This window comes from Eumetopias jubatus, unplaced genomic scaffold (assembly GCF_037043125.1).
Source record: "Eumetopias jubatus isolate StellerSeaLion01/CBP00866 unplaced genomic scaffold, mEumJub1_p1.0 scaffold_3, whole genome shotgun sequence".
Lineage (NCBI taxonomy): Eukaryota > Metazoa > Chordata > Mammalia > Carnivora > Otariidae > Eumetopias > Eumetopias jubatus.
Genome location: NW_028274809.1, coordinates 66,708,635 through 66,780,723, shown reverse-complemented (window position 1 = coordinate 66,780,723; position 72,089 = coordinate 66,708,635). Strand labels below are relative to the sequence as shown.

The 72,089-nt window shown below is 36.6% G+C and overlaps 1 protein-coding gene across 1 annotated transcript; it reads right to left on the bottom strand.

Annotated features, from left to right (window-relative positions):
- Window positions 1-12,780: 12,780 nt before the first annotated feature.
- On the bottom strand, window positions 12,781-66,496 carry SLC38A11 (solute carrier family 38 member 11). The gene is made up of 12 exons (XM_028121356.2): window positions 66,340-66,496; window positions 65,726-65,843; window positions 63,477-63,551; window positions 57,551-57,685; window positions 56,596-56,661; window positions 53,318-53,424; window positions 51,053-51,132; window positions 31,394-31,464; window positions 30,162-30,323; window positions 26,884-26,996; window positions 24,183-24,314; window positions 12,781-15,367 (listed from the first exon to the last, which is right to left on the bottom strand). Exons 1-12 carry the CDS (start codon window positions 66,376-66,378, stop codon window positions 15,074-15,076), a joined length of 1,392 nt encoding a protein of 463 aa, XP_027977157.1. The 5' UTR covers window positions 66,379-66,496; the 3' UTR covers window positions 12,781-15,073.
- Window positions 66,497-72,089: the final 5,593 nt, after the last annotated feature.

The window sequence follows — 72,089 nt, the reverse complement described above, 5'->3', positions numbered from 1 at the left end:
CAGCGAGGAGTCTGCTTCTCCCTCTGACCCTCTTCCCTCTCGTACTCTCTCTCTCTCATTCTCTCTCTCTCTCAAATAAATAAATAAAATCTTTAAAAAAAAAAACTTATGTGAGTTTACATATTTTAAGAAATGTTGCTATTTTCTTTGGTTATATTGTCTGTACTATATCATAGGGGCACCTGGGTGGCCTTCAGCTCAGGTCATGATCCCAGGGTCCTGGGATCGAGTCCTGCATCGGGCTCCCTGCTCAGCGGGGAGTCTGCTTCTCCCTCTCCCTCTGCCCCTCCCCCTTCTCGTGTGTTCTCTTTCTCTCTCTCTCCCTCAAAGAAAATAAGTAAATCTTTTAAAAAAATGTTTTTATGGCATGGTTGAATGATCTCTTAGGTTGAATTCTCCAGAAGGTGACTCCGAGATAAGAATTCATATATAAATATTCAGAATTTATTAAGGAAGTGCTCCCAGGAGAAGCAGGTAAGGGAGTAGAGGAAGCAGGACTGAAAAGGGGGAAGGAAATGAGCAGGAGAGAAATTTCAAGTTATTTCTCACCCTCAGACTGATTTCATGGGTACCCTGGAACATAAATGACATCTCAGATGTGTCCCACTTTGAGGCAAAGTCTAGGCTGTCAAACTCCTACACAAGTCAGCACTTGGCTATGGGTTTTCCCAGGAATGTAATGCTTCTCAGGCACTTCCACTTTTCTGTACAAAGAGCAAGGGCAGAAGGGGCTCTGCCAGTTCAAGGTCAGTTCTCCAAAGAAAGGATCCAAGGGGCTAGGTGATTCCCAGGGGTATTTGCTACCCAGGACTGTCACGGATCTTCATTCAAGTTGGGAAATGTGATTCTCCGTTTTGCTGGGCCAAAGTGTCTATGATAAGGGTTCAACTGTGAGGGAGAGTTTACAAGTCCAAGGATATATTTAGAGCTTGGGCATTTTCTTGGAAACTGTGATTGAAGTTGGAGTGGAGAATGGTGGTAGGGAGCCCTTAGGTGTCTGTGATAAGGAATAGAAAAAAGAGGATAATACAAGGTCTTTGAAAATTTGAAGCATAGGGAGGAGAGGAAAAAGTAAAATACAAAATATGTAGAACATATTCATTAAGGGAGGATGTTTAGCTCAGGTAAACTGTCATTGCCCAGACTCCAGAGGAAGGCTGGTCAGAAAATTCTTAGCTCATATCTGGAGCTGCCAGAACAGTTTCCATGTGAGTGCAGAGAACTTGACTTGGGCTTTCAGATGGAAAGTAGCCTGCCTCTCTGGAGTCCTAGGAAACCTATAGAAGTAAAACTCAGAGGAGGCCTCGGGTGATGGTTTGCCTAGCAAGAAAGGACATTGACCCTAAGTCAAGGCCAAAGGCGGGACCAGCTGCCTTCGAGAAGAATACAAGTGAAGCCATCCAACAACAGACTGATAAGGCTTTAAACCTGTGCCAAGTTAATCGAGGAATGTGAGACTGTGTACTTGTAAATTACCTCAACCCTATATAATTTGTATTCTGAAATTTTCTCACCCTGTAACAAAGATTCAGAGCCTTTTCAGATATTTCAGTCTATGGTTCTGTGTATGTTAATGCATCCTGAGGGTTCCCCATTTCTGGGGACAGCACAAGGTTGGGTATTGCTGGGAAGAAAAGTGAGAAAAGGAAGACTGTGATCTCCTGTGATTATCCAGAAACTTATTCAAAGCAAGTGTTGGAGGGACCCCATCGAGGAGAGACATCAATTCGTGCCTCAAATTTGAGGACTCCATTTGGAAACCGTATGTCTTTTAGTTGATTCGCACACTGGCAAACAGTTTAAAAAAATAAATTCACGGCAGATAATAATTGTAAGTCTTCAACGTAGAGGATAAGCTTGGTTAGTCTGTGTTCTAGCAAACAATTTTTTTTTCCTAGCAAACTATTTTTTTTAAAGATTTTATTTATTTTTTGACAGAGAGAGAGACAGCGAAAGAGGGAACACAAGCAGGGGGAGTGGGAGAGAGAGAAGCAGACTCCCCGCTGAACGGAGAGCCCAATGCGGGATTTGATCCCAGGACACTGGGATCATGACCTGAGCCGAAGGCAGTTGCTTAACGACTGAGCCACCCAGGCGCCCTTATTTTTTAATTTTAAAAAAGAAATAATGAGAGCTAAGAAAGGAGAATATTTGATGACCATATTTTCACTTCTACTTCATTTCTGCACCCAAGAAAATAAGTATCATTAATAAATATCATTTGAGGGCACCTGGGTGGCTCAGTTGGTTAAGCGACTGCCTTCAGCTCAGGTCATGATCCTGGAGTCCCGGAATCGAGTCCCGCATCGGGCTCCCTGCTGAGCAGGGAGTCTGCTTCTCCCTCTGACCCTCTTCCCTCTCGTGCTTTCTATCTCTCATTTTCTCTCTCAAATAAATAAATAAAATCTTTAAAAAAAAATAAATATCATTTGAGCTCTTAAGAGCTATCTCCATTGTCTTACACTATTCTTCAAGTTGGGCACACATTTTGGCTCAAGGATAACATTTCTCTCACGAAGACCAGAAGATTATGAGCTCACACGTTTTTGTTTTTTTTTTTAATGCTCAAAAAATAGTTCAAAAAAATTCAGACTATGCAATTTCTTCTCTGTGGGTCTGGAAGGATATTTGTGATTAGATTCACTCCTTCTTCTCTTCTCATGGGGAATACTCCAAGAGTGTTTTATTCTTTTTAAGATATTTTTATTGTACAAAATTTCAAACACATACAAAAGGAGAGATTAGTATAATAAAGGCCCATGTCACTGTTACCCAGTTATACAAAAATTATCACCTTTGGACAATCTTGGTTCATTTATACCTTCATTGGTATAAAATGGAAGTCATTCTACCTGATGGACTATTTTGAAAGCAAATCTCAGATATCATTTCACCCATAAATAGTTCAGTATGTATCTGTAAAAAATGAAGTATATTCTATGTCTCTTCAGTTTCTGATAATTAATAGGCTCTCCTCTTTTCTCTTCTCTCTTCGCCCTCCTCTCTTTCCTTCCCTCCTCCTCTCCCTGTGTTTTTTTCCTTTTACAATTTGTTGAAGAAACTGAGTTATTTGCTCTGAAGAATTTTCCATAGTCTGAATTTTGCCAATTGAATTCCGATGATATCATTTAATAGGTTCTTCTGTATTTTTCTTTTCTAAAAATTAGAAGTTAGATATTAGAGTCTTGATAATTGAGTTTCAATTATTTAATTTATTTATTCTTTTTGACGACTAGATAGGTGGAGTTGTGGCTTTTCCATTGGTGATAAACCATATCAGGTTATCTTTTTTTGTGATGTTACCACTGTTGATGATCACTGCTTGCATTTATTCATTCATTAGAAGTCATAAAATGGTAATATTTTAATTCTATTATTTCCTTTTCATTTATTATTTAGAATACTTTAATAAAGAGAAATTTTCTCCCACTGAATCTTTGGTTACCCAGTAATGCAGCTTATAAAGGAAGACTACAAAAATACTTGATTTCCTCCTTGTTTATTAGTTTTCAAATAATACATTCATTCTTTCCAGCCCTCCAAAGATGATAAATGAGTTATTTGTTGTTTTTTTAAACACATACAGGATTTATTTCAAACCACTGCTATTATCCTGATTGATGCTCATGCTCTCTCATCTTTGACCAATGGAAAAAGCCCCTCAAGTTGACTTCCAAGTTCTTTTGATGGTTCTGCTTGTTTGTTTTCTGTTATCAAATGATGCTCTATTTTTACCTTGCACATTTCTGTTCCACTTCTGCATTGAGACATTTTTCTAAGGAGCCCTTGTTCCTTTTAGTGGGAAAGGTATTTGGAGACCACAGTTTGACATTGCTGTGCTTAATATGTTATGTATTGGTCATTACTTCTAGGCCTTTGCAGTGGACAGAGCCAGGAAATAAGTTTTTAATTCTTTTAAGATAAAATACTTTCAAATTAAAGCATATATTAATATGTATATATTAATAACCCCTCTTCAGATTAGATAACTTACTAGAACAACCCACAGATCTCAAGAAAAGTTTGCTCACTGTGACTGGTTTATAATGTAGGATACAACTTAGGAACAGCCAAATGGAAAAGATGCTTGGGCAAGGTATTGGGGATGGTGAATGATACAGAGCTTCCACACCCTCTCCAGGCATACCAACTTCTCAGCACCTCCATGTGTTAACCAACCAAGAAGCACTTTGAATCCTGTTGTTTAGAGTGTTTATGGAAGTTCTATTACTTAGGAATAATTGATTAAATCATTGGCCATTGGTGATTAAGTCTACCCTGTCTCCCCTCCCCAAAGGTTGAAGGTAGGGATGATAGTTCAACCTTCTACTCATGCCTTAGTCTTTTTGGTGAACAACCCCCAACCTGAAGCTATCTAGAAGCCCCTAGCCACCAGTCATCTCATTAGCATACAAAAAGAGACCCTTATCTCCCCAGAAATTCCAAGGGTCTAAAAGCTCTTGTGTCAGGAATTTGGGTCAAAGACCAAATATTAGAAGAGAAGATGCTCCTAGCATCTCTATCACTTATAAAATATTATGAGGGTTTTAGGAACCCTGTCAGGAATTGGAGGCAGAGACCAAATATATATTTCTTATTATGTCATAATAGTATTGTCCCAATTTTGGACAAAATCTACATAGAGAAATGACTAAAAGGAAATAAACCAAAATATTAACCATAATATGGCAAAATATTAGCAAAACCAAAATATTTTTATTTACAATGTGCACTTTATGATTTTATAATAAAAGTACTTTAAAAGACATGAGTAAATTATAATTAATTCAAATCTAGAAGATTATTTGTGTAAAGTATTATCTTCTCTTGAGCTAAAGGATGACTTATGAGAACAATTGAAAAATCTTAAAAACAATATATTTGGCTATATAAAATTAAAAACCTGTTAGGTAAAATGATGATTAACAAAATTAAAAGGTAAATACCAAATTTTTAAAATTATTTCATGTATTGTTCATAAAGGCATGATATCATTTCATCCAAAAAAAAGCAAAAGCCACAATGAGAGACAATAAGTAAATGTAATATATATAGTAACTCATGTTATCAATAAACATATGAAAAAACTCTCATAGAAATCATATATAATGATTTCTTCATTTTACAGATAAAAAAGTGAGGATCGAAAAGGTTAAATTACTTGCTTACAAGAATAAGGACAAAGCTGAGATTCACTCTTCTAACTTTGAACTCAGACCTCATGACCTCTCACACCGATGACTGAGGAAATCTGAGTGGCTGTCACCTAGATGGGAACTTTTTTGTGGCTCCCCCTCATAGTCAAGAGTTCTTGAAATTAGAATGAGGAATGTTTTCCATTCTCTGAATACCAGACCCTAACTAAATTTAAATTACATTATATTATTCAGTTATTTTTTGCTTCAAAATAGAGCATATTTTTCCATTAAGCTTTTAATGTTAACAAAGTAATTACATGCTCATCTTTATTTTAAAAAATGTATTTTAAGCTGTTCTTCAATTGGAGAACATGTCTTATGATAGTGAGTATTTTGTTTAGTCAACTGCTTAATCTAGAAACAACATAAAGAGTATTTTTGGTGACTTTCATACATTTACCTGTTAACTTATCCTCTCCACGAATTATAGCAAATATAAATGCTATGTTCAGGCTTTAAATATTTAATGCAATGATAATCCTCTCCACTCTCCACTCCCCAGATATGTTCATAAATTCAAAGCACATTCCCATGCGAAAAACTTTCTGACTTATTCATTAGGGCTTTTTACATACCAACTAGAAGTCAACAGGATGTCTTAAAATTTTTCATTTGTAGCATTGTTAAAAAGAAATTGCCATTTTGATCTAAAGAAAAAGTATGACTAGTTTGTTTCAATTTTAGACAATGTTGGGGAAAAAGCCCTCATTTTTGATTGCATGATTGTTCTGCAAAAAACACAATAAACAGAAATGGGCTTCAGTGTTATAGCCACAGGTCAATGATTTACAATCATTTTTTCCTCCCCAAATCCCCAGAAATATGTTATCACAATTCTCATCAGTAACAGAAGCACTAGTGTGGGCATAATAGACTCTTCAGGAGGTGCTTTTTCTTTAACCAATTTTCCTAGCTGATTCTGATCAGCCCCTCTCCCAAAAGACAAGGCCCTGTACGCTAGTGCTTTTCAAAGTTGGACAGGAAAAACCTTGGGCTGTTACAGTGCAGATTCTGGTTCAGTAAGTTTGAAGCGGAGCCTGAAATTCTGCATTTCTAAAGAGCTCCCAGGCAGTGCCAATGCTGGTGATCCACAAACCATTCTTTTCAGCACAAGGCAGTATAACCACCTCCCAGCTTTTAATCACCAGTAGATGCTGCACAACTGTGAACCCAATTATGGACTTGATGTATTTGTCTTTATCTTGTCTGTGACTGGGTTCTATTCTTCTTTTATGGAATTTCCTCCAATCAAAGGGGGGCAATTAAAGAATTTATGGATATATTTGCCATAATTATTAAACACTTTATTTAGTGCTTCCTGCAAATATCTTTCTCAATATGTAGAAAATCAGGAATGATGAAAGAAGGAAGAGAATGAGAACTGCTTTTGCATGCTGGTCAGCAGTGGCAGCAATAATTTCTGCATGGACCTAGTGGTAGAATAATTGAGGTTGTTGAAGGATTGTTCTAATGCTCTGTGAGCTCCTGTCCTTCAGTGGGACCTGATCCCAAAAATGTCATGCTGTGGTGTAGCTCCATATCTCCTTTTTTGTCTCCAGGTTGTCCTCCCTTACGTTTCTTTTTTTCTTTTTTAAAGATTTTATTTATTTATTTGACAGAGAGATAGAGCCAGAAAGCACAAGTGGAGAGAATGGCAGAGGGAGAGGGAGAAGCAGGCTCCCCACTTGAGCAGGGAGCCCAATGTGGGGCTCAATCTCAGGACCCCGGGATCATGACCAGAGCCGAAGGCAGATGCTTAACCATCTGACCCACCCAGGTGCCCCCTCCCTTACATTTCTTAACCTCCCTTCAATTCATAAATTTTTTTTTTTGTACAAGGTGGTCTAAGTACTGAAAAGGAATGAATGACAAGATTGCTGCTCCTGAGCTGTTTCATATTTACTTAGAAAAAAATTAAAAAGACATGCAAAAATAATGAAGTAGTTGCAGAACGGCTCTGTATTTTATTTCATCAGCGGAACAAGGCAGTAACTAGAAACAACATTAGGGGAGACCTTGAAGATCATCAAGTTCAGTTTTTATTCAACAATAAACTGCCCCTACCACATTGTGGGCAATTGTTTTTCCAACCTCTAAGTTGTTCCAGGCACAAAAGGCTCACTGAATCCCAGGGTAGCCCATGCCAACATTAGTGAACTCTAATTGTTAGAAAGTTCTTATTTATACTGGATTGTTCTTTCTATTAACCGTCAGATTATACCTATAGTCTTGCAGAAGAAGAACAGCTATGGTCTGCTGGAGAAGGCTGGGAAGACCTTTCAGGGGAGGAGGCATTTGGGCAAAATCTGAAATTCTGCTGGAATTTAGGGAGGTGGCAAGGAGTGGGGAGGGCAGCATTCTCATGAGCCACCCTTAGAGCTTAGAATTTAGAGCTACTCTTCCTAATTGTTAATCTGGATCCTCTAATCTATGCCCCAGTATTAAGGGATGTCTGTGTTCTATATACTGAAAGGCAATCAACAATATGTCAGACACCTTGGTATCATTCCATAAAAGATATTTGAGAAAGTGAGTAGAGAAACTTTTCGGATATTCAGATATTCCTTACTGTAGATTATCCACCCACTACTGCTGGGCCTGCTCTAATGTAATTCTGAAAGGCCAGATTTATCAAGATTGCAAAGGAAGTGGGCAGACACACAGCTGTTATTTGGAGAATAGTACTGGTGTTGAAGTGAAAAATTACAATGGCTGAAGACACAAAGTAGAGGAGTAAAGGAGGCACTTACATGGTGAAGCCTAAAGATTGCTCAAAAGCCATGCTCCAGCATGTGACCCTTCCTTATAATCACTCTAAATCTTCAAAAGATGCAACAATTAAAACTTTACACAATGCATGATGTGAGTGGATTTTTATGGAAACTGATGAAGGGATTGTGTCTTGCATCTGCAGTATTGTGGAATTTTACAGATAAAGAGCAAAAGAACACTGGTTTATGATAGCATAGAGAAGCATGAGAAAGTAAGCCAGAAGAATTTGCTGAAATTATGGAGTAAGCGCCTGACTACAGAATGGGGTTTAATATCAAGTTTAACCAGATCCCTTGGAGGCAAGGAATTCTCAGGTGCCATTTAGATTACACATATAAAATCATTTATTCCAAGGAAATTTTCCACCTGAAGCCAATATTTTTACTTTCTTATTCTCTCATTTTAAAATGTCTACTTTAGGGGTGCCTGGGTGGCTCAGTCGTTAAGCGTCTGCCTTGGGCTCAGGGCATGATCCCAGGGTCCTGGGATCGAGCCCCGCATCGGACTCCCTGCTCAGCGGGGAGCCTGCTTCTCCTACTGCCTGCCTTGCCCCTGCTTGTGCTTGTTCTCTCCAGTGTGCTCTCGCTCTCTCTCTCTGACAAATAAATAAAAAATCTTAAAAAAAAAAAAAAGTCTACTTTAAAAGGTCAGATTGTCTTCTAGAATAGGGAGCCTCTCCCACTGTGTTTATGCAGTCAAGCAGCCCCTTCTAGAAAATCCAGGGTTTCCTAAGCCCTATTTTTCTAAATGTTTAAAGGTAATTTCCTTCCCTTGTCTATTCTTATGGCTTTTTCAATAAATCTAAGTTCATTTTGAAATGCTGTGAGACAGAGCACATAAAACCCAAGATCATTTCACTCAACTTCCAGCTTATCTACGTTTTGTACATGGAGGAACAATAGTTAAAAGTTGTAATGTAGAAAATTCTTTTTAAGACTTGACAAGAATGCAAACTTGTGCAAGAAAAGTCAGAAGTCACCCAAACGGTGACTTTTTTTGTGGATGCTTTACTATTTTCTCTCTCAGATCATAAAGATTAAAGAACAATGTTTTGCAATGGGACCTGACTCTAAGAAGCCTGGGCTGGATTTGTTTTTCAGGAACTGGCCTTGTCCTCTGGCAGAATGAAATTTAAAAAATGATAAATACATAGCTGCCACTGTATCTTGGGTATAAACATTTCCAAAGCCTTTCAAACTTAAAACTGCAAACTGATATGTTGCCTGAAGTGTTGTTCTTAAATTTTGCCTGTATGTTCCTAAATCACCTCTTCTTTTCAGTGCTCTATGAAATTATTGAGCTGTGTGCTGAGATTAGGCAAGGTGATAATTGTACCTAAATCATAAACACATTTGGTTTAAAGTTTTGGTGCTTCATTTTTTAAGGAATAATCTTAAATAAAGGGGTTAATGTGAGTTTTCTTGGTGGGTTATAAATTTGAGTTAAATATATATAAATTAGATAAAGTCAAGTCATTCAATGTTTATCAAGCATTATGAATAAGATATGAGCATACACTGGCAAAAAAGAAAACTAAACATGATATGGTCTTAGGTCTCAAGGAGCTTATAATTAAGAAAGAGACAAGCAAATGTTTATTTAGCAGTCAAAAGAAATGAAAAGATATGTCCTGATTGGTATTTACTCAAAGAGTCCTTTTAAGAATATCCCAAATAATTTCTCTGAAGGTTCAATGCATAATAAAGCAAAATAAGAGACCCAACTTAATTATCTAAACCAGCTTGTTGGATGATTGACTACATCACATTAAAATGTTATTATACTTTATAATGACAATCATTATAGCTGAAAAAAAATCCAATAAAATAATGTATATGGTACTAGTACAATTAACCATTTTCCCTTTTACACCATTAATCTCCCTTCAAATACGTGTTTACTACAAGGCTCCTTGCCATGAGATTTGAATAAAAAGAAGCTTTAAAGCACACTGTTGGTCCTCAAGGAACTTTCAGTCTGGTTAGACAGACAGGATTTCCTCATATAATATAAGAATTACAGAATTCCCAAAGGAGGAAGAACTGACTTGCAGCTTGAGTTGTCAGGTAGGGCACAGGGAGAACATCGAAGAACTGATAGAATTTTGATGGGAGAAAGGGGTTGGATATTCAAATGAGAGAATGCCAAGAATTTAGGGGCAAAGGCAAAAGCGGCACAGAGCAGTGTCAGTGTAAAGGAATGCTTTCGTTATGTTAGACTAGAGAGTCCATTCCTGGAGTCTCGGGAGATAAGGCCAGAATGCCATGTTGAGGCCTTATTATGAAAGTTTTGAATACAGACTGGAGTTTGGAGTTTGTACTTTATTTTATAAGCATAAGAGTTCATTGGAAAGCTTTTGAACAAGCAAGTGGTGTTACCAAGCATCATGTTAATAATGTCAGTTTAATAAGATGATTCTCAGAGTGATGCACAAACAAATCCCTTGAAGGAAGAACAGACTAGAGGCAGAGTACTTAGGTAAGAGGTTGTGACATTAGTCTAGGTGTGAGTTGGTAAGGACCAGAATTAGGTGGAAGTTAGAAATGTCAGACTAAATCCGTGTGGTGTGTGTGTGTGTCACACGTGTTTTAAAAGAGCACTTAGCATATTATTATAAATGAATAATATAATAAAAACTCCAAAGCTAAATTTATTGATAATATTCATTGTGGTTGAGCAAACATTAGTGGAATGATTATTAAAGTGTCCTATCCAAGACTGCTACAGGAATTCTTTATCTGCGTGATGTTATTATGAATCCAGCCCAGTGATACTCATGTTCCCTATGTAATTTTCCAAATAAGACTTTCCATTGAGAGTTCAGTCCTAGGAAAACTTGGTGTACTTTTGAGGAACTGGAATATTTCCTTCCCTATTTTCTTCCTATGAAGCTCAGGCAATCTTCCCTGAATGCCTGTAGGCTCGAAACCAGGCTTACAGTACTGAAGCTGTGTTGACTTTAGGCTGTAATCTCCGTTTCTTTTTGTTAACTCTCCTCCCCTCCCTTGTCATTACTCTTCACTAATCTTATGGTCTTGGTTTCTTCTCTTCCCTCTGTAAGCTTCTCCAAATGATTTTTCAGAGACAAAGCATAAGGACGTTTAATATGTGCCAATAGCTCTCCTTCTGCTATCCTCAATCTCGGTCTCCTCCCTGAGCTCCAGCATGGCATTTCTACATCTTGCTTTTATTTTGCCCTGCCTCTAAACAGATACCACCATCTAGCAACTCTCTTATGTCCAACCTCCAACCTTATTCAAATGTGATCTTTGAACCAACAGCAGTCTCGCCAGCCGGGAACTTTCCAGAAATGCAAATTCTCAGGCCTCACCCCAGAGTACTGAACCAGAAACTCTGTAGAGTGGGCCCAGCATTCTGTGTTTTAACTAGTCCTTCTAGGGATTCAGACACATGTTGAAGTTTGAGAACCACTGCTCCAGAGAATGTGCTCTTTCCTCTCTCTCCCAGTCTAGCTGGTCCCTAGCTCAAGGTATTTCTCGTCCATTCTGCATGTTTGCTCTGTTATCAGGGTAAATTCTTTATATACTTTTCAGAATTATTATACATTCTTAAAGGAGCTTATCTGACTGGTGTAGCTAATTATTACCCCCACCACAGTTAGTGAAGTATTTATGAGTACCCTACCTCATGGTCGCTGGCTGGCCCATGCTTGAGCCACTTTTGGAATACCCTGCAACACCAGGTCCTCTCAGTGGCCAGCTCTCATAAAAACAACAACAACAACACAAACAAACAAACAAAACACACAGACTAATATTGCTTTCCTGAGAAGATGGCAGAAGATAAACCAGAAAGAGGCCTACTCCTGTCCGATAAGTTAATCTTTAATTAAATTGATATGTGCAATATGTCTTCAGCAGAGGACTAGTGGGGATTTTCTTAGTTGGATAACCTGGATTTCAGGGTTCTTATAGGAAAGACAAGAGGCAACCATTACTGCTTGACACCATTGGAAACAGGCAGAGGCAAGAGGTCTACCTTCCCTGATATTTGAAGATGGTTCAAGTTAGGGTTGAGATAAAAGATCCTATCATAAATTGTTACATGGACAAGGATCCAATTCACAAGTTACATGGGTATCATCCAGTCCGTACCTTTGATGGAAATGTATTGTTAGATGTTTACATTAGTGTGTAAAGATACTATGCCCTTCCTTTCTTTTTAATTTAAGAAGCACTTTATAATTCCAAATGTAGTGACAACTTCCGAAATTGGTCTTATTTATTTATTTTATTTTATTATGTTATGTTAATCACCATACATTACATCATTAGTTTTTGATGTAGTGTTCCATGATTCATTGTTTGTGTGTAACACCCAGTGCTCCATGCAGAACGTGCCCTCTTTAATATCCATCACCAGGCTAACCCATCCCCTCACCCCCCTCCCTTCTAGAACCCTTAGTTTGTTTCTCAGAGTCCATAGTCTCTCATGGTTCGTCTCCCCCTCCGATTTCTGCCCCTTCATTTTTCCCTTCTTATTATCTTCTTCTTTTTTTTAACATATAATGTATTATTTGTTTCTGAGCTACAGCTCTGTGATTCAACAGTCTTACACAATTCACAGCCTTCACCATAGCCCATACCCTCCCCAATGTCTATCACCCAGCCTCAGAAATTGGTTTTAAATCCTCAAGTTGCTTTGTTAAGGGCAAGAAGTGGCAGGGAGGGAATGAGTTTCAGTAGAAATCTCTTATTAAATTGAGGCGGAAAATAGATGGGGGCTAGTTCTCGAAGTTTTGCGTGGTGGCGAAATAAAGAGACAGACAAGTATTCTTGCAAAATAGATGTGAGTTTCTAAAATTTATTCTATCATAATTTGAAAGATGTTGGTAATTCATGTAAGGCAGTTTTATTCTACAGTGGATTAGGAATAAAAAAAAAACAGAACAAATATTTATTAGGCGTTAATGTGATACTCGGTTCCTACCAGGAGTTTTTTTCTTTTGTTTTTTAACCTACTCAAACAGTCAAGGTTAATTTAACTTTTGGTATCTGAAGCAATACCCAAACTACAAGATAATAGATGGTTAAGTGCTAAATTACATTATCCTTGATGTGCTTCTCTTTGTACATTCTTGGAACTCTCATCTCTTGTGATTTTATCTAATAACTATGTAGGTCAGTGTTTCTCAGTCTTGAGTAATGTAGGGATAGACTGCTGCAAAAATTTCTTACATTCCCTCAATATGGAGTGAAAGTATTTTTATTACTATTTTACCAAAACATGTATCAGTCTAAAAATAGGCACAAACCTCTTAACCTTATGATTCTTAAACAACTATAAAAAAACAAATCTACAAATTAAATACAGAAAAGTTATACAGCCAATAGAATTTAAACTAACTGAGGCGCACGGATCATGTTTTATTGAAGCAAAAACATCACACCCTGAGCCCTAGCATGGTTCTGCCTAAGGTGCAGCTTTCTGTGCTGTCAACAGGCCTGTCTTACTGAGTCACATGATGACTCAGCTCTCACCACTTCTTTATTCAAACCACGGTGAAACTAGCCTTTATACACTTCCCGTGGGTTTTTTTTTCTTTTGCCGTGATTTGTACAAACACATCATGTGTGTATTAACTCTGCTTGCGATATTTTCTATTTGGCAACAATTAATACAGTGCTCTCGATTGTCAACTTGAAATACAAATGAAAAGTTGAGAAAATTGGGGGTGATTTGAAGTAGGGTAGCTGTCCAGATGGTCCCAGATTTTCTTGTTATTTTAAAAAGAGCATCAGATGTGAAATCCTCATGAAAGATACTTAAAAAATCCTCATTAAAAAACGGAATGCCACTGTGGTGGACACAGCTGTGCCTACCAGTTCCCCTACAAGGAAGCATGTGGTGCCCCAGCCACCAGAAGACAGCATCCAGTTCTCAGTTCCTTTAGGGTTTGTTCAGCTGCAAAGAGCTGCCAAGGGTTCAGCCTCCACAGGTACCCACATTGAAGGACAGATGGAGGCAGTGGTATTAAAACTTGGCTATTTCACCCAAACAGGGACAACTATGATGGGCCACATATGTTCCAGTCTCCCGTGGACTTGGCTGAGGCTTTGTTGGCCTGCCTTGCCTTGCAGTTCCATCTTGCCCTCTCGATCCTGCTTTCTGCCTCTCTTCCATTAGTGATGATCCTTAATAAATACCCCTCATGCCAAACTCCAACTCAGCATCTGCTTCTGGAAAATCCAGCCAACAAGCACTCTTGAGAATTTCTCTGAGGATCCCAGAGGAGTGAGAATCCTTCTTCTGGGGCCCTGATTTTTCTTACAAGCTTCTAGTCTCAAAGTTCAGCTTCCGGTTGTGTACTCCCATCAGTACTTGAAATTCAACAGGTCCAAAGCTGACACATAACCCATCTCTTGGGCTTGTGCCTGAGAACAACTTGTGGTTCCCCCCCCTGCTTTATAATTTATTTATTGGCACTACCATTGTATTCCCACAGGATCAGAACTTGAGAGGTAATTTTGATTTTTCATACATCTTGCTCTGTACAGTCTATTATTCATGCTTCTTAACATGGGAAGAACTTTACTCACTTCTCCAGAGATTCACTCCCCTCTAAACAAGGGATCTGCTGAAATTGTAATGGAGACTTTCATTTTTCTCTTGGGATATCTATTCCTTTTAATAGTTTTCAGTTTCCCTTCTCTTCGATTCATAAACTTTAAAAGACACAAAAAATTTTTTCTCATACAGGATACATACACACAAAATTCCAACCCACAATCACCTACTTATTTGGGAGTGCAGTATGTTGGCTCACCTACTGAATAAAAGAATAATGCTTTGAGAGGGTGGCAGCAAGGGCCAAGGGCTTCACTTTTCCTCCTGCAGCTGAGATTAAGGCAGTACAGTCATTAAAACAAAATATTAATTTTGTTTAAAATAAAGCAATAAAACAAAAAAATACATTCAATTTTCTTTTCCTCATTATCTTTTATATTGGACTAATGAGTAAAGGAAACTAAGTCTTGATAAATGCCAAAATAATAATTTTATAATATACAGACTAAAACCTGTGTGAATGTGATGCCGTTTACAAGTCTCTCAAAACATATATACTTTTGAAAGCAGTCAACTCATTGAAAAGTACTGCTGTTTAAAACTGAAAGTTGTGTTGTCAGTTGAAAATGAGAAACTGAGATGTTTGTGAGGGAGAGATTGTCAGCAAAGCAGTAGAACATTTCCCGCCCATGGGTGCAGTCTTGAGGATTTGCGATGGCCATGACTAGTCCAGCAACCATCACCATGACACCGACAGGAAGCATGATACAGGACATAATCTTATCTGAGTGTGTCCTTGGTTCTTCAGACAGTTTCAGATAGCATGCTGATGGAATGATAAAAATTAGTGGAGCAGCACAGAGCACACCCTGCATATTGAAAACAAGAAATAACAATATGTTACCAAATGGAGCATTCTTTGGACTTTTTTTTTTAAGATTTTATTTATCTGACAGAGAGAGACACAGTCGAGAGAGGGAACACAAGCAGGGGGAGCGGGAGAGGGAGCAGCAGGCTCCCCGCTGAACAGAGAGCCCGATGTGGGGCTCGATTCCAGGACCCTGGGATCATGACCTGAGCCAAAAGCAGATGCCTAACGACTGAGCCACCCAGGTGCCCCTGGACAGTTTTTGAAATAGATTTACAAAATGTATTTGTCTTTGTACATGTTAAAAGTTAAATAGGTTTAGTTGAATCAACCAAGGGAAAGAAGAATAACCCAATAAAGACTTAGGAATAGGTTTTCCCCTTTCTGATGATATATTTACAAATGATTCGAATAAAATAGTGTATCAGACTTAAGAAAAAAATGATCAGAAAATAATAATTTAGAAAATAAAGCAGAAGGTAAGACCAACTTCTGGCAAACTCTTGAAATGTCCCATATTTTCAGCACATCACATTTTCTTACATTCTTATTTCAAATTGCTGAGTAACTATTATGCTGTTCAAATGGGAGCAGTCTATTTGTCATATATGTACAAGAGGGGACTGACTTCCGGGAAGTGTGTAGGGGATATTATCTTTCCTCTTTCTTGAGTTGGTGTGAAAGTAGGTGCCCCTCTGTATGAGAAATGAAAACTATCACCCCGAGGGCACTTAATATGAAATAGCATTTCATAATCCTCTTTCAAGTAAAACTAAACATGTTAAGTACCCTAGAAAATTGACAGCATAACTATATGACTATGACTCATTCACCTTCACCTATGTTAGCTTATGGATAAGTCCAACCTGAGGGGGCATGTCAGATTGAAAATTATGGGGAATAGTGTTGTCTATTATAAAAATACCAAGAGGGGCACCTGGTGGCTCAGTCAGTTAAGCCTCCACTCTTGATTTTGGCTCAGGTTGTGATCTCACGGTCGTGAGATGGAGCCACATGTCAGTCTCTGCACTCAGCAGGGAGTCTGCTTGAGATTCTCTTTCTCTCTCTCTCTCTGCCCCTCCTCCCACTCAATGCCACGTTGTGTGTGTGCTCTCTTTCTCTCTCTCAAATAAATAAATCCTAACAAAATAAAAAAAATACCAAGAGTTATTGACTTCAAAGAAAAGATACTTTCCCTTTGAGGAAGCTAAATTTGCACTAGACACTGCAAATGATATAATGTTAAAATGTAATGCATTTTAGGCAATATAGTTTTAAAATTATATTAAATGTTAATTATATATTAAAAAAATATAACATACTATTAAAATATATTAAATATAATTGTATAACAAATGACATTCTCTTAAGCCATAAAACATAAGTTTTTAAAAACAGACAATAACAAATGGGATACTGGTTTAAAACTAAAAGCAAGCTTTCCATAAAGTACATGTTTTGCTATGTTTCAAAAAGTTATTATGGAAATATGTAAATATACAAAAAGTAGAAAGAATAGTATAATGAAACTCTATACACCTATCACCTAAGGTTTAAATGCTTTTTGACACATTATTTGGTAGATTTCCCCAGGGCAAAATCGCAAACCTGATTTTGAAGCTGGATGATGTAAAAAACAGATAACTTAAAATAGTTTTAAAAGAAATATTTTCTCAATATCATCATTTACTAAAATTACTGTTATACTCAGTGCCATCCTCAGGCCAGGAATATTACAACTATGATTCCAAAAATATAGCTTTTTTAGCTTTTATAAAAATAGAAGTCCAGAGAAATGGCAGTTGGTTGGAATATGTTATGAAATGACTATTGAGACACTATCTAAAAATTTGGAGAAGAATAAGAGGGACCACACTTTATGGAAAATATGTCTATAGCCAAAGATACGAGTGAGAAAAGAGGTGCTAAAGTGTATTCTCATTTAAAATATATGGAAAATGTAATTTTCCCATTCATGGTATCTGCATACAAATGAATACCTACAAAGGTACACAGATACAAAGAATTAGTTTTCACATGGCAAGAATTGAATGAATTATGGACTCCTTTGTCTCGAAACACTTGAAACTAACAATGTTCTTTTAAGAAAAATACTGTAGAACTCCATCTGTGTTTATAATAATTATTATCCTTCGATTTCTTTGAAAAAATTGTGAAAACAATGAAAAAATAATTAAGATATAAATATATGTATGTGGGTGTGAGGGTGTGTATATGTATAGAGTCTCTTCTCTTTACAGGAACAAACATGTGAAGCTAATTCATCTGGAACTTCAGAGTGTTGAAAGTGCTATCAGGATGAAAACCGCCACCAGCTGCTGCTAAGAAGCTGTCATCAGTCAGCATTTTGGGACACTTCCAAACCTAACTTGCTGGGCAGTCCAAAGCAATGGGTGTTCTGTTTATGCTATAATTCTTAAGAGTTGAGAAAGTAGCAATTAGTGGGAAAACTATATAGCTGATGTTTGTACTGGAAGAAGTCCAGTTGAGTATCTTGTCTAGATAGCAGTTACTTTCTTAATATTTGAAAGCGCAGTCTTGCTAGAGGTTGTTGTTAGGACCCAAGATCATCAGTAGAATGATATAGCAGTTCCTTCTGCTCTTTTTCCTGTAAATTTGTCCTGCTTATTTGATCTACTAAATATAGCCTTGTGTGAGAATACACCACTGGCTTTGGAATAATTTTTGGAATTGCTTGACAGGATGTAAATATCCTTTCATTAAAGGGATAATAAAATATAGCCTTATTTTAAAGGCAGGGCTGCACTGTCCTTTGATAATAATACTGTTGATGCCAGGGCATTCTGCAATTTGCTGTAAGGAAATAACAGAAGGTGTTGAAGATTTTTACTGGCAGTACAAATTGGGAACTTAACTGAATTCTCCTACCAGAATAGAAAACTTCTCAAAGGATACAAGGAAGCTGAAAACTAAACAAAAGAATGCTTATACCTCTTCTAAGTTTCTACTTTGTAATCAGTTTGGATTCATGAAATGTATTCCTGTACCTTAAAGAGAAACTCTAACTCAGGAGGTCTTTGGCAGCTTGGACTATGCCTTGCTCACCCTGATGATGTATCTCTCTATGTGGGCTGGTGCTGGGTAATTGGCTTGCTTGCTTCCTTCTACTTTAAGCTGTGCAGGATGCTTTTTGGGCTGGTTACTCTGGCCACAGGCCCCAGCTGCTTCATCTTTTCTCTTTGTACTGTGAGTAAAAAATGCATAGGGCCCAATTACTGTAGATGCCTTTTTTTTCTATTAGTAACATCAGTGCCCAGATCCTGGATTCTTATACCACGAATGGACTTCTATTTATTTTATTTGCTTCTAAAATGAATCCTTTAAAATGGAGGGTGTATTTCCTTTGGAAAATATGTCATTGTTGTCTACTGCTATGAAAACAATGAAATAAAAAGGAAGCTAAGCTCTAAATGGGGTTTTGCTTTTTATTAGGTACTAATAAAACTCCAAATAATTTATCCTATATTATTCTAGTTATAGTAAGTAACAGCATTTCCCTAACTTCACAAATTGAAGGTCTGATTCTATTACACATCTCATTAGTGAAGATCATTATTCTACTTAGCGATGATTCAGACACCACAGTAGAAAAGAATTCTTAGAGTACATTGTTAACTGAGATAAAAGCTATTAGTTAAAAATTAATTTACATGAAAAACTTTCAGTTCCATGTTATTTCATCTCCTGGTATTGATTTTAACTCATTATTAAAGTCTAGCCATATATATTATGGATTACTCTTAACCTCACTTATAGGTAAATTTAATGTAGAGGCTTTTAACCTAAAATTTGGATAGAGAAATGAATCTGCTTATTTTATATAATTTAAAGCCTTTTTTTTGGAAACCTTAGGCTAGCATAATAATAAAAAATGTGGGCTATAGGGGCTGAAAGCCTGTGTTCAAATCTTGATTCTGCCACTTACAGCTAGTGTGAACTATTTAATCACTCTGTGCCTCAGTTTCTTCATCTATAAAACTAATACAGATTAAGGAAGATAACTCATGCAAAACACTTGGCACAGAGTAATCGATACATATTAGCTCACACTGTCATTCTGAAGTGGAACACAGCATGCTTTAGGTACTTTTAAAGTGTTGCATGATCCAGACTACGTTAGTTGCTGAGAGAAATGATGCCTCATCTGGCTCTATTAAACATGACAAATGTCCACAAGAAGGGAGATGAGTAAAGATATGAATATGTTGTTGTGCATGCCAAAAGACTTTTGTTGATTGGAAAAACATATGCTCAGGTGATCTGTAAAAGAATGGAGATCCTATATTTTATTACATTCTCATAAAATGCCCTTAGTGATTCAGCATTTCCATGCAACACCTGTTGCTTATCACAAGTGCGCTCCTTAATCCCCATCACCTGTATAACCCATCCCCCACCTACCTCCCCTCTGGTAATCATCAGTTCTCTATAGTTGAGAGTCTGTTTCTTGGTTTGCCTCCCTCTCTCTTTTTTCTCCCTTTGCTTGTGTGTTTCCTAAATTCTACAAATGAGTGAAATCATATTGTATTTTTCTTTCTCTGACTTACTTCACTTAGCGTAATACTCTCTAGCTCCATCCATGTTGTTACAAATGGCAAGATTTCATTCTTCTTTATGTCTGAGTAATATTCCATTGTGTATGTACGCCACATCTTCTTTATCCATTCACCACTCGATGGACATTTGGGCTGTTTCCATAATTTAGTTATTATAGATAATGCTGCAATAGACATTAGGGTGCCTGTATCCCTTTGAATTAGTGTTTTTGTATTCTTTGGGTAAATACCTAGTAGTGCAATTGCTGGGTCTTAGGGTTGTTCTATTTTTAACTTTTTGAGGAACCTCCATACTGTTCTCCAGAATGACTGCACCAGTTTGCATTCCCACCAACAGTGCAAGAGGATTCCCCTTTCTCCATATTCTTGCCAACATCTATTTTTTCTTGTGTTGTTAATTTTAGCCATTCTGGCAGGTGTGAGATGACATCTCATTGAAGTTTTGATTTGTATTTCCTTGATGATGAGTGATGTTGAGCATCTTTTCATATCTCTGTTGGCTCTCTGTATGTCTTCTGCCCATTTTTAAATTGGATTATTCATTTTTGGGGTGTTGAGTTTTATAAGGTCTTTATATATTTTGGATACTGACCCTTTATCAGAGGTCATTTGCAAATATCTTCTCCCATTCCATAGGTTGCCTTTTAGTGTTGTGGATTGTTTCCTTCTCTGTGCAGAAGCTTTTTATTTTGATGTAGTCCAATAGGTTATTTTTACTTTTGTTTCCCTTGCCTCAGGAGACATATGTAGCAAGAAGTTGCTATGGCTGATGTCAAATGGTTTACTACTGCCTGTGTTCTCCTGTAGGATTTTTACAGTTTCAAGTCTCACATTTAGGTCTTTAATCCATTTTGAAATTATTTTTGTGTTTGATGTAAGGCAATGGCCCAATTTTATTCTTTTGCATGTTGCTATCCACTTTTCCCAACACCATTTGTTGAAGAGACTGTCTTTTCCCATTGGATATTTTTTCCTGCTTTGCCAACAATTAATTGACCAAATAGTTATGGGCTCATTTCTTTAAACCTAGTGTAATTGTCTTGGGTTATTAGATCGTAACAGACAACTTAAAATAAATCTTATTTAATTGTCTTTTTATGAATATCTATGTAACCAGGTTTTTTAAAAGAAGCCTAAGGATCTAGAATCATGTTTTAAATTTTTTAAAATAGTCTTCCACAACCAGCTGAGATCTTGGCTTTATAATAGACATTCACCCAATATTCTCCCCCTTATTATTCTATAATACCAGAATTCTGTCTTTTTAAATTTTTTTTTATTTTTTAAAGATTTTTATTTATTTATTTGACAGAGAGAGACACAGCGAGAGAGGGAACACAAGCAGGGGGAGTGGGAGAGGGAGAAGCATGCTTTCTGCTGAGCGGAGAGCCTGATGGGGGACTTGATCCCAGGACCCTGGGATCATGACCTGAGCCAAAGGCAGATGCTTAACAACTGAGCCACCCAGGCACCCCCAGAATTCTGTCTTAACCACAAAAAACTTTCAACATAAGTACAATAGGGAATATTTAATGTAATCAAGTGCTTACAATTTTGTTGTGCAAGTGTCAGAGAGATAAGCAATTAACAGAAAGTTAGGGTAATGTTTACAAAAATATATCATTACTAAAAAATAAGCAATATGTATATGCTTGTTTAATTTAAAGGGAATAAAAAATTGTTAGGCTATCAACATGTGGTGAGCTATCAGGCAGCTGATAAACATTTTTTCATATCAAAATTCTACAATATTAAAAAAAAACAACTAAATATGAACTCAAATGAGACATTTAACAAAGTAAGAAAAAACAGATCTGGGAATCTGAGGTTGATCATACCTCAGCACAGATGAAAGATTACTATCATTGTTAATGCCATCAATTTTTGGTAACACCTACTATCCCAGTGCTACACTAAAGGATGTCTTTTATGTCCAGGAACATTGGTAGAAATAGTTCCTGATCTGTGGTCCCAAGGGGCAATTGCCCATGCAGTAATTTTAGCACTGTGTTCTTAGCACTATGCCATATACTGTGGAGGATGGAAGAGGCAGCTAAATATCATTCTTGTCTTCAAAGAACTTACTCTCTGGTAGGGAAGGCAAGCTTATGGACAATCCAGACAGTATATGATACATGATGACAATACGTAAATCAAGTTAGTGCATTAAGGTAGCAGTCATCCACTTACATAGATCAAGGTTGGAATGTGAAATGATTTTGTATGAACCTTTGAGACTTTGGTCTATGCAAAACGGAGAGGTAGGTGAAAGTTACCTTTGATATTTATGCATCTCTCCTATGAACTTTCTTTCCAATGCTGGTGGAATAGATGATTCCCCAGGCTCCTGTGGTTTTGGGAAATAGCCTACTCCCTACTCTTCACATACCCTGCTACGAGGACATCCCCAAGAGTGTATTACTGACTGAATCTATTTTGTCTGGAACTTCAAATCCAGATGGCATCTGGAGGGAATAGTATCTTGGGCACTGACAATAATACCTTCACCTATCCCTCAACTCTCAATGGAGTGAGTAAATAATGACTTGGGATCCCATCTGTAAAAGTCTGCCCTCCCTGTGGTGCATAATTAATAAATGCTAAGTGGTGGGTTTCTGAATAGAAATTCCATAAAGATTGTAGAAGAGTAAGATTAATGACTCTGAAGTGGTAGATCCATTTCTATTCATTTCTCACCAGATGGCATCATTGTCCCAGCTCCACAAAGTAGAACCAAGGAGTCATTCTTGATGTGTCCCTCTATCCCCTTTGTCACAAAATCCTATTGATCTTTTCTCATAAATGTCTTTTGGGAATCCATCTCTCTCCTTTCTTTTCTTCTTGATTTACATAGTAGCTGAACTTTTCATGTTTATTTGTGAGATTGTATGCTCCATGAAAGCATAGATCCTTTCTGATTTCCTCCCATCATTGTATCTCAATTATATAGTAATAATATATACTTGATCAACAAATAAATGAGTTAGAAGTTGCACTAGACCTTAAATCTTTGTAAGATTTGGACAGAAATAAAAGGATAATAATAATTATAAAAGAATAAACATAAGCCAAAGGATAAAAGAAAGAATTACTATGGCTTACTCATAGGCCACAAATAAGATTGACTAGAGCTAAAGGTGGATTTGGGAAAGTAAATGGTAAATAACTTTCCATAGAAGGCATGGGGTCAGATTATAGAGGGGACAGAGTTTATGCTTGCTCTGGTAGGAAAGTGGAGATTTTTAAGTATTGTCATGATAAACTGGAAGCAGAACTTACATATGTGCTAGTTGAAACAAAGAGCCAGTATTAATTCAGATGTGATATAACAAGGACTTAGATTTGGGAGAGAGCAGTAGAGATTATGAGGGAAAGTCTATAAAGGGAAACGAAATATTTTAAAGAAAAAGAACTTGGGCTGTGGTAAGTGAATGCGGGGTATGGATATAATTATCTTCATTCACACATATTTAATGAATTCCTCTAGACCTATTTTTATGCAGCAACTTCCAGATCCACTTAATATGTAGCTGTTTTTAGTAATGTTTATGTATTATAGAAAATAAAATATGAAAAAGTGCTCCAAACCAGGGTGTCTCAACCTCAGCACTACAGACATTTTATTTATTTGTTTTTATTTTTATTTTTTTAAAAGATTTTTATTTATTTATTTGACAGAGAGATAGAGAGCGAACACAAGTAGGCAGAGTGGCAGGCAGAGGGAGAGGAAGAAGCAGGCTCTCCTCTGAGCAGGAAGCCAGATGTGGGGCTCGATCCCAGGACCCTGGGATCATGACCTGAGCCGAAGGCAGACGCTTAACCGACTGAGCCACCCAGGCACCCCAGCACCACTGACATTTTAGATTGGATAATTATGATGGGGGCTGTCCTGTGCATGGTAGGGATGTCAGCAGCATCCTCAGCCTTTCCCAATAGATGCCAGTAGCACCCACCTATCCACCTGTGACAACAAAAATGTTCCCTGGGTGAGGAGGAGCAAAATCTCCCCCATGGGAGAACCACTGCTCTAAAAGTAAATAGCCTTATAAAGTACACAAAATCATCATTGTAAGATTTATTACTACATAACAAACGCATTTTCATTTCATTTCAGAAACTGATACCTTTGTTAGGGAAAATACATCCTTCGTTAAATGTAAACATTATTTTTTAAAGGGATTTTCAGAAATGGAGGTGTAAATCTTTAAATATACTTACATTGAGTTCTAAAACTTTTCCAAGGCAATCAATCAGCAATGATGTAAACATGGCTACAGTAATGATAACCACTGTTACAATAATGTGGAGGACCGATGAAAGATTCCCACCAAAAAACACATTGGCAATTACCTGCCAAAGAAACACATTATTTAGAGACGGATTCTCAGAGGCATGCAGGACTTATTAAGAAAGTATGTCATATTATAGCACTTAGGACTGTATAAAACACTACCAGTAAGGCAATCAATCAAATCTTAAGCCATACGAATGTCCTATCTTTTCCAAAGTACTTACACATAGACAAACACACGTTTCAATAACAAGTATTCTTTGCCGAATTATTAGACAGGTAGTATATTATATTACAGACCCAAAACATGGTATATAATGGGTGAAAAAACATATTTCTCAAGTGTAAGAAAGATCTTAGGAAGTTACCTTATAAGGTATTTGAGTCCAACAAGGTCGTCACTAACAGAATCTATGGATGGTATTTAGATTTTTGAATGAGAGGAGATTGGAAAGAGTCAACCAATCTAAGAAAACAAATAGTGATCTGGATAAAAAAGATCAAATAGAATTTAGAACTAGAAGAGCTTTAGTTACCTAGATCCATCTTTCTTGAGTAATCAGCTTTACAGCAATCCTGAAATGTCCTTGTCCTACCTTGGCTAGAGGTAGGGCTTAAAACATGGGTAGGATTTAGAGCAGAATTAGAGACTGAGGCAACAGTGTGAAAAGAGCAAAAGAAGAAAGAAGAACAGGAAAGATACCTATGGAAGACAAGAAAGAGAATATCTGAATAGGGCTGACTCTGCAAGAGAGCCCTGAGACAAGAGTTGGAAATGGTAGAAGGTCAGATGCTGGGGGACCTTAATGAAGCCAACCCTCCAAGCTGTTACTTGTCTAACATTCCAGATAAGTAACATTCCTCACAGACTGGACACTGCCATAGCTCTACTAATAATTACTGGGAATATTAATAACTTTTACTTATTTATGGTTTTACAATTAGTGATGTTTTTTAAATATTTAAAATTCATTCTTATAGAAGCCTCTAATACATGATTATAATAGTAGAAAATCACTGCGTGTGGCAGGCTACTGAGAGATATTCATTAGGGGTATGGACAGGCTTTTTGGCACCCTTTTATGTGGCTGGCTACTTTATCTATGAGTAGAAATGGCTTTGACTGTGTTTATGCTAACTGTGTGTGTGTGTGTGTGTGTGTGTGTGTGTGTGTGTGTGTGTGTGTAGAAAGGAGAGAAAAAGGAAGTGAATGAGTGAAGTATATTTGAGGTTCCTCTGCCTAGTATTTGCTATCATGGCAGAGACTCTTGAGTCAGTTCTATCTTCCTGTCATGGCAGCTAGAAAGGAAACAAGTTCCAAGAACTAAAGACATAAACTGTGCAGGTGGAGTGACTCAGATTGTCCACAAGCAGTTCACCAGAAGCCACATGAGAATGCAGCATCTGTTACCGCTGACCTACAGATCAGATTTGAACCCAAAGTACTGGGCAGAAGCTAAAATAAAACCAATCCCTGCATCTAACAAGAGCAAAAAATTTTTCAAGTTTCTTAGATTTGAAAAATCTTCATAAAGTAAATTTCAATCTACTTCTCCCTTATATTCAAGGTGGAGAACTAGTCTGTGAGTTACACATTTGTAAGTGAGGACAAGTGCTAATTGTAAAGGATATACATAGTGCTGAACATTTCCTTATTCCATTTTCCTGAGCAGTTCCTTATCCCCCAGAACTGGCATAAGGTAAGCACTGGTCTTCCTCTAGAAGCCTGCTGATTAGTTAGCGTATTTAAAGCTCTGTAGGCGGTTCACTTCACACATTAGACCCATTCACATGGTGCACTGTGTAAACAGCCTCTAGGAATAGATCCTAAAACTAAGCCCTTTTCAGTGTGATTGCTCAAAGAACCACTGTGAAGCAGGATCATGTTTTTCTGCTGACTGGTACAGTGGATTTTTCGCTGACTGTATGAGGGATTCCCGACAAGCTATCCAGCTTTACAGAAAAAGAATGATTTCTTTTTCACTTAATCGTCCTTTGCAAATCCATACATATAGTACAAGTACATCACAAATACATATATATGTAATATACTATCTTTATTATTTTACATGGTGTAAAAATATATATTTGTATAAATATATAAATAAAATATATCTGTAAACTAGTGGTTTAAATTGAATTTTGGTTTTCCATAGATAATAAGACATTTTAGTTTTTTCAAAATAACAAAACTGATCAAAATCTGTTCAAAGTTGCCTTTAATACACATTGACTTATAAAGCATCTTAGCAAAAGAACGATTTTGTAATACACGTTTTAAATCTTAGTACTTAATTTCTTTGTAAGAATGCTTTTAAGAAAAAAACCACTTAGTTTGGCTCTATTAAAGGCTGGCATTCATTTTGGAATGCAGTTGTATAAATATTTATACTTATGCTAATATAAACTAAACCACCAAACATGATCTTCAAATCCAACTTTTGAAAAAGTAACTTGTAAACATTTGAATATAAATTTATCTTTAAACTGGTTGAAAAAGAGACTTATAAATTATATGACTTACCATGCACTTGTGAATTTACAGATTTAAATTATTTACAAATCTTCCTAAATTAAATGTAGTAGAAGGATCGACTAGGTAAAATGTTGGAAAGGAATTGTGCTTACCTCTCTAGTCACAAAACATTCAATTGGGTACGTTAAAATGACAGTGACTCCATAACAGAACCTTCCGAATGTTACCAAATCATCATTTCTGCAATAGTTTTCAAATAAGTCTCCTGGAGAATAATATAAAATAGATTTATTTCAACTGAATATTTGAGATAAATATCTAACAAATCAGATATTGGATATTTATTGTATAAGTAGAGCTCCATAAACTCCATTTAATTAATAGAATAGACTGCCAAGTCTAAATACAAGGTTTTTTGTTTTCAATAACTATATAATTATGACTGATATTAAAACTAGTACATTTTCCACTTGAAGATGAATTCATCAGTGACAGTTTTTCTCTTATTCTAATTGTTTGTTTTTAGTAGATTTGCCTTAAATTTGTATCAACTTCTGAAAAATACTTTCATCCATTGTCTTCTGACACCTGAACCAACTCCCTAAATTCTTGTGCACTAGCTTTATAAACTTGCTTCTGGTCTTTGTTTCTGGTAAATAAGTGACTTTGTTATTAAAAAAAAAAGTCTTAAACAGATTTCCTTTTGAAATGTTATTCTTAGATCAAGGGCAATCCTGAAAGGAAGAGCAGACGAGTACATCTGGGGAGCTGAATTCCCTGTATATCATTGCTGTAGGGTTTAATCCCAGACTGAGGGCCACAGCAACTATTCACCTTTCATGGTATCTGATGAACCCGAGTGCAAGTACACTAATTCAAAACTGTGAAAATATGGTTATTTCTGGGGTAAAGCATTATATTTAATTAGTTCCAAACTAAACAATGGACCATGCACACCGTGAACCAATTCTTATTTAGAGACTACATTTTCTCAGACATCTATGAAGAAATAGAGGGATCTAATGAGGGCAGAAGTCATGTCAGTAAAAAGTTTCCCAATACCGAAACAAACAATATTTGTGCCTATTTATTTCCTTTTTTTTTTTTAAGATTTTATTTATTTATTTGACAGAGAAAGACACATTGAGAGAGGGAACACAAGCAGGGGGAGTGGGAGAGGGAGAAGCAGTCTTCCCCGCTGAGCAGGGAGCCTGATGCACGGCTCCATCCCAGGACCCTGGGACCATGACCTGAGGCGAAGGCAGACGCCTAACAACTGAGCCACCCAGGTGCCCCAGGCCTATTTATTTCCTTAATATAACATGCTTACATTTTAAAATTTGGGTCACATTTTCCAGTTAGACTGAATAGAAAAATAAGATCAAAGTCACACACTACCACACTATTTAAAAAGAAAACAAAACTATACTTCTGTCCTTTTTTCTTTAATTAAAAAGCTAAATGACCCACCTCTGCCAAGACTTACTTTAATGACTCTTCTCCCCTCCTCCTATCAACTGGAACAAATGTACATTACCTCCTAGGGTCCCTTTTAGGCGGAAAGGGATTAAACCACAAGCAGTCGTGGCAAAGACCTGCTTCAAGTCTGACTGAAAATGTTCTACCACTCAGAAAAGAGGACAGAAGGTCCCTGTTCATTAACCTTCAGTAAAAAGTGACTGAGAATGTCAAGAACAACCTCGACTTCTTTACTGCCTCACAAGCTGAAATATATCTACTAAAAGGGAAAACAAAAGAAGCAAGCAGTTTGCACAGGAAAGACCAGATTTGCCTAAGATGAAATGGCCTGAAGAAACAATGTCAGCTTATTCCAGCTTGAGTCTATTTTCAGGAATTATAGCTAGGTTAAAGAAAAAAACAACAACAAAAAGCCCAAACCAAAACCAACCCGTCAGCTTTGTTATGTAAAGATTTAATTATATCTAAGCAATTACCACCGATAATAACACTAGGAAGGTGTGACTAAGAAAAAGGGTTTATGTCATACAGGGAAGGCATTTAAAAACCAAGGTTTTGTACAGACTGGAGCCTACAGGCCATTCACCTTGGCAAATGATGTAGCAACAGTGATACATGGCAATGTTTTGAGACAATTTTTATCAAGATTTTCACAGTCACTTCATTGCCGCACTCTAATGGCACATACATGGATTGTATTTTTGATGGCATTGGAATTATGTTAAACACTTTGTTTTGAAGCCGTTTTTACTTTTTTCTTTATTTCTTGAGAAATCTCTGCCTATAATCATAGTTACCTGTGACCTCTATTTGAAACAATACACCCAAGAGTACCTAGTATCATCTGAAAACTGAGTGAAGAGGAGCTGGAGGATAAGAGACGCTTTTAATGGGTCGGCCTTGACCAAAGTGGGGTAGACAGCAAGAGAGAATGGAATGAAAATTGAACTGGAAGTCAGGAGACTTGTTTTCTACTTTGTCACCAGCCAGCTTGGGCAGGTTCCTTCACCTCTTTGTGTTTTAAGCAGGGGGTAAAACTAGTTATTCCACTTACCTTCATAGGGTTGTGTCAAGGTCAAATGAGATAATAGACCTGCAAAAGCTGTGACATGTTTGAATCACAGCATTTACCAGGGTATTAATACTACACAGAGGAGTGAGGGCACAGGTCAAAGGAAGAAGAGAGAACCACTCAGCTGTTGGGCCTGGGCGAACAGGGAAAAGAGAAATAAATTCAGTGTCAGGTGGTGAGGTGGAGGAGGAGGGGGGAAGAGGTGGGGCTGCTTCTGTGCGAAAGATGACGTTTTGTGTTTAAGGCAAGAAGGGATAACTAAGCAGGAATGTCCTGCAGGCAAGAGGCTGGAGATGAAAAGAAAGGTCTGGACTAGAGTTTATAAAACAATGACAATCTCCAGGGAATTTGTTGAGAGAAAAGAAGGCAACTTGCCTGGGCCAGTTAATGGAAGGTGGGAGTAGAAGGGGAGAGAAGGTAAGAGAAAGCAAAGAGCAATCACTCAGGGGGAAAGAGTGAATGATGATGTGGTAGTGCTCCTTCTCCTATGGGAGAAAAGACAGGATGTTCAGAACTGTTAAGTGATTCACAGAGGTGCACGAGAATCAGAACCAAGATGATTCACTTTGAAGAGTGGGAGGACGCTGGTATTTCTGAGAGTGAAGCTGCAGCGGAGAGGGAAGCCAGATTTCAAGTGCTTTTAAGTGAAAGCATGGAAGAGGAGAGGAAAGGAACTACAGAAACAGGTTTAGCAGTTCAAAAGGGAGAAAATCAGGAAAACAGAAACGGCAGAGGTGGGAAGGGAGAGGAGAGAATGGACAGAAGAGATAGCGATACTCTGAAGTAGAATACTGGGTATAATTGTGCCGAAAATGAGGAGCGACAGAACCAGTCCATGTGAATAACAAAATATGATGAGAACCGAATCTCTCATTTTACCTTGGGTGAAGCCAGTAAAGGTCAAGTATCCACATGTAGCAAAGAGAGTACTGGTAAGTACAGAAGCCAAGGTAGACACATGGATGATGCGGGACCAGTTAGCTACTGTGGGGTCTTCCAAAGAACCATAAACTAAGAAGCAGTTATGGTGGCAAATAAATGCTGCAATACAAAAAAGAAAAAAAAAAGAGCACCATTAAAGCAAATGTTACTGGATTTCCTTCTCCTTCGGTGCCCACAGTTCTTGGTCAGGTGGCTTTGAAGAATGAAGAGGTAGACCGGACAGAGTGGCAGGCAGTGAAGCAAGTTTACTGAGCGATAGCAAAGTGATAGTACAAAGCTCCCGAGGACGGAGGGGACCCGAGAGGGTTGCCATTGGAGTTTCTAAATCTATAGGGGTTTTTGTGGGCTTGTTGGAGGGCTGTTTTAATCGATTAACCCTCCCTGCACCTGTCATCCAATCAGATTTTTGTCATCTATCACATGGGAAAGGGTGGAGGGCTCCTTCCAGGGCCGAGTAAAATCCTTTTAAGGGTGGTTTCCTCTTAGGGCAGGGGCCCCTTGTCCCTGCCTGCCTGCCTTCCAACTGTCCTTTATCACAAGCACTAAGGTTCTCTTTTTTCTTCTAAAAATTCAGAGATGTATGTGACTTTGGAATGCTACTGAAGTTCAAATACATTAATTCACTAGCTATGTCCAAAAATAACTTTTTTAACAACTGTAGGAATGAGAAATTTCACTCACGTTAGGCTTATGTGGTCTCTTCATGTCAGTCTTGATATAAACCAGGCCTATCCAACTTTCTCTCCCATTTTCCATTTCCTAGTGGCCTTCCAATCTTAAGGGAAATCTAAACAACACTATGTTTTCAGTCCATGGCTTCCTTTCCAATCTGGGATATAACAGAGTAGCTTTAGACATCTGGCCAATTTGTAATACTTTGTGTGCAAGGTTTTGAATAAGCACATAACACTTGCTAGATTTTCAAGTTAAAAAATAAGATGACTGTAATGAGTTTTCTGCATGAGAAAGAGACTTGTCCAAATTAAATCAAATTTTAGTGATGAGTGAGAAAAGTTTGAGCCTAATTTTATGTTGGCACAAACTAGACCATATGGTGCTAATAGGAAGCCTAAAACTTGGGACATTTGCTCTCCAGACACAAATAAGAAACTTTTTCATTATACTGAAGACTCCATATTGAGAAAGGGCCTGTGAAATCATATACTCACCAAACGACATCACACCAAGAGCCTGAATGGCATTAGGCTTTGCAAATACCCAAGCATCCTCTGTTTTTGGTCTAGAAGATAAATCAGGTAATTTAATGAATGATCAAACAAATGCGAACCTAAGCATGTCAGAGAACAAGAAATGGTGTCACAGTAAAAACTGAGTATCTTTAAGTCAGAAATTAACAAGGGGCCCCCATCAATCTTTCTTAATTGTAAATAATTTCCCAGGAACATGCATGTTATGTTTACCTCAGTCCTTTAAAATGCATGTCAAATATGTGGAAAGACTTTATTTTTATATATTTAAAATATCCACTGACTACTTAATTTTATGACATTTTTACTCACCAATTTAACAACAAACATTTGTTATGCACTGATCATTGAAGATACCGATTGAGGGAGATACAAAAATTAATAATGCAATGTTCCTCCTCAGCTAATCAATACTTCCTTCATTCCCCTTGAACTCATTTCCCAGGCTCATCCTACCCCAGGGAAATTCATAGTTGGCACTACAGTTGACGGAAGAAGGTGGACATGAACTAATAATAATTGAGGATGTAGTTAACTGTATTCTGGGAATTATCCTCTGATATCTCAATCTTCACAGTAACATTCACGTATTATTGTCACTATTTAATACATTAGGAAAGTTAAGCTCCGGGTGGTGATAAAACTGGTCAAGCTTCCACAGAAAATAAGTGAAGCTGAGATTTGCTGTTCATCCCAGTATCTCTTTTACACTGAACTGTCAAGTGACCTCAAATTCTCACCTGTGGAAATACTTCTCAAAGACGTTTTGGAAAGATATGAACTTTAAATTACCTGAGGCATCCTATTTCTTAGTGGAATTAAAATATTTACCAGCCTGTCTATTGGTAGAGCTCAGTCTCCCTGGTTACCATATATCCCTGAGTAATGGTGAAGATTCTAGGTTCTGAGATCAGACAGCCTGTGTTAGTCTTCTGGCCCCTTCCGCCTGTGTGATCGTAGGCAAGTGATGAACCTTTTTGTGCTTCAGTTTTTATATCTATAAAATGAGATTAATAAGAGTAGTACCTAATCCATTGAGTTATTGTGTGAATTAAATGAGATAAAATATGTAAGATTTCTGGAAGAGAGCCTTGCATATAGTCAAGTGTTCAATAACTGGTCATTCATATCATCAACTTATTAATATTATCCATTGTCATTTAATAAAAAGTAGGCAAAATGGCTCAAAGATGTCCAGCTTCCCTGAAAAGGAAAGGCTTGAGTGAAACCCAAAAGAATACATTAAGACCGAAGAGGGGAAAAGGGGAACGAGGGTTGTAGAAAGCCATAAATGCAATTGGTGTAAATGCACCTACTTCATAAGCTTGTTATTCATTCTCCATGTAAAACACACACTCACACAAAAAGTCTCATTTGCTCTGTCAAAGTTAGTGGGATTTATGCATTGTATCTTTTTTTTTCATTCCATATTTGAAATGAGCGGTTACAGGTCCTCGAGAATGAGCCAGCCTAAGAGGGAGGCCTCAGGCTGTTACAGGCTTGCGGTGACTCCCGTGTCTTGAGGCGGAGCTGCTTCCACCTCCTGCCTCCACTGTTCTCGCTGCTGTGAACGTTAACCGAGAAGAGCGTACCCGTCAAATGCCAAGGTTACCAGGGAAAAAGGCAGATTTTGCCCACGGTCTTTAAAAAATGATTCAGAAAAGCAGCACTAAAAATTACAGAAACTTGGAAGGTTGTAAGTTTTTTTTTTTTTTAAAGATTTTTATTTATTTATTTGACACAGAGAGATAGCGAGAGAGGGAACACAAGCAGGGGGAGTGGGAAAGGGAGAAGCAGGTTTCCCGCGGAGCAGGTAGCCCGATGCGGGGCTCGATGCGGGGCTCGATGCGGGGCTCGATGCGGGGCTTGATTCCTGGACCCTGGGATCATGACATGAGCCGAAGGCAGTCACCCAACGACTGAGCCACCCAGGCGCCCCATAATTTTTAATTTTTTGTGTTCACCTTAATGATGCTGATTTTATGATTTATTTGTTTATTCATTTATTTATTTTAGTTTTTAGAGAGAGCGAGTGAACAAGAGATGTGAGGCCGGTGCGGGGGAACAGAGGAAAAGGGAGAGAAAGTCTTAAGCAGGTTTCAGGCTCAGTGCAGAGCTTGACTCGCGGCTTGATCTCACCACCCTGAGATCATGACCTGAGCTGAAATCAAGTCGGACTCTCAACCAACAGAGCCACCCGGGCACCCCAATGATGCTGATTTTGTAAGATGGAAAATAATAAAAAGAGATGTTGCAGATAGGAAAGCATGTGCATCCAAATCTAGGGAAAAGGACATTGAATATGGCTTTCCGGTATTTTATAAAATAGCCTGAAATTAAAATTAGTTGCAGAATCAACCAGCTACACACACACACACACACACACACACACACACACACACACACACACACACACACGAGAGAAAGAGAGAGAGAGAGAGAGAGAGATGGAGGGAGAGAGAGAGAGAGAGAGAGAGAAAGTTCCTTGGCATATTTAGAGATTTCTGGAAACTTGATACCCATAATGATTGAGAAAATGAAGTTATATACTGTTCTGATTTTAGACTATAGATGCTGAAATACAAAATGAAATATCAAATGCCACAAGCAATGTATAAGAAAAAATCATGACTAGGAAGAGTTTTTCAAACAAATGCAAGCGTTGTTCAATAATAGAAAAATCTATTAATGTAATTCATCTCATCAACAGATTAATGGAGACAAAAAGCTTATGCGCTCTCAAAATATGTAGAAGAGCCTACAATCCAATATTTACTTTGAAAAACATGCTAAGCAAGCTATTAATAAAATAGAACTTCCTTAGTCTGACAAGAAAATCTACCAAAATCTCTAGCAAATGACACATTTAAAAGTGAAAATTTAGAAATATTACAATTAAAGGTGGAAACCAGATAAGGATGTTTACTATCACTGCTTCCAGACTATATCACAGGAATTCCTAGCTAATGCAATAAAATAAGAAGTGATAAGATACTTAATCATTGGAAATGGATAAATTATTTGAACACAACAGAATTGTGTCCACAGAAAATTCAGGGGGAATTTGCTGACAAGCTATTGGAATTAATAAGAGCATTTAGCAAGGTTACTGGATATATGAAATATATACTTGATATATGAAAATCATTACGGTTGAGGTACATAAATAATAACCAAATAAAATGGTTTTTAAATGGCAGTGGCAATAAAAACACTACATATTTTTAAAGATATGCATAATCGTAATGGCATGATATAATTGTATGGAAAGACACATACAAATGGAGAGATATACCATATCCAATATATGAATAGGAGGACTCAGTATCATGTAGATGTCAGTTCTCCCCCAAATTAATATTTAAATTCAAAGAATAAAATATGATATTCAAGGAGAAAATATTTTTTAAAAAAACCCATAAAAGCAACATAATAATAAGGATTGATAAACCTGATAATGTTTGTATAATAAAATAATCCATATACAAAGTTAAAATATAAAGATAAGCTAAAAACTTGTAAATGAGATCTGTCATACCTAGGAGATATTCCAATAAGCAATGAACAATAGTCAATTGACAGAAAAGGAAATGAGAATGGTCAATATTTATGCTATCAGTTGCTCACTTTCCTTTATAATCAGAGAAACTCAAATGAAATCCATACAAAAAGACATTTCACACTTAATTCAACAATAGCAAAGTCGATAAATCGCTGGGAAAAGAGAACTTGAAATTATTACAGAGGGAACTGTAAATTGTAAAGCACTTAGGAGAAGAGTTTGATAGTATCTAGTAAAGTTGAAGGTACTCAAAACTTGTAAGCAAACAATTACATTTCTACATATTTATGTAGGAAATATGTAGGAATGTACAGGAAAGTACATATGTGCACACAAAGATATGGATAAGGATGTTCACTAGTGCATTGTTCATATTAGCCAAACTTTGGAAACTACCTCAATTTCAAGCAATAGAATTGATAAATCCATAAGTAAAACATGACATAAACATAAAATTGTGTGCCATAAGAGCAATTAAAAAGAGTCACTCAGGGCTAACTGTATCAAAATGGAAATATACAGCACACAAAGCTAAAGGAAAAATCATGAGTTATAGAAGAGAATGTACATTTTTTTACCATAGTGGTTATTTATGTATATTTTACAAACATACTAATCAATACTAGATATTGTTGTCAATACATAAATGCATAGTGCAAGTATAAAAGCATTAAATAGGAATGATTTAAGCCAATTTAAGAATAATAATTACCTCTAGGGAAAGAGAAATGAATTGACTTTTAAATATGATAGTCTATTGCTGATAAATATTGAAGTAAATATAGAAAATTATTTCAAAAAGGTCTAGCCTAATTTCCTGCTTCCTGAACTTTATATGATTATATAATATTTTCTACATAAAACCTTTCTGGATCTGAACCTAATTTTTAGCCTTAAATTTCCATATATACTCTACAACTGAAACTACATTCTTCCTGTTTTCCAATCCCTTGTTCAATTCATTCAATTTTCAACAAATATTTGTTGACCACTACCAATGTAGCAATCACTGTTATAAATCTCTGAGGATACTGCAGAAAAAAAGACAAAAGAAACAAATCAACTATCTTGGACTATCTTGGTGTATATTCTATATCATAGTTTAGAACAGCACTGTATTATAGTGTTTTGTTTTTTTTTTAAAGATTTTATTTATTTATTTGACAGAGAGAGACAAAGCAAGAGAAGGAACACAAGCAAGGAGAGTGGGAGAGGGAGAAGCAGGCTTTCCCCTGAGCAGGGAGCTGGATGCGGGGCTTGATCCCAGAACCCTGGGATCATGACCTGAGCCGAAGGCAGATGTTTAAGGACTTTAAGGACTTAGTTAAAAACTAAGAGTTTTTAACTAAGAGTTAAAGAAATTACCTAAAGAGGTTTAATTTTTTCCTACAGTGTAAAGGTGCCTGGGTGGCTCAGTCGGTTAAGTGTCTGCCTTTGGCTCAGGTCATGATCCTGGGGTCCTGGGATCAAGCCCCATTTGTTGGGCTCCCTGCTCAGTGGGGGGCCTATTTCTCCCTCTCTCTCTCTGCCCCTGCCCCCTGCTTGTGTTCTCTCACTCTCTCTGTCAAATAAATAAATAAAATCTTTAAAAAAATTTTTTTCCTATAGTGTAGCCTATGCTATATATTTCAGTATTTTTTACCACTTGAGTTTTCTGAAGGGCAAGTAGAAGAATGGAGGAGTTGAGTATAACAATAAACAGAAAAATACTTTGTTAACTTATAAAGAACCATGGATATCAGAGAGTCTTCAAAATAAAAAAAAAGCAAAGAAAAAAAAGCCAACAAACCCCAACAAATTGGGAGAAACAAACTGAAATTATTATTATGATAGACACCTGGCAGAAAAGTCATAATAGTCATAATTGAAGTACTATAAAATATGAATCAAATAATGAAATTTAATTTGTACTAAATAATTAAATTATAGGATGAGTGCTTTTTTTAATTTTAAAGTGTAATTCACATTAAATTACCTATAAACAGGGAATAGTTTTCAAATGATCACTCAAATTCAGACATATTAACTAACACACAACTCTTCTAGAGTATTTATTTTGTACAAAGTGAGGCAAGTTTTCTTCTGAAGAAATCCCCGAATAAGAACTACTCTCCAATTCTTCTTTGTTTTAGATTCTTCGATTGCTACTGTGGAAGTTTATTTCCCTGAGGAACTGAAGCCAACTGCATTCACTGGTGTGTGTCTAGAGTTTGCAATGGAAGCCAATAGTTCTGAAATTAGTCCACTGAGGTCAATAGAGTCTCTTCAGCAAGTGTTAATGTTACCTGCTGATGAATGGACTAGTTTTTTACCTCTATGTGGTTCCTACCTGCTTCTTTTATTTACTGTGATTATTTGCTGACTACAGACCAAACTGTGGTAAATATGAATAAAGGACAATGAAAACAATAATGAACTTAATTTCCTCTGTGAAGGACAACATTTCTATGACTAAGAAAAACCATATGGGATAGAGAAAGCTGTAATAGTAAAAAAAGAAGAAAAAAACAGGTTTTGAGGTCAGGCAGACTTGGATTTAAATCTTAGTGTTATGATATAATAGCAGAGTGCCTTGGGGCAGATTACTTAATGACTCTGGTCTCAGTTTTCTCTGTTAAACAGAGACAATATTAATAATTCTATCTACATATCTGACATAGGGTAAATGAGAAAATGAATGAAAGAGTGTATTATATAGTGGACAATAAAAGTTGGATGAGACCTCCTTCCACTCTCTCTCCCTTTCCTTATGTTATCATTAAAGTAACAAAACATGTCTTAGTCCAGCTATAAGGACCTTGCAAATACACAAAATGCAGTCTTCATCATGGTATTCATATTCTTTTAGAGAATGAAGGGACCTTGAGGAAGATGAGCTATTTTACTTAAAATAAATGAATGATTAATCTTGAGAATAGACATACATGCTACCAAATGGGCAGTCCTTTGGTTGATAATGATGAAAAAGATGAAATGATTCATTTATCCTTTGGATATTCACAATAAATATTTAGTATTCTATTCCATAGACCAATTTTCTGCACCATTGGGTCTGTCAAATTGGTGCAACCTCCAGCCGCATAAGGCTGTTTTTGGCAATCTCAGGGTACATGGAGCTGCTCATCTCACTCCAAGGTTTATACCTTAGCCCAGCCATCAGTCTCCTTGGATGAGCTGTAGCTCTGTGTTAATATGATAAATTTTGCTACAGTGGTGTGGAGACTACCATCAAGGGAAGATAATTAAATGTTTCAATAAAAGAGGGCACTCATTAAACCTGAAGATATTTGACATCTAAAATGAATAGAGAGGCAAGCTGCCTGATTATTTAATCACCAGATAATATCTTAGACTATCACTTAAAAGAAAAAAAAGTTTAAAATTACCCTTTTACATTTTAAAGCTTCTATCTATACATACACACAAGCATGCACACATACACAAATTAAGGGTTTTTCTTATTATTTTTTGTTATGTCAATTTCAAATTATAGAAAGGGTCTTATTCTGTTAGTAGTGCTAAGATAAAAGTTCTTCCTTTTGTATTTTACCACAGAGAAAGATTATGAAAGAATGTATTTATATTTTATCATTGGCATTGATAAAATATAAGTACAGCAACATTTTAAGTTCATTTCTTGAACACTTAGCACTGCCTTCTTAGAGACAGCCAGAAGCTACCTACCTGATCAGGAAACTCAAGAGTTTCACTTTCATGAATTACTTGGAAGTTCTGCATTTTGTTTTAATAAGGTGAAATGGCCTTACACATATAAAATCTTGAGGCATGTGTATGTGCGTGCGTGTGTGTTTAATAGATTTTGGAAGCAATAGGAAATATTCTCTCATGATTTTTTCCATATAGAAGATACAGTGACTTTTGCTGAATGCATAAAGGACAGGCAGAAATAATCAATTCCCAATTTTGGGTGCTAAAGAAATACCCAGTGAAACAAGACAAAATCTTAGTTTAGTCATTGTTTTTCATAGCTATCTCCTCCCAAAGCTTTAAATTAAGTGCCAGTACAGATGGTAGTTGTTTTTTCTTTTCTTTCCTAATCTCTCAATCCAGTAATCAACCCATAATAGCAGCTGTAAACTAAGAGTTAGAGAAGGGGATTAAATAATCCAGTAATTGGATAAATTTTGAGACAGAATTTTCTAAACATCCTCCACCTGTACAAATGTATAGTAGGTCTACTCCCTTCATGTCACAGTTGCAAGCCCCACAAAAAAACAAAACAAAACAAAACAAAAACTTCTCTAAGGAGACAAATGTATTTTCAAAAAAAATGTTTGAATTTGTACTTAAATCCTCAGTCAAATTAATCCGTCAAAAGTTAAACTTGGACAACCAATGAAACATAGTGGATGGGCCACATACATTTACTATCTTTCCCTCCTCACACCTTACTAAAATGATATTAAAGGAATTTAAAATGGGGATAAATCCATGGGGGAGGGGATAATGGAAAAGAGACATCAGTGGAAAAGACATTTTGGGAACAGGAAAGTAGATGCTTACATGGTAACTGCAGAAAATGGACGAAGTAACAAGCACATAGAAGGATCTAATGATGAAAAAGAGCCGAAACTCCCGTGTGTGCAAGACTCACAGACAACAGAAAGCTATGTCAGATGCCAGGGAAAACATAAAGAAAAATTAAAGACATGAGATCCTGGCTATAAGGCATCTAACACAAAAAAAGAGGTAAAAAGAAGCCTAGGATGACAGTGGGGCAGCAAACGGAAATCAATCCATTCAGAAAGGAGCAAGGGGGTGGAAGGCTCTGGGAGGAAGGTCTCCAAGAAAAATAATAAAATCTGTAGATTACATGTTTGAGCATTTGGGGAAGGAGTAATAAAAATGATCAAAATCAAAAGCTAAACTAGGAGAAAATATTTGCAAAAGACACATCTCGTGAAATACTGTTATCTAAAAAGTACAAGGAACACTTAAAACACAACAATAAGAATACAAACAATCCACATAAAAATGGGCCACAGACCTTAACAGACACCTCACCAAAGAATATATACAGATGGTAAATAAGCATATGAAAAGATGCACCATATCATATGTCATCAAGGAAATGCAAATTAAAACAATAATAAGATACCACTACACACTTATCAGAATGGCCAAACTCCAGAACACTAACAACACCAAATGCTGATGAGGATGGGGAGTAAAAGGGACTCATTCTTTACTGAAGGGAATGCAAAATCACACAGCTTACTTTGGAAGACAGTTTGGTAGCTTCTTACAAAACTAACGTACTCGAACCATACAGTCCAGCACTTGCATTTCTTGTTATTTACCAAAGGATTTGAAATCTTCTGTTCATGCAAAAACCTGAATACGATGTTTATAGCAGCTTTATTCATAGTGGCCACATCTTGGAAGCAACCAAGATGTCCTTCAGTAGGTGAGTAGATAGACTGTGATATATTCAATCAATGGAATATTATTCCGTGCTAAAAAGAAATGAACTGTTAAGCCATGAAAAGACGTGGAGGAATCTTAAGTGCATATTGCTAAGTAAAAGAAGCCACTTTGAAAAGGCTACATGCACACTGTATGATTCCAACAATATTTCATTCTGGAAAAGGCGAAACTATGGAGACAGAAAACAGATCAGTGGTTGCTTAGGGTTGGAGGTTGGGGTAAGGGTGTGAACAGATGGAGCACAGAGGATTTTTAGGGCAGCAAAAATACTCTGCATGATAATATAATGATGGATACATGACATTATACATTAGTACAAACCCACAGAATGTACAACACAAAAGTGAACTCTGTTATAAACTATAGACTTTGATGATTATAATGTACTAATCTGGGTCCATCAGTTGCAACCAATGTACCACTCTGGTGGGGGATATTGATAAGGGGGAGGCTACGCATGTGTGTGGGTAGTGAGTATATAGAAAATCTCTGTGGCTTCCTCTTAAATTTGCTCTGAACCTAAAACTCCTTCCAAAAACTCAAAGTCTTAAAAAAAAAAAAAAAAAGCTAAACTGGACATCCAGCTAAACATGGTTAAAAACACAATCAAAGGGGCACCAGGGTGGCTCAGCTGGTTAAGTGTCTGCCTTCGGCTCAGGTCATGATCCCAGGGTCCTGGGATCGAGCCCCACATCTGGCTCCCTGCTCAGTGGGGAGCCTGCTTCTCCTTCTCCCTCTGCCACTCCCCCTGCTTGTGCTCTCTCCTCTCTCTCTTTCTTCAAATAAATAAATACAATCTTAAAAAAAAAACACAATCAAAAACAAGTATTCATTCTAGGAAACAAAGTGTACCAAAAGAGAAATACAACAAATTTTGAAGATGGTGTTATATCTCCACATATTAGGGTATGGTCAAAAAGGAAAGATAAGAGGCGCCTGGGTAGCTCAGTCATTAAGGGTCTGCCTTCGGCTCAGGTCGCGATCCCAGGGTCCCGGGATCGAGCCCTGCATCGGGCTCCCTGCTCAGCGGGAAGCCTGCTTCTCCCTCTCCCACTCCCCCTGCTTGTGTTCCCTCTCTCGCTGTGTCTCTCTCTGTCAAATAAATAAATAAATAAATAAATAAGGAAAGATACTTTTTTTTATTCTTTTTTTTTTCTTTTTGTACATGATTAGTTGGCCACGGTTGTGGACATCCTGTACTCATCTTTTCTTTGGATATATTTCTTTCTTTCTTTCTTTCTTTTTAAGTGCTCTATATTTTATTTATTTATTTTAGTATTTTTAATTTAAATTCAATTAATTAACATATAATGTATTTTTTGTTTCAGGTCTGTGATTCATCAGTCTTATATAATACCCAGTGCTCATCACAATACATACCCTCCCCAAAGTTCATCACCCAGTTACCCCATCTCCCCATTCCCCTCCCCTCCAGCAGCCCTCAGTTTGTTTCCTAAGATTAAGATTATGGTTTGTCTCCTTCTCTGGTTTCATCTTGCTTCATTTTTAAAAGGGAAGATAATTTGAGAGAGAGAAATCTTCATCTACTATATAAGAAAAGAGTGAGAATCCGGAAGTAACAGTTACAAGCATATTATGCAGAAGATGTAAATGTCAAAAGACACAGCTGAAATAGAAAAGGATTTGGTATGAGGAGTCTCTATTTCATTAAAAGCCGTTTGTAATATTTGAGTTTATAAAAAAATGCAAATGTGTTCTTTTGGGAAAAAAATAAATCTAGATAAAGCAATCCCAGGAAGAAGCAGGATCCTATAAAATGTCTTACAAAATTTCAAATAGATCACAGCAACATAACGAAGGTTTACTATAAGGTTTAAATCATTTAAGGCAAAATGCTTCAAGTGTTTTAATGTATTTTACTCTTAACAAAAATAGAGACTGGCTTATAGAGCTTTGCAGCCTTGTATGGTAAATTACTTTCAAAAGAATGACTGCTTCCCTTACTCTAAAAAATCCAGTCAGATGCTTAGTTATATTCTTTTCAGAAACCTTTTGTGGGTGTGGAGGTGGATGGGAGTGGGGAGGTTTAGGGGAGATAAATTCACTTTGCAAAATTATTTCAGTTTGGATTCAGACATTTCATCCTATTTTGAAAGGCAAACTCCACCTTATCTCCACAACAGCTGAGTAGTAATAAGGCAAAGCAGCAGAAAGCAGGTCCTATCAAACAGATCTCCAGTCTTCACACACTTATGAAAACAAGCTTCAAGGGGCTTCCTTCTGATCCCCAGAACATCAGATCTCTGATCAGGAGGATCAAACACCCACCTCTCTGTGGTACCTGCCCAAACTCTTTTGGGTTACACATAGGCACCTCCTGGATCATATAATCTCAGCAGAGCCTGAGTCTTTGCTAAGAGAGACTTACATATTAACCTCTTCAACCAGACACATTTGAGAGTTAAGTGGTCTGGCTGGCACACAAAAGCTCCCCATTTCCTGTCACACCACAAGCTATTAATGACATCGGTAGGTCTGCCCATTTCCCCAGCTTGGGCATCAGCTGACCACTCTCTGCCACCTCTTTGCTCCCAGCTCGCCTTTCTTCTGATTCACTTCTATAAACAATTGTGGTTTATGTGAACATAGAAAGCTGTTCGGGAAAGTTCTTGGGAATCACTCGAAATGTCAAAGCTGATTCTTTTTTTAAAAACAAATTTTACATAAAGCTAATCTGGAATTAAAATTTACATAAAACATTATGCTGATTTTTTTTGCCAAAATACAGTTTTTTTTTATATGAATCATATAAAAAGTTTGCACAACTTGGCACTATAAACATGGCAAATACTTCCTGTTTTCCTTTTGGGACACCAACAACTTTTGATTCTTATAGTTATCTACTTTTTCCTTTTTTCCCACTATTGTCTCCAATTCCTCTGTGAACTCTTTAAAAGTTGGTATTCACTGTTTCTGTGAGTTGGGATCGAAAGGGCAGAGAATGGGTGAGGGGGCACACTTCACTTTTTAATGGAATGAAAACTTGTTAGAATTATGAGTGTTGTTTTTGTTCTCTACTATGTTTATCACAAAATGTTATTAAATTAAAACACAATATGGGGCGCCTGGGTGGCTCAGTCGGTTGGACGTCTGCCTTCGGCTCAGGTCATGATCCCAGGGTCCTGGGATCGAGCCCCGCATCGGGCTCCCTGCTCAGCGGGGAGCCTGCTTCTCCCTCTCTCTCTGCCTGCCGCTCTGCCTACTTGTGTTCTCTCTCTCTGTCAAATAAATAAATAAAATCTTAAAAAAAATTAAAATACAATGTGAATTTCATATATCAGTTCCAGATCATTATTTTTCAGTGGGTTCTCCTTGCGTTACACCATTCTTCTCCTTATGCATTGTTCCTATACAATCTTCCAGACTCTTCTTAAACTCGACTCGCATTTCCAAAACACTGAATGACTTCTTTGTTTTCTTCCCCATTCCAAGAGTTACTCAAAATCAAGATATTAAAATATTAAACATTTACCATGATTTTCCCAGACCTGCTTCCTCTCCTAGTTAACAACTTAAAAGAAGCTAGGGTCCTTCTTCTATGTTTCTATAGCACCATGCTCATAATTCTATTAAACAGTTTACTGAGGTTATCTTCTATGTGTTTATCCACTTTACCTCACCTACAATGAGTTATAAGAGACCCGCAGAAAGGGACTGTGCTATATTGGTCTTCACAGCCCCAGATCCTAAAAAAGGTGACTGACCCAGTAAGCAAATGCTAATTGACCGAACAGACTCTCCCATTTTCTCCTTTTGATGGTGAGTTCTGAACCATCTAACAGTCTGGTTGTCCAAGCTGGACACCTTGGCATCACCTTCCTCTTCTTCGCCTTCTTCATTTCTAACAGCCTTGTGCTTATACTGTTCAGTTGTCTTTTGCCTGGATGCTTGCTATAGATAGCTTCCTTTCAAGTCTTTGCACTTCCAATCTAACCTCACCTCTGCTGTAGGATGAGTCCATTGATATGGAGACTTGCTCCAGTTGCTCTCCTGCGGCAAAACCAATGCACCATGGGCTAAAGAACAAATTCAAAGTCTTTAGTGCTACACATAAAGCTTTCCTTCCTGTTGGTCTCTGCCAACCTGTTTATGATCATTTCTTTGTCTTGCCAAACCTTCAGCTCAGAATCAACAAAGTCTAGTTACTTCTTAAACACAGAAGCTACAGAAGTGGTGGTGACAGGAGAATGGGGGTCAGTGGATTAGGAAATTACCATCCCCATTAGTTTTTCAAATGAGGTAACATGGAGACATGACTGTCGTTAAAACTGTAATAAAATATATATTTGAGGAGTAATATAAGCAAAATAGAGTTTTTGAGAAAATTCTGAAGGGCAGCACTTTATTTTCATTTGATAGTTCCTGAACCAATGGCAGTATCCCTCCTCTCTAGGTCCCTCCCAGTGTTAGAACCTTGAACTGCTTCTGCTATTATACACATCACATGTCCGGGCCTCACACACTTCTGCCAACAATAGCTTCCAACCTCTCTCCACTTTCCTTTTTGATCCAACTAACACTAGTACATTTTTTCAAGCAGCAGATCACATATTCTCTTATCTTAAAATATTATTACCTGACTGCCCAGGTTGTGCTAAGGGGCCTTTCTCTGTTTCCAAGGCACTTTCCCATAATTCTATGAATTATTATATTAAAATTATCTTTCAAATGTCTATTCTTCCCATCCATAAACTATAGATATCGAAGGTCAGGGACTGTGCTTTCTTCATCCTCATAGCCCGAATACCTAGAGAAGTGACTGGCATCAGCTGGATATTGCATAAATGCTTGTTGACTATTTTTGCTCTTTGATTGTGAATCTATACCACAGACCAGTCTGGCTTCTCGCTGGAAATAACAGACAGGTGGCAAACCTCACTATGGCAGCCATTTATAAAAATAATTGATGATGAGTGGAATAGGTTCTTAACACGGAGTAGCCTAGACTCTTCCTCCAGCTCCACTAGCATAGTGACTGGACTAATCTTCTCTGAGAACATATTGTCTTGCAGCTGTTTTTTCCTGTTTGCATGTAGACTTAAGTCAAACTATGATTCTATTTGTTGCTTCATGTAGGCAATCTGTCTAGTTAAATGTACCACTAATTCTAACAGTGTTGCAGAACTTGGAGTCAAATGGTATTTTAGCAAATGAGTTAGCTAATTTTGCTAGCATGGAAGTAGGTTTAGGAAAATTTTCTTTGACAGGGAATGCTTTTGAAATTTTTATCATCCCAGGATAATTTTTATTGTCTCATTACTTCAAAATTATGGTTAGTTAATTTCCAAGTTGAATCAACCAAAAGCAGAAGGCCCAAGGGACCACTGGTTTATTCAAGTGATCATATGACAATTTTTTGCTGCAATTCTAATTCTGTGTTAGGCACTGTGCTGAATAATGGGTATAAGATGCAGAAAAAGCAAATGTGATCCTTGTTCTCATGGAGCTTACAATTGTCTGAAAGGCCTAAAATACACAAGAAAACACATAAAATACAAATAAAGATAATTTAACATATAGTGTGATTATTTTATTCCTTTGCGTAGATCCCTTCTCACTTCCTATGGTGAAACTTGCAAATATAACCAACTAAAATATTCAGCTTCTGAACATACCTTTGTCTACCATACTCTCAAATAAAAATCTCATCTCTGAAAAAACAGAGCCTACTGGGCATGAACATTCAAATGCCCTTCACTGGTCTTCAGAATGTAATCATATTTTACTCTCTATATTTGATCTTATTGTGCCAAGAGGAAGAAGAAGCATCCCAGTTCCTCTTTAAGGATTGCTCTATATTATAAATTCCAACTTTTCAAGATCTCCTGGGGGACTTGGGTTCCATCTTTTTGCTTGACCTATAACATGCTCAATATCTCCCATGGTAAAAAAAAAAAAGTATTTATTGGAGATCTTACTGTCTCAAGCCACTATTTTGTCATGTTATTTTCATTCCTTGATGCTCTTAAAAAACAAAAGGAGGTGGTTATTTGCTAAATTCACTTCCCTATCATTCAGTTGCATCTTAATTCTCTCTAACCTGGTGTCCATCCATATCATTTGATTGATACTCCTAAAGGTTACCAGTAACCTCCTGTCAGCTGAAGTGGACATCTATAGCTTGTACTATGCAGGTGGCTACTCCCTCTTCTGGCATCATTGCCTTGACTTTGTTTGGGATCGCCTTTTCCTCTACTCTCTGTCCATGCGATTTAGTGAGTGGGGCTGACCATATCCTTAGCATCAAGAGTAGGCGTGTAACATAAACACACGCAAGTCAACAGAGGCCATGATGTTAGGGTTTGGGATCATAATGGGTCCTCATTGGAGCTAATCAGTCCAAGTAAGGTTGGAGGTAATCTAAAAGAGAAAGCTCATTCTCTTTTTATAGATTTGGACCTGAATGGATGGATGTAGGCTGGTTCTGCTACTGTCATCTCATCACAACGAGGGGAGAGCCTTTCAGAAACTAGAGCCAAAACAGGAAGCAAAGCCAAGAAGTGAAAAAAGAGAAACCATGTCTGATTTCATTGATTAAACTCCTAAACCCAACCAAATCTAATGACAGGAATGCCCATGAACTTTAAAGTTATGTGAGATAATAAATTTTCTTTTGCTTTAAGCAGTTAGGGTTCTATGGTTGCTGTGTTTTGTAACAAAAAAGGCAATAATTTAATCATTAAAAAGTCAATGGCTAGTGTTTGACAGAACTAATCAGTCCCTTTTTCAAATATGCACTATTCCTCTGTCTTTACCTGTTTTTTCCTGATCCTTTCTTTAATCCCCTCTAGATCCTCTTTATGTATAGCATCAAACTATAGAATTTCAGGGCTAGAATAGATAAGGGGTAAAGAAACTAATATGTCTTGAGATCCTTGGAGATGGCACATTTTCTGTTCATAAATGCCTGCTGAAAGTATGGACACACTTTTTGGAATTATGTTTGGAATACCGCATTAAGGATTAAAATGCTGTAAGAGAGATGTTAGAAGAAGAGAAAATAATTGTAAATTTGGATTGCATGCTATCATTTCCATTCTGAATGTAAAGAATGGAATATTAATGAGGCACAGAATGAAGGTTTTCACAGTGATAATGCCCCTAATTGTAGTTTGAAAAAAAAGGAAGAACTGTCATTGCATTTTGATACTAGCACACTTTTTAGAAAGCTTGGCCACCTCAGTTTTTAAGAAAGCAAAAGGTTAGAAAATACAATAAAAATGAACATTATTTCCAAAGAGAACGGAAAGTCTTTGGACTATAAGATATTTGAAATCATATCAAAAAAGCAGAATTTACAGCCTTATGAGTTATGAGAAAAGGAAATTGAATTGTGTGTTTTATTTTTAAAACACAACTACTAAAAAGATGTTTCCATAGTAACAAGGTCAACACCAGTAGCCATTACAGACCTTCCTCTTTTCTGAGAGCAGGTTTAAAGATCTTTTCCAAATACCATTTTAAAAGCCCTTTGAAAAAGTACAGCTTTTCTGATTATTCCTCTGAACCAAAAATGAGGAAAAACACACATGGAGTATTGAATTTCTCATGTTTTATGGATTATAAGCATTCGTGGCTGTCATATTTCAGAAAGAAGCCTGCCTGACTAGCTATTATGCCAAGCCTTGAACATGGGCTTTGATTAGCCTGATTGTAAATCTGGACAAACAGAAGTTGTTTGCCATAGTATTCAAACAGAAATAAAAGGCGGCCCAGCATTAAAAAAAAAAAAAACCAAACCCCCCCCAAAAAACCACACTTCTTTAACATCTAAATATTGAAAGAGTTAAGTAAATAATCCCTGTTATTAGAAAAATTTCAAAGGCTCAGATTAAGTCTGATATCACCGCTTGAGGAAGGTTAGAAAGATACAGACCACACTTTGTTTACAACAGAAATTAATAGCTCTTTGGCCATAAAATCAATTCATTTAGCACCACCAGGAAGTGGCCTCTCCTTTCTCTTTCCTTTGTATCAAGATACACTTGCCTATATGACAGTCATTTGTGCAACCTTAGCTTCCCCACTAAATGGTGAGCCCCTTGAGAGCAGAGATATTTTCTCCTTGTATTCACAATAGTATCTCACACACAGGTTGTATAAAAAAAGGTACCAAAACAATAAGTGGGGAATGAATCATGAAAAATAATGGCACAAGGGTGCTTAAAATAACACAAAATCTATGGTCTATTTTTAGAAATGATATGTCAGTTCAAATGTATACTCATGATTTTAATCTCTTGAAACCTAGAGGTTCTAGGTGCTTGCTCGAAAACTCACAGCTGTTCAATAATGAATTGGTTCCTAGACCAAATCCCTCAGAATCTCTCGAAGTGGGCCCTGGCATCAGTATTTTTTAAAGCTACTCAGGCAATTCTAATATGATGCTAAAGTTGAAAATCATTGTTTTAAACTAACCCCTTGGGGCTCAGTTAATTATTATTTATCTCCAACTTTTAGCTACTTGGGTTTTTTCCCTCAATATTGCCTCATAGTACTATATTTGCCAAATCGATAAGACCTTTTATTATAACCTAATAATTTATTGTCTAGAATCACTTTTCATAATAAAAGCTCCAATAAAAAAAGTTCTGTCCTGGGGCGCCTCGGTGGCTCAGTTGGTTAAGCGTCTGCCTTCGGTTTAGGTCATGATCCCAGGGTCCTGGGATTGAGCCCCGCATCGGGCTCCCTGCTCCGCGGGGAGCCTGCTTCTCTCTCTCCCGCTCTGCCTGCCTGTGTTCCCTCTCTCGCTGTCTCTCTCTGTCAAATAAATACATAAAATCTTTAAAAAAAAAATTCTGCCTTTATTTATTGTATTTTGGTTTTGTATTCTGTATTTTGTATTTAATGTATTCTGTTCAATGTATTTATTGGCTTCTTGTTGTATAAATTCAGCTTTTGAAAATCAGAGATGAATACAGTACCAATACAGTAGATACTAAATAAATGTCAGTAGAATTTAACATATGCTTTTGTGCTTTTATGCTTACCTTTCCTGGGCCGGGAATGCCTTTTACGCTTTTCTCTATCTGAAACAATTCAGATTCATCTTTCAAAACACCCAGATCGTATTTTTTTTCCCATTAAGCACTCTCTTCTTTGGCACTGCTATTGCTCTAATCCTTCTATTTTGCACTTCTACTGCACTGCTGTTTCTTTTTCTTCTTTTTTGTTTTTAAAATGTTCACTACTTGATTGTGAACAACTTGCAACAGGTGCTGACTTTTGCCTCTCTGCTCTTTTTCTCTCAGGGTGCAGCAAAATAGCTAGAAACAACAGGCATTCAGTAAGCGTTCACTAAATGAGAGACTAAATGGCCACAGTGAAGAGAACTGGATGCGTTTTTAAAACTTGCCAAAGATTGAATTGTGTCCCCTCCAAAAATTCGTATATTGAAGCCAGAGCCCCTTTGTGATGGTATCTGGAGGTGGAGACTTTGGGAGATAATTAGGTTTACAGGAGGTCTTGAGGACAGGGCATGCTTGATGGGATTAGTGTCCGTATAAGTAGAGATACCAGAGAGCTTGCTCTTTCTCTCGATGTCTGCCCTGTGAAGACACAGCAGCAAGGGAACTTTCTACAACTAGGAAGAGACCTCTCACCAAAACCTGACTGCTGGCAGCCTCCAGAACTATGAGAAAATAAATTTCTGTTGTTTAAGACCTCTATATGTATTTTGTTCTGGCAGCCTGAGCTAATACAACCATGAACTGGGATTCAGTTATTTGAAAACATTAATATAAACATGATAGATATTTATGCTTTTCTCTTTTATTTCAATCCTTTTAAAAAAAAGTGTTTTTTTCAAAGTAAAGGTTGTATTAAATGCAATTAGACTAGATGTTTCATAATTCCTTCAAAATAAGTTTGAGGCATAATTTTTGGAACTTTCCTGGTAGACTAAGAAGCCAGACAAGCATATGAAGTTGAAAATGATGTGATCTTGCAGGACAGTTAATCAATAGGAAAAAGAAGTTACCTTGGGAACCACATTATCACAGATAGTTACTCAACAGGTTTCCTTTTCTTTCCCCCCTCACAGGTAACATTCACAAACTATCACCATCAGTTCACAAATGACAAACATTTTAACACAAAATAATCAAAGAATATAATCTTAGTAGAGAATAAACGGTGGTTTGCAAAGTGATTACATTTCCTCTAATGGAGAAAACTTCCATTATATTCTTTATTCTTCTCATTTCAGCCTATATTGGTGAAACTTTGTTAAGAACAAATCCATCTCTGGGATAGATACAAAAATTTCTGCCATTTACCATTTTCCCTCCCGAGTGCCCTACTTCATTCCTATTTCTCACTATTCGAGATCTCTTCCTTATTCTAATTCTTAGGACCAGTCATTAACATGCAAAGTAAACTCAGTTTAATCTCATCAGCCATGGAGGGGCCAAGTGAAAAATGCCTGTCCGCTTAGATGTAATTATCTTCTCTCATTTTGTCAAATACTTAAGATAAATGGTGCTTCTGGTACCATGATTACTTTATACTTCAGCATTTGCAATATGTCATATAAATATCTATGTGAAGGCTATAAATTAAAGACTAACCAATATAGCAACAAAACTTACATGTATGGACCCAATGAGACTACCCTGGTCATTACAATTCCAAGAATCAGAGCTGTTAAAACTGTCGAAAGAAAAGAGATCTGCAAAAGAAAATGTAAAGATATGGTCAGTTTGGAAGAGAGATTATTGAATTGAAAATATTAGGTGTTTCTCTTTTTACTTGAGTAAACATATATACAGCTTTTGTTTATATAATCCTGCAGTAGTTTTTTTCTTACAGACTACTGTTGATAATCTCAGACATGTAACTTTTTATCAGTCCACAGTATTATTTTTTTTCCCCAAATAGGGAGGCAGGTATATATAACTAATCTTGCGACATAGCTTTAAAGGTTTTTAGTGGCTTACTGAATAGAATACAAAATTGGTGATTTTAGGTTATAAAAGTCAAAGGGAAGTTTTTTTCTTTCTTCTTCAGGTCCTATTTTGGTGATGACTTGTGCTTTTTTCTATCTATAACTGCTTCTTCTGCTTCTGTCTTTACCTTACCCTCTACCTATCAAGACAAGGCCCCCCCACACACACACTCACTCACACACATTTTTGGGGTGCCTCTCCTTTTTTCTTTCTGTTCTCTAGCTCTGTTAGTCTATTTTTCCTGTTTGATTTTGCCCTTTGGTCTGTGTTTCTAAAGTCTTTGCTTTTTCCTTTCTATTCTGTCACTATTTCAACTGGTTAAAATATAAACTGGTCTGTGTGTATAGAGTGTTCTGTGCACTCATTATTAGATCTGTTTCTGCCCTTAATTTTTTTTTAATGGATAAGCACATTTTAGATTTCTTTCTCTAATATGAAAAAACATAATGTAAAATAGTTTCTGTTTCTTTGGATATCATTAACCTTGTTTCCTGGGTTGTTAGTTTTTAACTAGAAAGAAGGGTCTGTTATGAGTCCTCTACTGAGGAAGAGATTTTAAGTAACATTCCCAAGGTCACACAGCTAGAATGTGGCAGAAGGAGAATTCAAATGCAAGCACCCTGACTCCAGATCAGGGCTCCTAGCTACTCTGGGTTTGCTCACCGGGAGATTTACTTAATATTCCAATATGACACTTTTAAGAGACACTTAGGGGAAGATGTTCAGGTATTAATAATATGATAGAATATTAGCTTTCTTTTCATGAATGCCTGGCCTTCTGCTCTCTGAAGATAACATTTATGTCTACAACATGGGAAATGGGAAATTGTTCAGCATTTCAGATAATTCACAAAAAAGCCGCTTTAATGGACTCTTATTTATTTCTGGAAGTCTGTTAGGGAACAAAGGTAGAGTGGTCAGAATATCTGGAATATCATCTCCACTCTCAGCTTTACCTGGAAGGACTGTGGGCAATAGGATCCATAATAGGATCCCATAACACACCCAAGTCTGTTAGGGAACAAAGGTAGAGTGGTCAGAATATTTGGAATACCATCTCCACTCTCAGCTTTACCTGGAAGGACTGTGGGTAATAGGATCCATAATAAGATCCTTAAGGAAGGATCCATAACTGAATACACATGAAACGTCACAGTGAAAAGTAAAATTCACTCAACTGTTGGACTTTTCAAATTAGAACATAAAAATATATAAATAGCTCTTTTTAAAAACTTTTTAAAAAAATTCATCAGAATGTTTGGCATAATGTAAATTTAATGCCAATAATATTTTGCATAAAATACAAACACTCCAACACTCGTTAAGAGTAAGGAAGTAAAAATACAGGTAGATAAAGGCTAACCTATGCAGATGAGCCCATATGGTGAGTTGAATAATTATTTGGTTGGTTTCATTAGAAATGCATCATCATTTCTCTTTAGCAATAAGAATCATATACACTGGTCAAATTCTCATGAATTAATGACACATTGATATTTAAAGTCACTGGATGAAACACACTGTAGTTTACAAAAAAATTTTGAGCCAGTGAAGTGATTCATCCTTACTTCTTAAATTTAGTCTAAATTTAAATTATTTAAACTACTATCTGTAAAAAATGATAGAACATTTTTTTCAGTGAATTAGACCTGGTGTAAGTATAGTTCTTTTTATTTTCTAAATTGGAAGTATGGTGTCTGACATCAGCGTATCTACCTTAGAAAGAAAGGTAAGAAAGAAACTAAGATAAATACTGTAATTAAGAACTTGGTTACACATGTAATATATGGTGATTAACATAACAATAAAAAAATTAAAAAAAAAAAAAGAACTTGGTTACACAGACAGTCATTTGACAAAATTAGTGCAGGTAACAAAGTGCATTTCTGAGCCTTAGATGTAAGTTACCTTTCCAAGCTTCGCTATATCTCGATACAAGGACAAAGGCAGAGTAAAGGCAGCTGTGGAGAGCATAATGATGAAGTGGCGACCAATAAGCAAGTTTTCAGGGTCAACTAAAACACAACAAATATTATAAAGTCTTTATAGGTATGAGTTAACACACCAGCGATACAAGTAAGCAGTCAAATATTTAAGTGCAAAAATGACTTAAATAACTTTAAATGTTATCAAAATGACAAAGATTTTAAGTAAATAAATCCCATAAAACCATGTAAAAATAGAAATAACTCACAAAAATGTAAATACAAAAAACTTAAGGATGAACCCATAGTTCAAATAATCTTATAATATTTTGCATTCAAATTATTTAATAGCCTCCTAATCAATTTTCCTGCTTCTACCCTTCCTTTATCCCCCTTAGAATATACTTGTAATCTGGAAGGTACAGAGATCCTTCCCCAAGGCTAAAAACACAACGTCACTCTTTGTCCAAAACCCCCTAAATGGCAAATCCCTTCTCTAGGAAGTAAGCTACATGAGGAGAGGGCATGTTCTGAGGCTTTTTTTCTTCTTTTTTAATTTCTGTAACCTAGAGAGACTTAAACAGTAGAGCTTGGAATTTCAAGACTCAAGCTTTAGATAAAAATATTCTATTTCTATACTTTTGTTGAGAAAGAAGTGGTTTCCCTGAAGAAAAGGAGACAGAAGCAATATAGGGACGCCATCGGGAAGCACTGCTGAAACTGGTATATGCTGCAGAGTCTTCGCTATCACAATGAGTACATAATTGTGTGTGTGTTGGGGGGCGGGTTGTGTGTGCAAGTGTGCCTATCATTAAATACAAACAAAAGTTGTAAACATAAAATAAGACATACTTCCAAGGATTTATATATTTTTAAGGCTGTGCTAATCACAGCGTTAACTTCGGGAGCTATATATCTATTCCAAGGAAGATACCACTGCTTACATTTTTTAGCTCATATTGAATTCCTTCAGAGATCATATCATTATGTTTTTGAAATGTCCCCAGTGGCACCAAGTCTTTGTTCATTAATTTCTGCAAAGTCTAAAGTCTCTAGAATAAGCAAGTGAGTGTGGTTTAAAAAAAAAAAGATAAAAGAAAAAGAAAGCTATTACTGGGAAAAGTAAGTGAGACTAATTTTCTTGTATGGTTAATAAACTCACAGGGAAGTTCCCAGATACAATTTCAAGGTGGTATAAATGTGACATGCTTATGTATACACTGTAATAAAATAATCATGAATATTTGCTTAACTCAGATATAACTAAACAATCATCACAAAGTTGTGAATCAAAACGCTAAAACAGGAAGTTCAAGTTCCCAAAAACTTGAACTCAACTATTTACATATTTCTGGTGAGCATAATTTGAATTAAATTATTTGTATATTTGTTTCTGTTTACCCTTTCAAATCATTTGCTTTACCAATGTGTTTGGTAGAAAATATAGATTTCCTTCACTGGGAAAATTCTAAGTCCTAGAAAAACACTGAAATAAAATGCTATGAATAGCAGAGAGGAGCCTACTAACAAAGGGTCTCTATTACCATAAGGGACATTTTTAAATAAGGATCTAATGATGAGATCTATTATTTATCCTGATCTTCTAACAAAAAAATACACCTTAATAAGTATTTTAAATGAAAATAAAGTTATAAAAAGATTTTTCTAAATTAATATATGCTCCTTTGAAAAACCAAAACAACAAAGGAAACAGAAAAAAATCTCATGACTCCTGCAATTAAAAGATAATCACAGTTTACATGTGAATATATTTTTTCTTGTTTTTTCTTAGTTGTTTATGAAAATAGAAAATTTACATGATTAGGTCATGTTTTATATATGACATTATATTCTTTGCATTTTTCCTTAGTATTCTATCCACTCACGTGATCTCAGTTTATGAAAACATGGTTTGTATTTGGGGGCTAGAACGGAAGCTGCTGCTAAGAGCTAACAGTGTTGGGAGAGCCTACTATATGCCAAGCACTGTCTGTATTACCTCTGCTGTTTCCCACAATAATTCTATGAAGCAGGTTATACTCCACAATTTAAAGATGAAGAAACTAAAACTCAGAGAGGGCATTAACCTTCTCAAGATCACATAGAGCAAGCAGTGGGTCTGTGATTTGATGGTCAAGTCTCCCTGATTTCCTTTTCCACTAAACTCTGTGAAAGGAATAGGTGCAATTTCTAGTTTTAGGTTTTGTTTCATTTTGGTTTGTATGTCTCTAGAAGGAGTGATTCAGCACTAAGAGGAAAGGTGTTTTTGCATCACTTTCAACTATGATAACAACTATCGAGTAGGTCACTATGAAATGAGGATTGTGTGGCTTGGGTGAGAAGCTCTTCAAAAAAAAAGACTCATGATGTCTGAGTTATTCAAATTGCCGTGATATGGTGAAAGGCTGAATAGGGCATGGGGTTGTGGCACATGTTGAAAAGGTCTGCCTGAAGTGTTCATAATGGTTTTTCAGAATCATGCCAAATGAAACAACCCAAATGTCCCTCCACTGGGAGATAGATAAACTGTTGTACATTCTTATGATGGAATACTCCTCAGCAGCTAAAAAAAAAAAAAAAGAGCAAACTACTGATACAACCCAAAACTTGGATGAATCTCAAATGCACTATACTAAAGGAAGGATGCCAGACTTGAAAGGCTCCATGCTATATGATGCCATTTATTTGTCATTCTGGGAAAAGCAAAACTAGGGAGAGAAATCAGATCAGTGGTTGCCAGGAGCTGTAGATTAGGGAGGGTTTGACTACACAGGGAAATAAGGAAAATTTTGGAGGGTGGGTGATGGAATTGTTCTGTATTTTGATTGTAGTTGTGGATATATGACTATATATGCATTTGTCTAACTATATGTTACAGAACAGTAAAAAGGGCTAATTTTACTATATTAAATTATATCATAATACAAATAATGGAGGAAAAAGTCAGCTTGCTTATTTTAGAAATGGCATTGTAAAAAGAAGACGTGAAAAATGTTACTACATAGAGTTGGTGATATGTAAAATTAAATATTTAAAATACAAAGTATTTTAAGTATATGAATAGTCATGATATCCTCTAAACAGCTAAGGAAGAACTAAACTATATATAAAAGTAGATTAATGCTTTAGGATCAGAATGGATCATGGATATTGCCAGATACTTGAAGTCATCCAACTCTTCCACTTGCAAATATTTTGCTTGTAAATTAGTATGAACAGCATTAACTATGAATAATACATAAAATATATACATTGACTCACCTCCTGGGATTCTTTGGAAAACTTTGCTCAAAGTATCTCCAGTTATTATGTTATAACTTATCATAGCTAAAAACATAATTAAAACAATACAGTTACCAAGAAGCCATCACATATTTCATCTTGAATATTTTGATTTTTTTTTTTTTGCTAAATACACTTTATTTTTCCCCCAAGTTTTTATTTAAATTCCAGTTAGTTAACATACAGCGTAATATTAGTTTCAGGTGTAGAATTTAGTGATTCATCACTTACATACAACACCTGGTGCCCATCACAAGTGCCCTCCTTAATACCCGTTAACTATTTTGAAAGTAATCCATTATTCCCAAATATTGGCATAATCCTAATTCTTTCAAATATATGTTGTGACTACAAATATGTATAATTCAAAAAATAACTAGACAACAAATATATGGGAGAATATCAATTTATATTACAAAAACATTTTCACTTCACGAATTGATTCTTTCCAGAACAACTTTAAATAATAGTGAGTTTCCGTAGTCATTTAAAATGTGATTTGTTTTGTTACAAAAGTTCAGTTTCCACATATGTTTTCAGGAATACATGCATTGCTCAAAGTGAGGAACAATAATAGAAAATTGTGAAGGCTCCCAAATATCCCCTAATTTTAAAAAGGAGTTAATGGTTTGACCAATAGATTCTGTATTACTGATTTAAAAAATGATGTCAATTTAGTCATTGGTGAATGTTAACAATTTACCTAAGAAGTGCTAGAGGACATGTTCACCATTATGGTACAGATTTTAAATTACATGTTGGCCTTGTACGTGGCTTCCATAAACCCTTAGGTTTTCAAAAAAACATATTTCAGCCGCGGAAGAAATCTATTATTTTACCTATTCACTTTTAATCTCCTATTAAAACTACCTTCTTCAGAAATAGTTGTATGTTTATGAAAGAGTTACGCTTTTCATTTTCACATTCAACTTACCTATAAAAGGATAAAAAAATTGAAGAACAGAGAGGAGGAGATACCCCGGAAAGCCAAAGGTTTTATTGACCAAAGACTGGTAAGTGTCTGTTCCAGAGAGGGCCCCTCCTTTTATCAATAAAACAAGGGAAAAGTCTGTGGCAAAAACAGCCATTAAACAAATGTCAGATTACATTTAATACAAAAGCTTTTTGTATTTTGACTTAAAGAAAGAGAAACTTTAACGAGTTTAATTTAATGCTATAGTCAATTGGCTTGGCAAGGCTTACTTTCTGTTCATAAAACATTACCTTTCATGAAACAGTACTGTTTCCAGTTATATATTTTTCAGTTGAGATGCAAATACACTTAACATTTCTGTGCAATGAACTGGACAGAAGAGGGTACACAGACTAGAGTCAAAGCATCAGGTTTTACTTTCCTAACTTAACTAGTGTAACGACTATTAACAGGATGAGGCTCAACTGTCCAAGCAGCAGAATGTAGGTAATCAAATATTTCATAGATGTTCAATGTGTGAAAACCGAGAATGAAAAATGATGTAAGCATTCAGAAAAAAAATAGATTGAGGAGAATCAGATCATTTGTTTTATAGCAAAGTACAACTAGTAACTTTATTTTATAGTTATGGTTACGAGCGAACTCCAAGAATTTTTTTAAATTTACATTTTAAAGATTTAAGCTCTCATTTTAGAGTTGGAATTGAAGATGCAAATATACAGAAATTATGTAATTAAAAGTTAATCTCCCCTTTTTTTTCATTTAACTCAATGTTTTTTGAGCACTTAATGAACGACACTTGAGTTGTACTGGGTACACAGCTGTGTGATTCTTGTTTTTTCTCTTCTCTTGCTCATGCTTCCATCACAGTTGATTTTTTTTATCCTTTAAATAATTTGGAAATGCATTAAAATACAAAGAAGAAAATAGAAATCATTGCATTGTGCTTTCTACCTTGATTCCTTCCCACATCACTGAATCTTCTTTTAACAAATTCATCAGTGAGCTCCAATTTGATAAATCCAATGGACACCTCCTAAATCTTAATCTAATCTGCTATTTCATGGCAGTTTTTTTTTTTTTCTGTTCACTATTCTCCTCTTCTTCAATCACCTTCCCTTGGCCTTTGTGACATCACTTTCTTTTGGATTTCCTCCTACCTTTTTGACCAATCATATACAGTTTTTCACCAATTTCTTTTACTCTGTTTAAAATCTGGATTCTTGGACTTTTTTCTCACTCTTCAAAATGTCCTACTGTGGTCTTATTCATCCCTACAGCTTTAATTTTCACACAGATGTTATTAACCCTTCTAAAATTCGATCTTCAACCTAGACTCCTCCAAAACTCCAAATTTCTATATCTAGCTGTCTAATAAACATTTTATCTTGGAGATCTCATAGACATTTTGATTTTAAATGTCCAAATTCTGATTTATATATTTGTTCTGGAACCCGCTTATCCATCTATATTTCTCCAAACTGTGAACAGTACCAACAGAAATTTGAGCATCACCCTAGACTTCTCATTACCCATCACCTCCTACATTCTTTTGGTCACCAAATCCATTAACTCTTGCATCATAAATTATTCAATGGTGTCCCCTCACTTCTAATCTCTAATCTACTTTATTTTAGGGTTTTATCATTTCTCACCTGGATTACTACGAAAACTCCTAATAGTTCTCTCATCTACAAATCTGGCCCCTCTTCAAAACACTTTTAACATTCCCTACCCTACCAAGATTTTCTTGACATCCCTCCTGTACCAGATGGATCTGACCACAGCATAAATCTGATCTTGTCTTCTGCTTAAAATCCTCCCGGGGAATCCTCTAATACTTTTGGATAAAAAAAATCCTTTTCATAAGGCAGAAAAAATGATTTATTAGTTATGTGATCCTGGGTGAAAGACTTGACTTTCTTGAGTCTCATCTGTAATGTAAGACAATACACCAAACCTTGATGAGTCTGTGAGGATTAATGTTTACATGTCTACCACAATGCCTGGCACAATGAATGAGAGCCTGTGCTACTTTTGTCTGTTTCCTATAGGATGCATCTGGTGGTGGAAAAAGTACTGTATCTGGAGTCTGATAATAATAACAATGAGAAGAATCGCAAAAATACTAGCAAATACTTTCACAACACTTTTTGTATGCCAAGCTTTTTCTCAAGTGCTTTATGCATATTGACTTGTTTAAGCTTCTCAACAACTCTAACTAGGTGCAATTATTACCCTCCACTCCCCCTTTAATAGATGAGACAAGCGAGACATAGAAGGTTAAGCAAATCGCTGAACTTCACAGAGCTAGAAAGGAAGAGTCGGGACTCAGATCCTGGTAGTCTGGCTCTAAAATCCATGCACTTAATCCAAGTTTCAACTCTGTTGTCAGTAACTGCTAACCTTGGGCAAGTCATTTTAACCTCTTAAAGTCTCAATTTCTTTCTCCATAAAATGGAACACGAATGCCTATTTCATAGAGCCAGAAGGATTAAGTACAGTGGCTGCATTACGCTCAGCATCAAGCCAGTCCTCAGGAAGTGGTAATGATTATCATTACATGGGAGCCTTCATAAATGCCTCTGCAAACCTCTAACTTCCTCCCTTTCCACTTACAAACATCAACCCTATGCTTAAGCAGATGGAATCACTCACACAGTTCCCTTTTGCATCTCTACATTTCCATCTGCTTGGAGTACCCTTCCATTTTCTTTGCTCACTCATAAACAGTCAGTGGAGATGTCTTTTTGTCACCAAAATATGCCTGCTCCTTTGAGACTGGGTTAAATGCCAATATCCCTATCATCTTGCCCATATTTTTAATATGGTGTTTTTCATAAAGTATTATAATTCTGTTTTTGTCTGCCTGACACTACATTGTGAGCTTCAACAGGCAGGAATAATGTTCTTCACTGAAATAATGGCAGAAATGTCACTAAATATTTGTTGAATAAGTCAGTATAGCAGGATTGCTAGATGTCTACATATCTGATTAAAATTTAATGTGATAAATGGCCTAATGAGCATATTTTAAAATACTCTGCAAGCACAAAGAACATAGCAATTAATTATATTGCCTTTGTTTAAAACCGGGAAAAGCTTCACAGAGGAGTAGGTCTTGGATACAGGATTTCACCAGGTAAAGAAGAAAAAGAATGTCAAGTAGGGAGACTATCCATGGGAAGACAGCATGAAAGCACATTCTACAGGGATTGGAATAGTCCAGAATGGCTAAAACATAACTTCTACACATGGTAATGTTGGTGACTATGTGAAAGAGAGGTTAGATTAATTGGAGATGATACTAAAAGTTCAGATTGTGGTTGAGCTATGAAGGAATTTGAATGCAATATTTTTTTTCTATTGTCATTATACAGTAATGGAATGTCTTGATTGGGGACATGAAAGAGACCAGACTGAGGTTTTATGAAGGTAATTCTGCAGCAATATGGAAGACTCATCAGGAAATGGTCAGATGCTAATGGCAGGAAAACTCAACAGCAACTTACTGACCAACGAAGAGAAAGAATGAGGACCTCAGTCACAGAGAGGAGGTAACCAGTTTCACAGATGTTGTGAAGTTTTGGTGAAGAACTGTATGTTTGGGATGAGAATGCTCACTTTTATAAAAGGTCAAAATACATTGCTTAAAGTTAACAATTTGCTAAGAATTTAGTCAGTAATAAATGTGTTTCTCTATTTGTAAAGTACAAGCTATAAATATATACCTTAAGAGCTTTAGGAATCTGAAATATCAATCAATACAACATTTTGATCTCACTTTAAATATATTGCATGAAAAGTTTAGATAAATCCATGAATGAGTCCAAGTCATTCAACATAAAAATTTTCTTTTAAATCAGTAATTTTTTCTTATTTCCCAACATTTCACAAACATGGAAACAGAACTTAGAAAAACTACCTGCTGAGCTGGACATACCTCATTAGAGGCCTTAAAAAGACAAAAGCATCTAGAGAAAAACCATTGTGTAATTACAGTGTCAATTTAAAGAAAAACTCAGCATTATACCCTACTTGTAGATTTTCCTCTTAAAAGCCTAATTAAGGAATAAAATGAATCATAGTCTATAAATTTTTTTGGTTCTGTGTGGTCATCCTTTATTCATTAAATTATTTAAAGATTTTGATCTTCAGCTGAACAAGAGTAACTATGACTTTGCAAAGGGCTGCTTACAAACTTTGCTGTAAGTTTATGCATAGCATTAGTTGAGAAAGTTATTCACATTATGATTTATTTGTGTATAATGTGACTTATTTCACCTCAAGTATTTAATTCTTAGGTGATATGTATTTTTTAATTTTTTTCTATCTACTGGTTTACAGTGTGCATAAATGTTTACAATGTACTTAAATAAGCCATGGTTATTATGCCTGGGCGGAAATTAATTGTTAGTGCTGACTGACTGGGAAACAGGAAATTAAAAACTACAAGGGTAATCCTTGAATGGGATTTTTTAGTGTGATGAATGTTTTCATGAATGGAGTGCAGTTTTTAAATACCAGCAACTCTGAATAAGCATAATGTTACGGGTCCCACCTTACTATGTTATGGGTCTGAAGCTACAAAGTAAGAGCTGTAGTAGCTCAAAGCAGCTTAGGTTTGGGGAGAACAGGCGGTGAGAAGAAAGGAGGGAGGAAGGCAGTCCAGTGCTTCTGCAGCTCTGACTCTGGTATCTATGGCATGCTTTACTCTCTCTTCCTCAGCCTGAGGGGAAAAAATGGCAGAGTTACAGGCTGGTCTTCAAAACCTGGGATTTTTTTGAGGGCATGGCATCTCGGTCAGGGTCTCTGGAAGCAGAGATGGGTCAGAGATTTTTGGACAAGGGACTTTGAGGGAGTGCTCTTCAAGAGAATGGGAGTGACAGGATGGAGCAGGGGAAACAGTTCAGCAGGGAGGTGGTCTCCGGTGGAGACTGGCTGCACCTTCCACAAGCACTGGTCTCTCGGGGCCAGGGGTGCAGGTGTGTGTGCGCGCAAGCGCGCACAGCTTTTGTGTTCCTATCGGTCATTCTTAGGCTGAGGGCTGTGGGGAAACGGTGGCTGGGGATCATAACCTCACAGAAAGGTGGTGCCACTGAGAGCCAGGTCAATACTGAAAAAACAAGGCTGAGGTGTTTTACGTTCCCTGGTAAAAGGGCATCTAAGTGACCACATATAGTGGCCACCATAAAAACAACCACTGCAGGGGGTATCTGTGATCACTGCCTTTTTCACAGTGACCCTAAGGTAGAGGAAGGACCCTGTGATTGTCATGAGGTGAGCTGGTGGGGTGACAGGGCAGGGATGAGAACAGCAGGAAGAGGAGGTGATTATGAGTTGTAAAGCCTGCACTCGGAGGAATGGCAAAACGTGAGTGTGAATGAACTTGTTACGTGAAAAGGGGGAAGCAGAAGAGAAGTGATACAGAAGCACCTTATTGCTGTACTTAAAGATAGGGGCAGGCAGGGAGCCTGGGCAGGCACAAGGAGAGGTGGGGAGTGGGTGGTGAACCCTGCTGGTTGAGCAGCAGGCCTTTTAGTTCTACCTGCACAAAAATAACCAGAAAGAGTTGTTTATTTGTGTACACCTGCTTAAGGTTTTTTGTGGGAAGGGAAGGCCTGATGTCTACCCTTTCAAAGCAGTCTCAGCATTAATCAGCCTTTAAAAGGACTCCCATCTACCACTCTCTGCATAAAGTGAAAAAGGCACATGAAAAGGATTTAGACTTGGTAATATATAATGCTTTTCTAATCTGTTCAAGGGATTAGCAGGAAAAGTAAATCTTCTCAGATATAAATGTCTGAATTCTTTAGGATTATTTGATGCACTTCTTAATTAGGAAATTCAATTATTGTGTGTGTGTGTGTGTGATCATCACTGCACAATTTAAGTTGCAGGAAAAAACAATTACATAGTATTTTACCTGTAATATATGAAACCCCGAATAAAAGCAATATTCCCAGAGGAAAGCCAGCTTGCTTCATTGAATAAGGCAATCCTGGAAAAATATAAAATGCCCCACCCATCACATTAATAAAACATATAGAGATACAGCAGCTTCCCCCAATTCCTATATATAACAGGCTAAGTAAGTTGACATATTTATAGGACATGGTTGTAAACAGTGCATATTACTACTCAAATTAAATGTTAGCATATTAATACTATTTCAGAATAGAATGCAAGCTAAGGACACGTCAAGAGAGCAAGTTTATGAGATGATGAAATAAGAATAAGAAAGCAGCAAATGAAAAACAGATGTCAGTTCACTTCAGGGTGAGGAGGGAATATGACCTTGAATGTATGGAAAATAATGACCTAAAGCTTTCTTTACATGCTAGCTGGGAAAGCAGAGAGGGTAATAAGAGCACAAAAGGATTATGGGATATGAAGAAAGACTGACTCCAGAATCCAAGTGGGTAACCAGGAGAGAAAAATGAGAAGGCAAAATATTTTTTATTATTTATTAATTTTTAATTTTTTTTACTATTTATGTATTTTTTTAAAAATTCATTTATTCATTTGAGAGAGAGAGAGCAAGAACAGGAGCAGGGAGTGGATCAGAGGAAGAGGGAGAAGCAGACTCCCCACTAAGCAGGATGCCCTACCCTGGGCTCGATCCCAGTACCCTGGGACAATGACCTCAGCCAAAAGCAGATGCTTAACCGACTGAGCCACCCGGGCACACCAAAAGTGTTTTTTATAAAGCTGAAGCGGTATATAAAAGTATTTCTTATGAATTTTTTTGGAAATGGTCAGTTTTAGATTATGGGCAATAAAATATTTAAGATGAAACATATTTAAAATATATCCACCCAGAATTTTTATTCTCTGGAAAATTTTCCCTTAAAATATCTGCTAAACATAATTAAGAGCTATTTTTTAATGTTGCTGACATGAATCAGCTTCAAGTGTTCACTTCAGGAATTAACTCTGGAATTCTGCCAAGTAGAGCTGTCCACACCTCCCTAGTTCATGGGGGTAGAGTTTCAAATAAATCTTTGCCCCTACTTGATTACTTTGCTTCACATACCTCTATTTTATGTGCCATTAAAAAGAACTGTCTATATATGGAAACAAGTAACATCAAGAAACACATCAGCTTGCAAAAGGTGAAAAAAGTAACTCAATTCAGATAAATGTTCAATGACTGTAACTAAAATGTCAAAATTTTACAGGAAAAAGTATTCTCAATGCATATTGCAGGATTTTGTTTTGTCCTTGCTTTTTCTTAAACTGGATGTTTTCAAATAAAAAAAAGAATAATTAGGGGTGCCTGGGTGGCTCAGGTCATGATCCAGGGGGCCTGGGGTGGAGGCCTCCATCAGGTTCCCTGCTCAGCAGGGAGCCTGCTTCTCCCACTCCCTCTACTGCTCTCCCTGCTTGTGCTCTCTCTCTCTCTCTCTCTCAAATAAATAAAATCTTAAAAAAAAAAAGAATAATCAGCACTGAAAAAGTAATTGCCTTAATTACTATAATGCAACACACTTTATTTTGTCAGAATTTTCCCCTTGGTTCAAACTGGGAAAATATGAGCTGCTCATTTCTTTCAATTCTGATTATTTGGCTCCTTTGTTAAAAAAATCTATGCATTTTCATTCAACCAATATCTACTTATTGATTGAATGATACTTAAAATTAATACATCATAATAAGTTTGTACTTAAAAATTAAAACTGGATAGATAGGTAAGGAAATACTGTATGATTTAATTTTTCACAAGATTGTTGTTTTCACATTAAACTTATGTACTTTCAATATTACCAGATATCTGGAGATTTACACTTTAGAAGGTCATAGAAAGGTGGTTTAAATAATGGTGGACCCTTCAGGAAGAGGGAAAAAGTATATTAGGCAGCATTATCAATGGACCATGTAGCCTACAAAAATAAATTCAGCATATCCCATATGCAGTTCTACCTTAGCCTACCACATATGGGGGATGCTCTCAAATGAAGAAAAAGTCTGAATCACGACCCCATCTTCAGCATAAAAGACACTGTTCTGATGCACATAGTTACATTGGAAAAAAAGGAAGGTTTTTATGGAAAAATTTACCAATTCTATTATTTAAGATTTTTTCCTTAAAAATAATCAATACAAACAACATGGTAAGAGTTTTAAATTTTGTCTTTTCACTTGAAATTTAAAACAAAACAAAACAACACTTACCTATTATACCAGATCCTATAATGGAGTTGACAACATTAAAAACAGCTGTGAACTGACGATAAGTTTTCCCTTTGTGCTTGTGTTCAGAAACGAGGGTTTCTCTGTCATCTAGATTGCTCTATTTTAATATATAAGATGGCAATTAAGTATTCACTAGGTCAAAATATTAGAGAAATGTCAGACAAATATGCAACACAGCACACCAACACGACATTAGTAGTAACAATTAGTAATGTCAGTAACTATAAGAATGATCAGTATAATACAATAAAGAGTAACAATAACAGGTAATTCAACAGAGCATCGTAAACAAATTCCATTCTAAAATGTCCCAATTACAGCTGCGCCAAGTTCAAGGACCGCTGCATGGAATCCCAGAATACAGGATCTGTTAGGGAGCCAATGATGCGATTTTGTGAGATTAAAGGGGTTATACTGAAAAGTGCCTGTCAAGAAAAAAAAAAAAAAGTCAGATGGAGGTAAAACTTTTTCTCCTGGAGAACTTTCCGCGGTGCTAAACCAAGACCCCAGGTGAAGTTAGCGGCTCTCTATTGCAGGGTGAATGAAACTGGAAAGGACCTGGCTGCAGAAGCTGCCCCACGCTCCAGCTTTACCTGCGGCGGGATGACGGGCCCCTGTGCCTGGTAGCCCATGGCTGCTACAGAGTCCTCAGTACGTGGAAGGCTCGAGCGCCTCGATAGCCCACTCAAGCCTGCCCAGCCTCCTCTGCGACCTCCTACAGCCGGAGTCCGCGCGCGGCGGGGGAGGGGAGCGAGCGGTCCCGCGGTTGCCCCTGGCCCCACCTCCTCAGCCTCCCCCCACCCCCCCCCGCCCCGCAGCGCGGAGCGCTTTCCTATGGGAGCTTGCCCAGCCAATGCACCCTCCTTCTACGGCGGGATGCTACAGGATGTTTCTGATCTGGGCAGCCCTCTCTCCCTGTACCCTCCTTTTTCACCCCACCTCCGGTTAGAGAGCACAGTGTGTTCCGCCCTACACTGCCCTGCCCAGACTGTAAAAAGAGTTACGATGCCTTCATTTTAGTCCATTCAAAAGTTAGGTGCTCTTTGGCGGGAGTCTGATGCCCAAGTAAGAACGCAGTAGCACCGCTGCGCCCATGGAGCGTGGTTTCTATTACCACCTCCCATTCCCTACACAACTTCTGTGTCAGAGATGCTAGATGAAAATATAGGACTTTTATTTTAAATGGAAAACAACCAACCAAACAAAAAACTTTTCTAGAGTTTTAGCAAAGTTGAATACTGAGCCTGCTTTGGTTAAATGTTTCCTAATGACTTCAGAAAAGCAGACTTAAAGAGTGGACAAGGAGATGGATTGATGATGGATTCAGGTAGTGAATCTTAAAAGCAGGGAGGAGGGAAGTGTAAGGGGGATGGGAAAGGGAAGGCACTTAGAATATCTGAGGTAGAAAGAATCTTCAATGATCACCTATACACCCTTCTTATATTACAGATGAAGAAACTGGCCCAGGGAATATTCAATCACAAAGAGAATACATAGAGAAAGGTTTCAAGGACAGTAAGAGTGGTAATATAACACCGTACTTATCAAATACTTACTAAAGAAGTTCTTTTAAATTATGAAACATTTAAAAATATGAAAAAAGCTAAAGAGAAGTATAAAATAAGCTCTATATCAAATTAACAAATGCCAACATTTTTAAAAAAGATTTTATTTATTTCAGAGAGAGAGACAACACGAGCTGGGTGGAGTGGGGCAGAGGGAGAGGGAGAAGCAGACTTCCCGCTGATCAGGGAGCCCCCTCCAGGCCACATCGGAACCCTGGAATCATGACCTGAGCCTAAAGCAGATGCCTAACCGTCTGAGTCACCCAGGTGCCCCCACAGATATTAACATGTAAGAAACGATTTTATTTATTTATTTATTTGAGAGAGAGAGAGAGAGAGCTTGAGCAAGGGGAGGGAGAGGGACAGAATCTTTAGCAGACTCTGTGTTGAGCAGAGAGCCCTTCCTGGGGTTGGATCCCAGGACCCCGAGATCATGACCTGATCCGAAATCAAGATCAGAAGCTCAACTGACTGAGCCGCCCAGATGCCCCAACAAATGTTAACATTTTGTCACATTTTCTTCTACCGCAAAAATAAACATTTAATATTGCAGTGGAAACCCCTTTGTCCATCCCCATTCCTTTCTCTTCACCCTGAAGTCATTTAATTCATGAAGTTGGTGTATATCTTTTCTATCCATGCTTTATATTTTAACTCATTCATTTGTAGCCATAAATAATATATGACATTGATTTGTATGTTTTCAAGGTATACAAAAGACGGTTCCATATTGTACATGTTATTTTTCCCACTAGCATTAGTGTTTGTTTACCTAATATACAGTTTTCAAGATGTATTATATAGATATAAGCAGGTAGAGTTTATTCATTTTTATCTCTCACAGTTCAGTTAGCTATCCTCCTACTGAGAGGTTGTAAACGTTCTAATCTTACACCCTCCTGGAGCATGTTAAATGACAGATTCTCTAGCAGTAGATTTGTTAGGAAATAAATCATGCCTATTCAAACTTCACAAAATATTCCCAAATTGCTGTATAAATTGGTAGTATCAATAACACTCCCACCAGCAGAGATGGAATTCCTGTTTTTTTTGCATTGTCTACAACACCAGGACTTCCTTGTTTTTTGTTTTTTGTTTTTAAATTTAGTTGTTCTGATGGGTTCTTAAATGGTATATACTTATTGTATAAATTTGTATTGTCCCAATCTATAGTGTGGTTGAGAATCTTTTTATAATATTTGATGAATGTAATTCAATATTTAGGTTGTCCTCTTTGTGAATTTCATTTTATATCCTTTGCCCTTTTGATTTTGGTTGTTAGTATTTTTCTTATCAATTTGTGACAGTTACTTATATATTTGGGGTGCCAATTTATGCCAGTTACATATTTTGTGCATATTTTCTCCCAGCTTCTTTCTTTTAAAACTATTTGTGGCATTTTTTTAATTATGCAAAATATATACTTTTGATATACTCAAAATTAGTAATCTTAATCCTAATACAAATGCAATAAGAAAGAAAATTCCAGCGTTATTTTACTAAAAACTATAGATTCAAAATTCCAAATAAAATATTAGAAAATTGACTCCAACAGTGTATGAAAAGTTAACAATATCATGACAAAGTTGGGTATACCTCAAGTATGAAAGCATGGCTTAACTTAAAAAATCTATAAATGTAATTTCCCACATTAACAGATTATAAGAGAAAACCATGTAATTATTTTACTAGATACAGAAAAAAGTTTGATAATGTTGAAGTCACAATTGAAAAATTCCTCTTTGTAAATTAGAAATAGAAGACAACTTCCTTAAACTAATAAATTATAGCAGATATTTTCATTAATGGGGAAATTTTGGAAGTATTTTCATTTAATTAAGAAATGAAACAAAAATACCCATGATCATGACTTTTTTTAAGATGATGTTGGAGTCTGTGGCCTTAAGCAATAGGAAAAGAAAAAGAAATTAGAGATATGAGAATTGGAAAGGTAGAAATAAAACCATCATTTTCAGATAAGATTGTTTATATAAAAAAATCAAAATAAAATATTAGAAGGGAAAATATTAGAAGTAATAGAGACTTTAGGGAGTTGACTAGATACAAGAGTTACCTGCAAATATATTAACTTTTTGAAAACAACAACTAGATATTATAATAAAAAGAAATTAATTTTTAATAGTGTCAGAGAATATCAAATACTCAGCAAGAAATTCAACCAAAGATGTGCACAGGCTCTTTAGAGAAAATTACAATAATCAAGAGAAATTAGATAAGTGGAAAAAAATATCAAATTCATGGAAAAGGAGGATAAATAAAGATATCAATTCCGTCCATGTTGACTTACTGATTAAGTATAATGTTTCACTCTATTGACCACAAGTATCTAGGACTGTAAATTTGTAAAACTTGTAAACTTTTCCTTTTTTAATTATAAAAAAGTTTGTTTTTAAAAAGTAGAAAATAAAATAAAAAGGAGAAAGAATTTTAAATGATTGTATTTGCACCTTTAATTATCTTTAAGACTTTTTTCAATATATTATATGTGTTTTGGTATGTGTGTGCATTTTTTCTTTTTGTGAATATGGGCTCTATGATAGCTTAAAATATGTCTACAAATTCTCTGACACTCCTTCCTTCCGGAAGTGGAGCTTCTTTCCCCTTCCCTTGAATGAGGGCTGGACTCAGTGACTTGCTTCTAATAAATGCAATATGTATAACCTCTGATTCTAAGTCATAAAAGTCACTGTGGTTTCTGCCTTGTTCTCTCTCAGATCACTCACTCTGGTAGAAGCCAGTTGCAGTGTCATGAATGCATTCAAGGTCCTCATAGCAAGAAACTTAAGTCTCCTGCCAGTGCCTTGTGAGTGATACATTGAAAGGGAATCCTTTAGCCCCAGGCAAGCCTTCAGATGACTGCAGCCCCAGCCAGCATTCCAACTGCAACCTGAGCCAGGGCGACTCAACCAAGCTGCTCCTTCCTGATCCACAAAAATGTGAGTTAATAAATGTTTATTTTTGCTTTAGATCATTAGTTTTGGGACTATTTGTTATACAGTGATAGATAACTAAGAAAGGATTTCTTATATATATATATATATATTTTTTTTTTGCTCTTTAGTCTTTATTTATATTTTAAAAATTGAATGTTTTATTTTTATTTTGAGCTGTTTTAGGTTTACAGCAAAATTGAGTGGAAGGTACAGAGATTTCCCTTATACTCTTTGATCTCACATATGCATAGCCTCTCCCATTACTAACATCCCCCACCAGAGAGGCACATTTTTTAGAATTGATGAACCTACATTGGCACATCATTATCACCTGTACTCCACAGTTTACATTAGGGTTACTGTTGATGTTACACATCCTGTGGATTTGGACAAATATATAATGATGTGTCTATCATTACGGTATCATACAGAGTAGTTTCAACTGCTTTAAAAATTCTCAGTGCTCCGCTGTTTTATCCCTGTCCCCTGCTCCCTAATTCCTGGAACAACTGATATTTTTACTGTCTCTATAGTTTTGTCTTTTCCAGAATATTATATATATGTGCTTTGGTGGTATAGTGGTGACCAGAGTTGCCTTCCAGAATGTCATATAGTTGGAATCCAACAATATGTAGCCTTTTCATATTGGCTGCTTGCACTTAGTAATATGCATTTAAGTTTCCCCCATGTCTTTTTATGGCTTGATGGCTCATTTCTTTTTAGTGTTAAATAATATTTCGTTGTCTGTATGTACCGCAGTTTATCCATTTGCCTGCTGAAGGACATCTTGGTTGCTTCCAAGTTCTGGAAGTTATGAATAATGCTGCTATAAAAATTTGTGTGTAGACAAAAGTTTTTAGCTCCTTTGGGTAAATACCGAGGAGTGCAATTGCCTGGGTCCTGTGTAAGAGTATATTTATTTTCTTACAAAAGTAAACCATCAAACTTTCTCCCAAAGTGGCTGTACCATTTGCATTGAATGGTAAAATGAATGAATGAGATTTCCTGTTGTTTCACATCCCTTGCCTGAATTTGATGTTGTCAAAGTTCTATATTTTGTCCATTCTAATAGATGTGTACTGGTATTTCACTGTTTTAATTTGCATTTCCCTGATGACATATAATGTGGGGCATCTTTTCATGTACTTATTGGTCACCTGTGTATCTTCTTTGGTGAGGTGTCTGTTAATGTCTTTGGCCACTTTTTAATTGGGTTGATTTTCATGGTTGAGTTTTAAGAGTTTCTGTGCATTTTGGATAACAGTTCTTTATCAGGTATATCTTTTGCAAATATATTCTCCCAGCCAGTGGGTTTTCTTTTCATTCTCTTGACAGGTTTTTTTTTTTTTCAGAGCAGGTGTTTGTAATTTTAATAAAGTCCCATTTATCAAGTGCTCCTTTATGGATTGTGCCTTGGTGTTGTATTTAAAAAAAAGTCATTGCCAAACCCAAGATCATCTAGATTTTGGATGCTATCTTCTAAGATTTTTATGATTTTCCATTTTACATTTAGATCTGTGATCCATTTTAAATTAAGTTTTTAAGGGTGTTAAGTTTTGTGTTTGGTTTCCTTTTTTTTACATGTGCATGTCCAACAGGACATGTTGGACCATGTCTAGCACCATTTGAAAAAACTCCATTGTATTGTCTTTGCTCATTTGTCAAAGATAAGTTGACTATATTATGTAGGTTTATTTCTGGATTCTCTTATCTCTTCCATTGATCTGTTTATCTAGTCTTTCACCATTTTCCCACTGTCTTTATGACTGTAACTTTGTAGTAAATCTTGAAGTCAGGTAGTGTCAGTCTTAAGTATTTATACCT

What these genes read in the sequence shown, in the direction of transcription:
- SLC38A11 (XM_028121356.2), bottom strand. Translation starts at nt 66,378, where the DNA reads ATGGGCTACCAGGCACAGGGGCCCGTCATCCCGCCGCAG. An exon ending in TTTCCAAAGAATCCCAGGAG is followed by an intron (nt 53,425 to 56,595) that starts GTGAGTCAATGT and finishes GTTGTGTTTTAG; the next exon opens with TTGACCCTGAAAACTTGCTT. An exon ending in GTCTCATTGGGTCCATACAT is followed by an intron (nt 31,465 to 51,052) that starts GTAAGTTTTGTT and finishes TTTATCTTCTAG; the next exon opens with ACCAAAAACAGAGGATGCTT.